Below are 72,089 nucleotides of genomic sequence, written 5' to 3'. Positions count from 1 at the left end.
TTCAAATGACTAAGCAGATTTTCCCAATTAAACCATCATTTACAACCCTGCTCATCCCAAACGTGTAAATAAGTTTCCTTTGGGTTTGTATGACAGGCATTTGCTTTACTTCATCACTGGTGTTTTGACAATATTACCAGAGATGGAAACAATTCTGCCACACGCCCAACTTCTTCAAAATGCCTTTTTCCTTCCTTTATCTTTGATTCTTTGGTGTAAATAAATTAAACCTGCCCTACCGTATCCTGTTTCTCCTCTTTTCCTTTCCAGTTCAATAATTTAATTCGAAAATGGTTATTTTTAGCCTGGTTCTCAACTTGCTGAGGACAAGCCTATCCTCCATCCCTACCATGGTGCTGATTGCAGATAATGCAGGTAGCTGCAGGGTGGCGGGCACGATTCGAAAATGTTACAGATAAGATTGGTGGAGAAGTGGATTGCAGTTGATAGAGACCCCTCTGAGGCCTACGAAGCCTCAAAGCTTGCTTCCTAGGGTCAAGTTTGCATCTCCATGTGTAGGGGGAAAAAACAGATACTATAAACTGTTACTACTAGCGTACTCTTGAGACTTGGGTGAGCTGAGCAGCCATGACTTAAGAAAATTCTTGATTCTAGGGTCAGAGAAAGGGCTATTTTGGAAACTATGTATGAGAAAAGGAGTCAGGAGGTGGACCAGATCCAGAGGTGGTTCTAAATGAAGCTTTCAGTTAAAGTATAAGCTGGCCAAGGTGGTAGGATTAGCCTAGGCAACATAGCAAGACCCTGTGTCTAGAATACAATGTTAAAAAATTAAAGTATAAACAGCAGTTCAAATCTGATAACCTGTAGGCCACAGGTGGCCCGTAGACATGTTTTGTTTGGTTGCACAGTGTTTTTCTTTAAACAGGTATTTTTTATGTTATTAAATTATAAATTCAATATTCAATTATGTATTTAACATGAAATTGAATATTATATATTCATTAGATGATACATATTCAAATATGTATGTACACACTTACCATATGCCAAGAAGTACTTTAAACTCTTCATAACTATCAAATGATTTATATCTCATAGCAGACTTGTGAGTTAGGTTCCAATATTGTTCCCCCATTACAGATGAGGAAATACAGGCAAAGAAGGGTTAAATAGTTGTGCAATGTCATATATCTTGTACATGATACTAAAATGGTGACAGATTTTTACATATGAAACTAAAAATCAGTGTTTCTGACTTCCCTTGAATATTTGAAGTTCTTGTGAATATTGGGCTCTCTCAATCCTTAGGGCAACAAATACCCCTAATTAGAAAGGACATGCATGCTCTAGTTTGTCAGATTTTTCACATATTCCTATTTTCTGTGATCAGTTGACTTTCAACATTTCTATTTTTCCACACTCCTATAGGTATTGTAGAAAATAACATGTGGGATAGAGCCTAGTTTTCAAGTCAAGGAGATAAGGCTTAGCAAATAAAGAGATTGGAAAATGGCCATGGGCGATGGAAGTCCTGAGAAACCGGTTAGAGTACAGTGGTCTCCAGCATCCTGCCACCCACCTGGGAAGTAACCATAGTCACTTTTCTATTTAGCAATATGTAGTACATGACTGAAACTGAGCTGAATGCAGAGGACACACCTCTGGGTGAAAGTCGAATGGAACTTCCAAGTCTCATGGAAGAAAGTGCTGGGTGATCTATGCCCACTGTGTACATTAAAAAGAGGAGGGAATGCTGCTCAGGCACGGTGGCTCACACCTGAAATCCCAGCATCTTAGGAAGCTCAGGCAGATAGGTCACTTGAGCCCAACAGCTCATGATCAGCCTGGGCAGCTCTCATCTCCAAAAAAAAAAAAAAAAACAGTACAAAACTTAGCCAGGCATGGTGGCATGAGCCTGTGCTCCCAGCTACTTTGGAGGCTGAGGTGGGAGGATCGCTGGAGCCTGGGAAGTCTACATTGCTGTGAGCTGTGATCATGCCATTGCACTCCAACCTAGTTGACAGAGTGCATGAAACCTTGTGTTTTTAAAAAAGGAAGGGACATTGATAAGTGGCCACTCTGAGATGGTGACTTTTATTCTAAGGGCAAGAGTAGAAGTTAGCCAGGTGGTGGAAGTTAGCCAGGTGGGGGTAGGTCACCACTTACGGCCGTGGAGAAGATGCACTGGAAACATAGCTTTCCTGACAGAGCATCAAGAATACAGAGCAGCAGTTGCAAATGCTGTAGAGAGCACAACAGGCAGAGGAAGCAAACGACAGATGTATGTTTGGTGAGAGGGACCTGGAATATGTTGGGAAGGACACACTAGCTGCCTCTACTGGTTGAGGCATTGGTTTCTGAGTGTAAATTTTCGTTTTTCAATGTGATGATTAAAAAAGTGCTTGCCTCATACTTTTGCTGTAACGTACTTTGGGCAATATAGATAAAGTGCTTAGCGGGGAACATGATGCGTCATAGACACTCATCAATATGGCTATTAAACTTAGCATGAAAACTTACACTGAATTTTTGTTTTATAGTTTTTGGTATTGATAATGATGATGAGATTGATAGTATTTAAAACATTATTATTAGAAATTCCACTTTGTGCCATGAGAACAGAAAATTTATGAGTTTCCATAAACGCACCATACGAAGATCCCAGTAGCAGAGCCACGGATGAAATAATGTGCAATAAAGTGACCCTTAGGTGATGGGACATTGGGAAGCAGCAGATACAGTGAAAAAGTAAACCAAACAACAGAAATCCACTCAAAAATGCTTTGACAAGATTTCTTTCTGCTGTGGAAATATATTTTACATATTTTCATATGAACTATACCATCCGGGTTCCAATTTCTCCATATCCATGATCTTTGTAATTGATTGGAGAAGTAAAGAGAATTCAGGTTTGAAAAGGTGATGGATAGTTTCTTTCTCATATCCAAAGTAAAGCTAGACTCTGAAGTTCAAATCTTCATTATAATCCTCTTTATAGCACTTACAATTCAGAAACAACTTCTTTCTTTGTGCAAATAGTCCAGCTCTGCATCAGTGTGCTTATCCTAAAGGAAAATCAAGTGAGAGCTTCCCGCTAGAAAAGCCCCACAATCCTGCCAGCAGTTGTCATCTGGATCTGTCATATTTTGCCTCTATTAACATCTGATGTCAGTGATCTCACAAAAGACGGAGAACAGATGTCCTTCTGGCTGTTGTGTATTCTCTCACCCTCAGTTTCTTTCAGTTTTTCCTTCTAGAAGACATAACAGGATGAGCTATAGGAAACAGTCTTACACACCTAAAATTGGGTTCAGGTGCTTTTGTTTGTTGCTTGCCATCTCAAATAGTTGAAAGCTACAGGCTCAGCTAGGATGGCATGTTCCAATGTGGGAACTTGGGAAATTCCTGGCTTTTTCCTTTCTCTTCTCAGCATTGGTTAGTCCCACTAATAACCACTTCTGGAGACTCATTTAGGAAGCACAGCATCTTCTCTCCTGGACCAAGAGGTGACACCTTCAGCTCAGGGGTGTGTGAGAGACCAGCCTGGCCATCAGTTGATCCAATCCCTGATGCCACAGCATTTTCTTTAGGAATGGGCACATGCCCCTGTTAATCCAATCAGAGCTAATACTTTGACTTTTACTGGGGAGATTGGAAGGAACTTGTTGGCAGTCCTTTGTCCTGCTCTTACAGTTTAAACATGAAAGGCTGGAGCTTCCAGAGACCACATGGAGAGCTCCTGTTTGAGTATGAAACGTACACAGATGAAAGTGGAGCCAGGGCATGGGGAAAGAAAACAGAGGGAGATACAGATTGATAGACAGATGGACAGATAGAGAGGGATATGCTTAAAACCAACTCTCCTATTAGTCTTTTTCCATTATATGTTTGAACTATTCGCCTGTTCTACTTTCGTCACTTTGAGTTGAATCTTCATTAATTTGTAATTTGAAGAGTTACGACTAATAAATGTGTGCTCACAGCCATCCAGGTCCCAAGCCAAGCCTTGCTTTGCCTCTGAAGTCAGTTTGCTAATTCAGAAGGAGGGAATACAAAGTGAGGAAGAGAGCCAGGAAGCCAGGTGACCCAGAAATAGAGTTGCAAATATTCAAGTAGAGGGGCTGTACTAACTTGGAGTTGGATCTGAGCCATCGGGTGTGACAATTGGTATGAAGTGTGAATTTAAAGAGATGAAGTAAAAGGTTGCCACTCTTGACAAGGACACTTTGTGGCTGGAAAGCCCCCATATGACAGCTGAAGTCACACTTCCTGAGGGCATGTGAAAGATGATCAACTTCCAGTTCTGCTATCAAGCTGTGTATCCTAGTCTTCATTTCCCGTGTTCTTTGTATGTTAACAGTAAAAGCATTGTATTTTAAATACCAATATTTATTGGCATTTTATAAATATTGGCATACCAATATTTATTTATGGCTGGGAAATACAAGCACGTGAATCTCTTTGGCTTGGGATAGAAGAAGCAGGATCACTGGCAGCAGATAAACTTAGGCACTTATACATTACTGTTTCTCAGGAGTGCTGTGATTTTAGGTGCTTCCAGGTACAGCCCTATGAAACTCCCATTCACAATGATGTTGCAAGATACGGTAGCATTTTGTAGATAATTTTAAGGGGCTTGGAGGAAGCTTACTTCTACACCCCGTCATGTATTTTGAGACAAGTCTCATGCCACCTCTTGCTTTCCCTTCTCAGGCTAAATAATGTTACTGTCAATAATCATCATGATTTTTATTTCACCAAATTTTTTTTGCTAAACACTGCTTTAATAACTTTGTTGGTTTCTCAAAAGCAATATTCCATATTAAACAGACAATTCAAGTGTGACAATTACTCTGTAGCAAAGAAGCTGAATTTCTGTAATAAGTGGGAAACATTTCATTCCAGTCTTCTCAGGTACCAGAATCACGGACTTTAGTAGAAGAGGAGGGAATAGAGAGGGAGGCGGGAGGTCCCGGCTAATCTGTTCGTGGCCTAGCATGGTGCTGTAATTCGTGACCTTTCTGGTTTCCACAGATCGTTGCAGAGTAATGCTTGAAGCATGTGACTTTGGACTTCTGCTGCTTTAAAACACCCGGTGGCTTTCCAACCAAATCCTTAGACTCAATCTATTGGCTATTTCACCACGTTTCTTGAATGCAGTAACTAAAGGTGCACCCCCAGATTTTCGCACAGTTCCTGGCACGTATTAATAATAGGTGCTTAATACATTTTTGGGATTGGGATTAATTTCCTCATTATATCATCTTTGTTTATATGTAGTTTTGGTCACTCCGATCCTCCTTCTGCAGGGTGCTGCTTTTTATTCCAAACTCCACTGAATTCTTCCTCGTCTCTCTGCACTTCTCCTACAAATAGAGACTGAGTTCTGGTTTCCTATGAACAGAGGAACTCAGTCATGGTGGCCAGAGCCAATTGATTCCTAATTAAACGAAGCATAGAATTGAGCTGGGATGCATTTGTTCAGATTCAAAAGCCACCTTTCCTTCCCGCCTGATGATTGTGTCTCTTTCAGTGTCAGCACAATGTGGGCAGGGAGGAACTCTCTCTGCTCTGCTCCACTCCACACAGAGATAAAGAGATACAAGCACAGAATGCTTTGTGATGAAGCGGAAGCCACTTGTTAAAGCAAGGGGAGACTCGACAATAATAGGAGACTGGCCAAATGGAAAGGATGGGATCACAGGCAGTCATTCTTTCAGTAGCAGAAACTTTTCACTCACCAAGACGCAGGAAAGAAGCCAGCAGAGGTGATTAAGCCAGCGATTGGGATGAAGAGCAGTCAGAGATAGTCAGTGTGCAGAAACAACTCAGCAGGCTCGCGGAGCCGGAGCTCAACCTGTGGCTCTGTGAACCAACCCAGACACTTCATCACCGGGAATCTGCCAAGAACCAGGGCTTTAATTTATTTGTGGCAGTGGACACTGATCACCGGATATCCCACTTAGACCCACTCATTCATGCCCTCCACAAGTATGTATGGAGCTCCCTCTACATGCCAGACTGCTTGTTAGATAGTAAGGATTCATAGGTAATTAAGTCTCTTTCACTAAAGGAGCTCCTATTTTAATGGGGGAAATGATAACACCATAGTAAGCCTTCCACAACCATTAGCTATTATTTTCATGTACTGGGGACCCAGGCAAGAATTCATTAGTGATTATTTCATGTGACACTAGGAAGTATATTCTATTTTTTTCTCTGCTTTACTGATGCGAAGAAACATGATCAGCATTACCTAAAAATCAGTTGCAAAGCTAGGGTTTGGACCCATGTACTTAAGAAGCAAGCACAAAGTACTGTAAGAACACAGGAGTGAACGTCTCACCTTTTTGGGGTGGGGGCCATTCAGAGAAGTGTTACCAAATAGGTACGCTTTTATTTAGGTCTTAAGGAATCATTAAGAGTTCACCTGGCAGACAAAGGTTAACAGGGGGACATTGCAGTATTTGCTATGTGGGACTTTAACTGACCATAAGAGGCATTTCTGGTTTCATTTGTGAAGCCCAGTGAAGTGAAAACCTTCATTGAAAGGTCTGTTTTGATAACCTGCTTTACATTTAGTTTTATGGCTTTAAGCAATGTATTTCTGGCTTCCTTGTGATGTCATTTTACTGACTTTCATAGCAAGAAGTGAAGGGTTCAGAGAAGGTTAGAAGGGTCAGTGGGTTAGTAAAGGGATATGGGATCAACTCCCAGAATCAGTCATGGAATTTAGAGCAAGGATAGCAAAGCCTTCGTGGAAGTTGAGCCCACAGTGATGATCTCAAGCAGGATAAGAGTGTGAACACCTGGCTTTATCATCCACCTGATGCGTAGGGTACATGAGTTTGTCCATATGACCTAAAGGAGTTGGGTTTTAGAAGACAGAAATGATGTAAGATCGTTTAGTTTGCCTTGGTGTTGATCATTTAAATGGTCTCCTGAGCTCCATTTCTGCCCTTCTCAAATCAATACTTCCACCAGGAGCAAAATTAAAATTATAAAAAACAATTTTTTCCAGTTACCCCTTTGCTTAAAAATCCTGTAGTATTCAGAATAACATTCTCAACCAAGAGAGTATATAAGGCTTCTGTTTGACTCTTCAGTTTTAGCTATTTTGTAACCTAGAGTCTCCCCTCTTCTCCATCCCCAATGCCAGGCCCCAGAGTCTCTTCACATTTTGGGATATTATTGCTCCCCCATGCTCACACATACCTCTTGCATCTAGCTGACTCCTCTTTCCCTAGGGATCTCATATTAAACATGTGCTTTTTAGGAAGGCCTCTCTGATCCCTTAAAAGACTGGGCAAAGGTTGCCTTGTCTCTATTTTTTTTTTTTGAGACGGACTCTCACTCTCACCCCCGCTGGAGTGCAGTGGTGCAATCTTGGCTCACGGCAACCTCTGTCTCCCAGGTTCCAGCAATTCCCGTTTCAGCCTCCTGAGTAGCTAGGATTACAGATGTGTACCACTGCCCCTGGCTATTTCTGTATTTTTAGTAGAGACGGGATATCACTATGTTGGCCGGGCTGGTCTCAAAGTCCTGACCTCAAGCCGCCTGCCTTAGCCTCCCAAAGTGCTGGGATTACAGGCGTTCCTTCCCTCTGTTTTCCATAGACCTGTTTTAACACTTACGCAGTCTTGGAAGTGACTATGTTTGTCTCCTCTGCAGGCTGTGAGCACCAGAGCATTTTTGATCATTTTGAACAGGAGGTACTCAATAAACATTCTATGATTAAATGAATGGACAAATGATAAGATGAGAACAACTTCATTTGAAATTCTACGGAAAAATTTCTCCAGAGTTGTAGAATACAGTTTTGGTTGTGTGCGTTAAGTATGTTTGGTTTGGGTTGTGTCAGGGTATAGCTCTTTGCTTTTCAATCATCCTCCCCAGTAGAATCACAGAGTAAAGAGGATGTTTACTGTGATAACAAATAAAAATGATAATTTTTAAAAATATAAAAGAGCCCCTTTAAATTTTTTTTATTTTGAAGTAACTTCAAAATGACAGAAAAGTTGGAAGAATAGTACAATTCCAGATACTGCTCACCCAGGCATTCCAAATGTTAACATTTTGTCACATTTGCTTTCTTTTTATGTATATACATGATTTTTCTTAGAAAATATTTAAAAATAATTCAAGCTACTTAAACAATATACAAGAAAACCAAGCAACCCCAGTACAAAGTGGGCAAAGGGCATGAACAAACACTTCTCAAAGGAAGACATACTTGCAGCAGACAATCATATGGAAAAAAGCCCAACATCGCTAATTATTAGAGACATGCAAATCAAAACCACAAATGAGATACCATCTCACACCAGTCAGAATGACTATTACCAAAAGTCAAAAAATAAAAGATGCTGGTGAGGTTGTGGAGAGAAAGGAATGCCTTTACACTGTTGATGGGAGTGTAAATTAGTTCAACCATTGAGGAATCACCACACGATCTTCCACAAAGACCTAGACAAAAATAGCATTTGACCCAGCAATCTCATTACTGAGTATACACCTAAAAGAATATAAATCATTCTATTATAAAGACACGTGTGTATGTTCATTGCTGTACTATTCACAATAGCAAAGACATGGAATCAACTTAAATGCTCAACATTGATAGACTGGATAAAGAAAACACGGTACATGTACACCATGCAATACTATGCAGCCACAAAAATGAACAGAGCATGTTCTTTGTAGGGACATGGATGGCGATGGAGGTCATTCTTAGCAAACTAATGCAGGAACAGAAAACTAAATATTCTCACAAGTGGGAGTTAAATGATAACACATGGACACATAAAGGGGAACAGCACATACGGGGGCCTACTGGAGGACAGAGAATAGGAAGAAGGGGAGGATCAGGAAAAATGACTAATGGTTACTAGGCTCAATACCTGGGTGATGAAATAATTTGTACAACAAATCCCCATGACACATGTTTATGTAACAAATTGCACATCCTGCACATGTACTCCTGAACTTAAATGTTAAAAAATCTCCAACTATGATTTCTCCTTAACCTCAGATACTTTGGTATGTATCTTGGAAAGTACAGACATTCTCTTCTGCAAATACAGCCCAATGATCAAAATCAGGAGATTCATATTGACACAATGCTGTTACCGATCTGCAGACCTTATTTCAAGTCAAAGTTACTTTATAAGAAGCATTCAGTATTTAAAGAAGCATTTGGTCTGTCCTGTCTTCACGCTTAGCTAATTGATACATCTTTGAATTGGAAGCTTGCCAGGATGGGAGCAAGAGGCAAGAAAGGAGGGACTGAGATTTTCCTGTTAGGACACAAAGGACTGAGACAGGATGCAGCCAGGACCCTTTGTGAAAATAGTTCGAAAAAGACAGAGATAAAGATGGAGATGGAGAGAAAGGAGGAGGAGAAAGGGAGGGGGGAATGAGAATGAAATCTGAATGAGACTTTGGATGTCCATGTGAGGACAGACACTTAGAGCTACTCTGCTCTGTTGAGCTTCCAAAGTCCCTGGTCCCTTTTCTCTGGATTGTGAGAAAGCTATGCTACATGCCTGATTGGGCTCTTTTTGATGAATAAACCAGTGTATTCTTCACAGACACTCACACCCCCTTAGATGACCTTTAAAAGACATTCTTTTAAAGAAACTGCAAAGTTTTGCCCTCTCTTGCTTATATTAGTTTGCCTTTTCGAATAATTCTCCTTTCCATGCTTTAATTTTACTTCTCTCCCAATAGATGACAGCTAAATGCAAATAAATACATTGGTTTTTCCAAACACAAACTCATTCTTATCACAGTATACATATATAAAAAGAAAAAACAGGTTGAAAACACCTAATGAATTGAACCTGTTCCTTCCTGTTTGATGTTTAGGAATGGCTGAAATTTAGCTATCCAGGGCCACTGTCGGGTTGCTGGGACCTGGTGGTTCTTCACTTCTTATTTTTCATCACAGTAATCATGCTATCTGCTTTTTGTCAGTTGTTATCAGACACACCACTGCAGACCACACTGGAAATGGGAAGCAGGCAGCCCTGTCTGGTCTGACTGACCCTTACTCTAGCTGTATCAGTAAAAACTGCTTTTTCTGGGCATGACTAGTCTCAGACCTGGAATATGAGAACAAGATATTAGAAATTTGTGTTTTTATCCAGAGAGCAATCATTTGTTTATGCATTCTACAATTATTCCCAATTCTCAGCAATGTGCTCTTAATCTGTTTTGGAACAGAAAACACTTAGCTGTAACGTAGATCTAACAGAGGTAAGTCTAACCTCTCAAAAAATAGAAGGATTTGGCAGCCAGAATTAGTAATCAAGTCACAGTCAGCATTTTGGTTTTTGATGATATTCCCTGGTTCAGTGATTACACTTCTGTTCCAGCAGATAATACCGGCGTACTAATTAAATGAGGTAACTGTGTAGCTTAAAAAAATCTTAAAAGATGGCCTCCTCCAGTATCTTCTTGATGTTTTCCCAAATGTGCCTCAGTTTACTGACCTGTGGCTCTCAGACCTGAACTTGAGGAGTTTGGTGTTCAGTGGAAGGTGTCCACCTTAGCATGCATATAGGAATGATGATTTTCCATAACCTTCCAAGCACAGAAGAGATCCTAAATACAAGATGTCCTGTGAGTTAGAAGTAGAGATTATTGGCAGAGACAAAGAATGGCAATGGACTGGGAAATGGATCCAGAATCCTGATCTCCAGTAGTTCTCCACGTAGTTTCACTGTGAGGGTCATTGCTCAGATGACCTAGAGATGCTGAAATTCTCTTTTACTCTGGGATCAAGACCACAAGGAGAGTTTTTATTATAACTCTTCTCTTCTGGTAATAATGAAAATGAAATATTAAGAGCTTTTCATTACAAGCCTTAGGGAAATACGCAAATATGTTACAACTTTCTAAAATATGTCCTGATTAAATATCTCATTTCTCCACTTTCATAATCGGGAGATAATAGACCAACTGATTGTGCTAAATGGATTTTAGCAAGCCTCACTGTCTTGTTCCATCAGGAGGGAATACTTATTTCTCCATTGTGTCATTTCTGTCTACAAAGGATAATTCATTCCTACTACTCAAAGTAAATCTCTCTCAAAAAATCTTAACAATCAAAGCTCCATTTCTGGATTATATAAGTATTTACATATGTATGTATAGATATAAACATGCTTGTAGCTATGCATTGGCACATACTATTGAAAGCAATTTTTGTGGTTAAGGAGATCAAGGAATTTTTTGGTTGTTTTTTTTTTTTTTGTCTGTTTTGGTAAGATCAGTGCAGTTTTATGCACAAACAAAAACAAAAAATTTAGTACTAATTCATGAATTGCTAACATAATGTTGTGGTTTGTTTTAAACTCCCAAATACGTTCTGTACCTTGTACCTGGGAAGAATAATTCAGTTAAATTCAACAAATAAGTATACACTTTATGCCAAACATCGTGCTGAGATCTGGATGTATAAAGATAAGACTCCACAGGCAAGACTTTTGTGTGCTTCTTTGTTTGTATCATGCAGTAATAGGAAAGATATAGACGAGGTTTTGGAGATACAGAAATCATCTTTATTTGGAACAAGGAGGGGAGGATCTCTCAGAATAGCCTGAACAGGTTTTTGAAGGATGAGTAAAAGTTTACTATCCAGAGGTAGTGAAGGAAGTCATTCCAGAAGGTGGGAACAGTATGGGCAAAGCAAAAAAAGTTTAGTACTGCATCATGTGTAAGGGCAAAGAACAGTATTTGTGGATTGCTGGAGTATAAAGGAGTGAGACAGCATGAGGGTTAAAGATCAATATGACTCAGAATGTAAAGATCCATGAAGATCAATCAAGCAACTTGCCCTTTATCTTCTAGGAAATTGGCAACTGATGAAGGGGAGTGTATTAGTCCGTTTTCATGCTGCTGATAAAGACATACCCGAGACTGGGAGGAAAAAGAGGTTTAATGGACTTACACTTCGACATGGCTGGGGAGGCCTCACAATCATGGTAAAAGGCAAGGAGGAGCAAGTCACATCTCACATGGACGGTGGTGGGCAGAGAGAGAGAGCTTGTGCAGGGGAACTCCTCTTTTTAAAACTATCAGATCTCGTGAGACCTATTTACTATTGTGAGAACACAACAAGAAAGACCTGTCCCTCATGATTTAATTACTTCCCACAGAGTCCCTCCCTCAACATTTGGGAATTAGGAGTTATACTTCAAGATGATTTGGGCAGGGACACACAGCCAAACCATATCAGGGAGCAGGAAAAAGAAACAAAACCAGCAACTAGTAACTCCCAAGACTACAGCTTCACTCCTGTCTAGAGCTTTGCTACTTAGCCACAGGAACACGAGTGATCATACCTCAACAGAAGTCTGCCAGCATTCATTATGACCAATGCTTAATCTCATCTGACAACATCAATGTCAAAATCAGAGCTTGGAGCTGGCAGTGTTTCAGTGGAGGAGTCTTTGGAGCTTCCACGAACTGGTTCAATAAACAATCTTGCTGTGAAACACAGAGCTTGGTATTTAGGAGGGTTTTAGCTGGCACATCCACAAAGCTGCAGCATCCTGTCCACTGCTAATTCCACTGTGAAATGTTGAAATACAGCTCTTAGCTCCAAGAAAACATGTAGGCTTCTATTTGCATGCAAATCTTTGCCATTCATGTGTGAACTACAGCAGGTAACAGCTCTGCCAGATGGAATAATTTGGGGTAAGGCCATCCTCTTTGTTAAAGGCCACAGGTATCCATGCGTGCTGCAGTGTAGCTCATTCCTACTTTCCACGTCACCCCCTGGGGAATAATCATTGTAATGATGGGCCTCAAGGAAAGGAAACTCTATTCTACCCTGTCATCATTTAGTAAACAAAATGGTGCCAATTAGTGTAATGCTGAGCTAATGTAATATTTGATGCAATTAGTAAATTGAGTCTTAGATATTGAGAGGGATAAAAAGGAACATGGTAAATTGATAGATCAAGAAAACTCCCTTGGATTTGGAAAGAGTGCAGATTGCATGCATGTTTCAAGGAAAACCCCACTGTGGGGTTTTCTCACCCTAGGTGGCAGTGCCTTGTAGTGGTTAGGAGTGTGTGTCTCTAGAATCAGAATGCTTGTGTCTCAATCACAGCTCTACCTCTTACTAGCCAGAAGATTTTGAATAAAACTCAAACTTCCTAGGTGTCAAGTTCATCATCTGTAAAGTGAAGATAGTAGTAGACAATTGAACTTAATCCTCTCCTGGTCATATGAGGTAGGTCTGATTTAAGTAGTTTAGCAGCTTGCCTGATAAATGTAAAGCTTAACAATAACTATAATAATCATAATTACAATGACTAAAATAACCATAGAAGCTAGTTGAATTACAATTTTTTGTAATAAGTGTAGTAGCTAATGCTGTGCTCGATCAATTCACAGAGCTGATTGCTCCAATACACAGGAAGCTCCTAAGTATACAGACCATGTCTTTTCTTCTTGTCCTCAGTGGTTTGCTCAGCATCTAACACTTAGGATGTATTCAACAAATAGTTATTAAATGCACAGGGTTTCAAAATTAGTAGCATTTTTTGTGTTACTTATTCCTTCATCTTCTCCACATCTCTTTCTTCTCCTCCTCCTCCTCATCATTTTTCATCCTATTTCCAAAGACATGGAGATATGTCCCAGCAGGATTCATGCTGGTTACATGGAAAGCAACACTTGATATTCAAATGTCCCCTAGGGCTACCTACCTCCTTGTGATCTTTGATAGCTTTCATTTGAATCTCCAGACTTACTCTTTATCCTTTCCCAGGAACTGCTCTATGTATTTATTTAATGGACTCCATTAATTAGTTTGCTTATCTTCTAGTTTCCCATTGGATTAAGTCAATGAGAACCCAGGAGGGTAATTTTACGGAGAGAGTTAGGGCAGGTTTCTGTCTTCTGAGTCTAACTGTTGCCTTTGGTTTTCTCTCTGTGGCTACAGCTTCCACTAGGCAACTTTCTCTTACAGCTTTAATGTTTTTCTTTGGATTCTGGTATCTACTTCTTTTCCTTGCCATTCCTTTACTGGTTTTCCATCACCCTGCTCACTCTTTAGTAAATTTCCCTTTCATTAGTTTCTCCCCCAGGTTGCTCACCTTGAGTATGCCATCTGTTGCCCATTAGGACCTTGACTGATACAGGCTTTTAGAGCATATAAACTTTAATGGTCTGCCACCAAGTCTGCGTGATCTCTGGTTCCCACTTGCCACGTGGCAGGACCTGAGAAGCGGAAACGGACATTGTCTTGCCTTTACAGTGATCACTAAGTGAAGAGAAGAGCAGATGTCTCATACATAATTGCTGCAGAACCGTCGTTTCTCAGGTCCAGCTGTTTTGTCTCTTTTATGCCATCTGTCTCCAAATCTCTGATATGTTGCTAATATACTGCTTAGGCCATTCATGAGGTATCCATGAGGTCCGTTATGGTGGATAATTAGATTTTAGGGTCAGAAATCCTGGAATCAAAGCCTTTCCCAAACTGCCTATCAGTGAGAACTCAAAAGGATCCTAGGACTCATTTACAAATTCACCTTTTTTTTTTTTTGCCATGGAGACAGGGAGGAGTTGCTCAACTAACATATTGCCAACTGCAGACGGCTCTTTTGTCATCTATTGGATAAGAGAGACACTTAATCAAACACCTAAAACAAAACATGCTTGTTATTTACAAAGAGATACATAAAAGCAAATATCAAATGTTTGCACAAACTTTTTTAAAAGGAACCACAACTTGAGAACCCCAGAATAATGTCCAGAGATGCCTATGACTTACATTTGAAACCACACTCACTTAAGAAAACTAGAACTTTATCCTATGAAAATTTATTTGAATGGAGACTCATCCACATAAGAGAAAGCTTCTGTTTTAAAACTGGTAAATTTTATTTGTAGATTATCAGGCAAATAAACACATAAATAGTCTCAGAGACAGTATGGGTTCCTGAATATTCTTATGTCACAGTTTAGGAAATACGTAAATAAACTGTAGAGATACAAGAGAAATTCATCAGAAGGTGATATTTAATTTGAGTCCCTTAAGGATGAAGGGAGATGGTGAAGGGATAAATATGGTGAGAAGAGGCAACAGCAGTTGAGCGTAACAGCAGCCATTTTTTGAGAATATATGAAATGTCATGACAATAACTTATCTGCCTGCCCATATTTGAGGGCATGGCATATTTTAGAAAGTGTGGGAAGTCCAGTATGGCTGGGCTATAGTGTGCATTATTGGAAAACCACTGGAGAGGAGGATGAAATAAGAGATTAGGCGCTTGAATATATGGTAAGGAGTTAGGACCAGTCCAAGTTACTGTTTTCCAAGCTCATTCTTCTGTCTCCCTCTTGCAGTGAAACCTTTTATTGAAAAAGTCTCATTCAGAAGACAAATGTGTAACAAAGAAAATGGTGTTCACCTCCAGTGGAGGATGCGGAGATGGGCAGGAGCTTCCTAGAGTTTAATAAATGCAGTCTGAAAGCCTGCTCTGAGTAATGGGAAATCACCAGATTGGTGTTTTTAAGAAAGATTACTGCAGCTCCATGGAGAAAGAAAGAAGACCAAATTGTCTTGTGCAGTAATAGAAGGGAGAAGTGATGAGGGCTGGCATGAAAGCTACAATGGCTGGCTGCAGTGGCTCACACCTGTACTTCTAGCACTTTGCGAGGCCAAGGTGGGAGGATCGCTTGAGCTCAGGAGTTCAAGACCAGCTTGGGCAACATAAGACCTCGTCTCTACAAAAAATAAAAAAAAATTAGTCTGTCATGGTGGTGCACTACTTTTGCTGGTGAGGAAGGCTCTGACAGATTTACATGCTGATGAGGAAGGCACCAGCTACTCAGGTTTCAGCTACTCGAGAGGCTGAGGTGGGAGGATCACTTGAGCCTGGGAGGTGGAGGCTGCAGTGAGCTGTGATCATGCCTCTGCACTCCAACCTGGGCAAGAGAATGAGATCCTGCCTCAGGAAAAAAAAAAAAAAAAAAAAAAAAGCTATGATGATGAAAATAAAGAGGGACAGATGCATAGTCAGGCCTGAGGTAGAATCAGTATGATAGTATGACATTGTGACATCTTAACCTACCAGGTGCAGGGGAGATAGGAGCACCAAGTGTGTCTGGAGTTTTCTAATTGGTTTAGATTGATTAGGAAGTTCTAGGTATCACTAGGAAACAAGCCAAAGAAGACTGTCTCCCTTGTTCCAGAGCGTGGGGCTATCATGCCGAACATACAGAGGACAGTCCTCAAAAAGGCACTTGGGAAGAGAAGCAGAATGACCTGTTACGGGAATAACATTTGGAATAGAATGGGATCCCATTTCCCCATTAACCAAGAATCTCCAACAGAACTCAGGATTGGAGCGCTCTGAAATCCCCATAGTTTGGAAAAGGTGCGGAGGATATGCTCAAGTTGACCGTATTTAGTTTAGGTGGTGAAAGAAAATCCTTACTAGATGACATCTGGGGGAAAATATGAAATAAGTAAGGGAGGAAGCAAACCTGATTCAGAAAATATCACATTCCTGGTAGAGAAAAAAGCAAGCATAAAGGCTCTACTCCTGCATATTTCGGAAGCAGCAGGAAAGCAAGTGTAGCTAGAATGGAGTTTCGAGGAACCTGCAGATAGTCTAGGTGGAGGCAGCAAAGGTGATAGGTGTGATAACTAGGTACAGGTCAAATCACACCAAGCCCTGAAGTCCAGGGGCAAGGAATAGGTAATATAAACTTGGTGTTTGCTAAACTTGGGTTTTGTTTGTAAGGTGACTTTGGAAAAGGAGAGGCATAGTTTGGAACATGAAGGATCCATTTTAGAGTGAATGACAAAAAAGATGACTTTCCCAAAATGATGTACAGATTCAGGAATTTACCAAAACCCACATACATCAACCGAAAAAGATTCAGGAGGTTAATGGACACCAGATAGTGAAGGGGATTTACTAAAGGAACAAAAAATACATCACCATCATTCATTCTGCCAGAGACAACAAACATATACACGTTGCTTATTTTCGATAGCATAGGCAGCCCACTTATAAACCACCTCTTCAGAGTGTCTTAGTAGCATGTTCGCTCAACTAATTGGCGTTCCTCTCATCTAACACATTAAAAACAAATCTGTTGGCTTTATCTTCAAAATGTCTTCTGAGGCTATAGGCTAGCTTCTTTTTTTCCTTTTGAGATGGAGTCTCACTCTGTCACCCAGCTAGAGTGCAGTGACGCAATCTCAGCTCACTGCAGCCTCTGCGTCTCTGGATTCAAGCCATTCTTGGGCTTCAGCCTCCCAAGTGGCTGGGATTACAGGTACCTGCCACCTCACCTAATTTTATTTTATTTTTTTGTATTTTTACTAGAGACAGGGGTCTCACAGTGTTGGTCAGGCCGCTCTTGAACTCCTGACCTGAAGTGATCTGCCTGCCTCGGCCTCCCAGAGTGCTGGGATTACAAGTGTTTTCCCGGAGAACCGCGCCCACTCTGTAGGCTACTTTCTATCCCTCCTGTCCTCATTTCCATATTTTCCTGGCCCAGTAAAATGACTTCCATATTTCCACTCTGTTCATTTTACCTTTACCTTGCACCCGATAAAATCTATTTTCCAAAAAGAAGATAGAGTGATCTTTAAAAATGTTAATCTGATCCTGTTACTCACTTTTGCAAAACCTTCAGTGCCAGCCGGGCGTGGTGGCTTAAGCCTGTAATTCCAGCACTTTGGGAGACTGAGGGGCGGATCACGAGGTCAGGAGATCGAGACCATCCTGGCTAACACAGCAAAACCCTATCTCTACTAAAAATACAAAAACATTAGCAGGGCGTGGTGGCGGGTGCCTGTGGTCCCAGCTACTCGGGAGGCTGAGACTGGAGAATGGCATGAACCCGGGAGGTGGAGCTTGCAGTGAGCCGAGATTGTGCCATTGCACTCCAGCCTGGGCTATGGAGTGAGACTCGGTCTTAAAAAACAAAAACAAAAACCTTTAGTGCCGTCCTATTCCTTGCCCGTGGCCTTCAAGGCTTGGTGTGATTTGACCTCTGCTTGGTTATCACTTCTGTCACCTTTGCTGCCTCCACCTAGACTATCTGCTGGTTCCTGGTAACTCCATTCTAGCTATACCTTGCTGCTTCTGAAATAAGCAGGAGTACGGCCTTTATGCTTGCTTTTTTCTCTGCCTGGAATGTGATTTGCTTCCTCCCTCCCTTCAGATTTTCCCCCTAGATGTCATCTACTAAGAGATCTTCTTTCACCGCCTAAACTAAAATAGCTGTATCCCCTATTCCCATCTCCAAGTCATCCTTAACCCTTTCATGCTTTTCTATAATACTTTTGTCTCCTGGAAAACATATTACATTTGCAGTCATTTGTCTCCTTGTGAGTGTCTTCCTCATGAGCCTGTAAGTCTCTGAGGGTAGTACTTTAGTTTTTATTGGTCATTGTTAAATTGCTAAGACCTCATACAGTGGCACATAATGGGCAATATGTATATTTTTTGATGATATCTTGATGCATAAATCAGATGCCAGCCTTCCTTTCCCCTTGGATATTTCTTCTCCTGGCTCTTACGTGTAATCTGCTGGCTATCCAACCTGTGCCACATCAGAAAACTCTTGCTTGCCTTGGGTAATATGATTTTTCCAGTACTGAGGGGATGTCACATTTGCCAAGTGGTTGGAGCATCTGAAAGGACTAATTTATTTTGCAGAATCTCATGAAATCTGGGTGAATTAAATGTGAAATAATGGCGTATATAATTATGTGAAAAAATCAGATACCATTATATAGAGTACTAGCAGATACCAAAATGTTTAAGAATAATTTATAAACAGAAAGGAAACTTAAGTCTGTGAAAATTCTGTCCAATGACTTATTAGGGGTTTCAGTAAGCATTTGAAGAAAAGGGTCAATTATTCTATTACAGTTTTAGAACTTCTTAGATAATTTTTTTTGGGGGTAACAATTTACTGTCAGTCATAATGGTCAGCTTTCAATGAGCAGCGACTATTGCTCCCAAGTTTTGTGGGTTGAGGGGGAGGGGGGTTCTCCAAAGGTGGTTAATGCTGTCTTTAAGAGTGCACATTCTGCTGGGTGCAGTGGCTCACCTGTAATCCCAGCACTTTGGGAGGCCAAGGCAGGCAGATCATGAGGTCAGGGATCGAGACCATCCTGGCCAACATGTTGAAAACCTCATCTCTACTAAAAATACAAAAATTAGCTGAACGTGGTGGCACATGCCTGTAGTCCCAGCTACTTAGGAGGCTGAGGCAGGAGAATCTCTTGAACCCAGGAGGTGGAAGTTGCAGTGAGCCGAGATCGCGCCACTGCACTCCAACCTGGTGACAGAGCGAGACCCTGTCCCGAAGGAAAAAAAAAAAAAGTGCACACTCTTTCTTGTCCTTCCGGTTTACTGCTGCTTGGATAGTTTTGAGCATGGTAATATGAGAATTATTGTCAAAGGCATTAGAGCCCAAAAGGAGTCAGGAAGATTTTTTTTTCCCTGATGATAAACTTTTTGAACCATTATCCAGTTAATTTGAAATACTTTAAGAAATGATTCACTTACGATTCCCCTGTATGAATATTCTGTAATATCTAATAGAAGTGTCAAGTACAATTTTTTTATATGATCTAAAGCTTAAGCTTTTTTTTTTTTTCTCTTAATTTCGCCCCATTAGTCTTACTTTCATCTTGTTCATGTCAAAAATTTACTCTCCATTTTCAGCCTTGTGCACTTCGGGTGTGTTTCTGGAATTAGTGACCTGAATTATGTTCTTCTGTCTTTCTCTTGGCTTGGCTGCTTCCTTTCCTGTTTCTCTTCTTGGGGCTTTCTCGGGTTTAACTTCGTATTTTGGGAGTTAAAGTGCTCATTCCTGAGTCCAGCAACCCATCCTGAGGGAGGGATGGATCAAAGCCTGCTTCATTTCAGATGTAGCCAAGATTTGCTGGGCTTCCCGTCATGGTAGGCATCGTGCCTGTTGCTTTTTGCACACACTGTCTCATTTCATTGCCATAAAGGCAGACCTCTGAGGTGGGTATTTTTTTTCTCATTTTAGAGGTGAAAAAACTGGATCATATGGGATACCTGAGTTTGAATCTCAGATCTGTCTTATTGACTCCAAATTCTGCTCTATCACAGGGCAGTAAGCCAAAGAGATTTCTTTTTGGCTGCCATTTCACATTACAAGCTAAGATTTAATTGACTTTTCACTAACTCCTGGGTCACTTTTAGAAATGGTGCTTTGGAAGAAGAAACCTCTTAGCAGATGACATCATAAAAGTTACTTTTTCCCAAATGATTCATGGAAGCAGAAATGGTAATATAAATCACAAAATATTTATAAGTAAACAATAAAAACATTTGATATTATAAAAAAAAAATTCCCCCTCAACTTCTTCCCAAATACCACTCCCCATACATGCTCTTTTCAACTCTGGCTTTCCATGTTGCATTATAGGTTATTCATTTGTGTCTAGATATCTTTCCTCTTTGAGTTTTCTTTGATAATTTAGCAATCTTTATCAGTGTTTGCAATGTCGCATGTATTACCATTTGTGAATTTCATTAACAAGCTATTTGCTGCCTCTTTCAGACCATTAATGAAGATGCTAAATGAAACTCAATCCATCAATCCCTATGCCACCCTGCTGGAAAACTAGGTACTCAGAGGTTTATGATTATTTCTTGTTCGTGACTCTTGAGCCAGTTCCCAAATCAACTGAGAGTACTTATAGCCAAGCCAATTTCAATTAATCTGCCAGGAGAATTTCATGAGCAAAAGCAGCACCTGCTTCTCTAAAACTAAGATGGATCACTTGCATTCACTTAACCTACTAAAATTAAAGTTGTGTCCAAGTAGCAATTATGAGACATTACTCTAGTGATAGTCAATCTTTTTTTGAATTTCTGTTTACCTCATATTTTCTGTGACCAAGAGTTGTTTCTTAAATATGTCTAATTTTCAGTTCTACATTTGAAAATCAGTATGATTATTTGTGTTCTTTATCTCATAATTTAAAAGAGGCTTGTTTTAGTGTTTGTTTCTCTGCCACAGCTAATAATTTTTCTGCCACAGTTTATACTAGAAAAAATTCTTATGATCAGTATTGTGTAATAAAAAAAATGCAGGCTTTGGAGTTAGTAGATTTAGGTTTAAAATCTCTGCTCCCCTGCTTTCTAGCTATCTGACTTTGGACATATAATAACTTCTCTGTGCCTGTAAAAAGCCTCAAAATAATGTCTATAGCATAAGAAAATCTATAAAAATAATAAAAACTACAGGAACAGTAATTTCTACCTTTCCAGTTTTTAGAATGAAGATGAAGATTAGCATTAATGGGATGTAATAAGTAGTCAACAAAAAGAAGCCATTATTGAATTGAATTTTTCTTCTTCATTTGCAGTGACTTCTGGCCTACTTATATATTCATGTTGAATGTTCCACGACTTAATTTAAAAAATAGTCAAAAGCCCAATAAAAACCAAGAAAGTCTAATATGAAAAAAATCAACCTTGCTAAGAAATTAATGAGTATTTTATTTTATTTTTTGAGACAGAGTCTCACTCTGTTGTCCAGCCTGGACTGTAGTGGCATGATCTCGGATCACTACAACCTCCGCCTTGTGGGTTCAAGCGATTTTTATGCCTCATCCTCCTGAGTAGCTGGGGCTACAGGCATGTACCACCATGCCCAGCTAATTTTTGTATTTTTGTTAGTAGAGATGCCATGTTGGCCAGGTTGGTTCTGAACTCCCAGCCTCAGGTGATCTGACTACCACGGTCTCCCAAAGTGCTGGGATTATAGGTGTAAGCGACTGTGCCCGGCCTGAATTTTATTTTATTTTTAATTTCTATTTTTATCTTAGATTCAGGGGATACACATGCAAGTTTGTTATATTGGTATGTTGTGTGATGCTGAGGTTTGGGGTTTGATTGATCCCATCACCCAGGTAGTGAGCATAGTTTTTTTTACCCAGTATCTAGTCAAGTAGATACATAGTTTCCAGGCTCTGTCCCTTTCCCTCTCTGCCCTCTTTTAAGTCTCCACTGTCTATTGCTCTTGTCTTTGTGTCCACGGGTATCCAATGTTTATCTGTTATTTATAAGTGAGAATATGTGGTATTCGATTTTCTCTTTCTGCATTAATTTGCTTAGGATAATGGCCTCCAGCTGTATCCATGTTGCTGTAAAGGACAATGTTCTTTCTTATGGCTGCATAGTATTTCATGATATATGTGTACCACATTTTCTTTATTTAATTCACCATTGATGGGTTGATTCTGTCTTTGCTATTGTGAATAACCTGCAACAAACATATAAGTGCATGTGTCTTTTTGGTAGAACAATGTATTTTCCTTTGGTTATATGCCCAATTAATAGGATTGCTGGGTTGAATGGTAGTTCCGTTCTAAGTTCTTTGAGGAATTGCCACACTGCTTTGCTTTCCACAGTGGCTGAATTAATTTACATTCTCACCAACAGTGTGTAAGTGTTCTCTTTTCTCCACAGCCTCATCAACATCTACTATTTTTTGACTTTTTAGTAGTAGCCATTCTGACTGGTGTAGGATGGCATCTCATTGTGGTTTTGATTTGCATCTCTCTGATGCTTAGTGACGTGGAGTAGCTTTTGATGTTTGTTGGCCACTTACACATCCTCTTTTGAGAAGTGTATGTTCATGTCCTTTGCTCACCTTTTTTTTTTTTTTTTTTTGAAACGCAGTCTCGCGCTGTCGCCTGGGCTGGAGTGCAGTGGCTGGATCCTGACTCACTGCAAGCTCTGCCTCCTGGGTTTACGCCATTCTCCTGCCTCAGCCGCCCCCCCTCCCCTGCCCCCACAGTAGCTGGGACTACAGGCGCCTGCCACCTCGCCCTGCTAGTTTTTTATTTTTTTGGTATTTTTTAGTAGAGACGGGGTTTCACCGTGTTAGCCAGGATGGTCTCGATCTCCTGACCTCGTGATCCACCCATCTTGGCCTCCCAAAGTGCCTTTGCTCACTTTTTAATGGGGTTGTTTTTTGCTTGTTGATTTAAGTTCCTTATAGATTCTAGATAGTAGACTTTTGTTGGACGTATAGTTTGTGAATATTTTCTTCTGTTCTGAAGGGTATTTGTTTACTCTGTTGATAGGTTTTTTTTTTTTTTTCCCTGCTGTGTGGTGGCTCTTTAGTTTAATTAAGTCCCAATTTGTCAATTTCTGTTTTTGTTGTGATTGCTGTTGAGGTCTTAGCCATCAATTCCTGGCCAAGGCTAATTTCCACAATGGTATTTCCTAGGTTTTCTTCTAGAAGTTAATAGTTTGAAGTCTTAGATTTAAGTCTTTGATCCATTCTGAGTTAATTTTTGTAAATGGTGAAAGGTAGGGGGCCAGTTTCATTCTTCTGCATATGACTAGCCAGTTATCCCAGCAGCATTTATTGAACAGGGACTCTTTCCCCCATTGGTAGGACATTAATGAATTTTAAAACCAATGAGATTCTATTTTATATCCACTAAACTTACAAAAATTTCATTGGTCAGGACTTAACATTATCAAAGTTGGCAAAGAATATGAAAACAGGAACTTACATACTGTGGGAATGTCAAGAGCCTCCACTTTTCTAGGTGTTTTAAACTTTTCCAGAGTTGAATAGCAATATAACCTTACAATCTTCCTATACCCTCAGAGACTCTCAGATGTGTCCAGAGAAGTTCATTGTGCAACAATGTTGATTGCAATCTGCTTGTGGCTGGAAAGAAGAAAATAACTAATTGAAAGGCATAAGTGGACATATAAACAATGGCATGCTCATTAAATGGGTTATATTACTAGTTAGGAATTAATTAGATTGCAAGTAAAAAAGAAAACCAACGACTGTACCTGTCAAGAAAATGTGAATTCTGCTTTTCTGATTTGATATGAAGTCCAGAGGCAAGGCTACTTGTTAGGAGAGCTTTACAAAGTCATCAAGAACCCAAACTTCTTTACATCTCACTCTCTCCTATCTAGCTGGCAGGTCTTTCTCTTAATGGTTACAAAATGGCTGCACTGCCACCATGAATTAATCCGCATTCTAGGCAGGAAATAGTAAAGAGGAAAGAAATGAGGAGGAGGCAACTGAACCATTGGGAACTCTCCTGAGCAAACCCCGGCCGAATTTGCTTATATCTCATTAGCTAGGACTGTGCCAGAGAGCTAAATCTAGCTGCAAGAAGCTTGGAAAGTATTGTCTAATTTTTCAGGGCACATGATTGCATTGAAAACCATGTTTCTCTTAGTAAAACAAAAAAGGGGGGGCATACTATTGGGTAGGCAGCTGGCACTGTCTGTCCCCTCTATTTAGAAGTTGAAAAGGATAAACTCTACCCACATTCACAACGTGGATACATCTCACCAACATAATTTGGGTAAAAAGAAATCTAAGTAACAGAACAATATCCTGGTATGATACAATTTATATGGTTTTTAAAAAACCACACACAAAGTAAAAATATCTGTTATTTACAAATACCTGTGTATGTATTTATAAGGTAAAAACATGTTTGGGAAAGCTATACACTTTGGGGAAGAGTAAGAGAGGGGAAAAAATTAGAGCCAACTACAGAGGGAGTTTCAATCGTTTCTTTAATGTGTGATTGCTAAGTAAAAGTTCTAAGAGTAAATAAAAGAGAATTAATTATGAACTATTTTATGAAATTATAGATAGGCACACTTCCAGGTTCCTAGTTGCAATGGTTTTCTGTTTTCAGGATCTTTTCTGTTCCAAACTTCCTAAGTATAAAAGAATGGACCCTGAGGTGACAATCTAATTAAATCGATATAATCATTTTCCAATAATGAAATCTGTCCTTTAAAATCCATAATAAATATTTTAAAGAGAAAAATAATAAGAAAACATAAATAGGGATTTGCTTTTGGCAATCTATTAAATATTTAATTTTGAGTAAAAATGAAATAGTCAGTTCCTTATGTTATCCAATGCCCCCTGAACTCTGAAATTCTTGTGGAGGAAATTACAAAGATGAAAAGTAAATGCCATTTGATACAACAAGACAGTTGGAATTTTTTTAGTAATATGTGTTGCGTTATAAAACCGTTATGAAAATGCATTGTTATGACAAATGATGAAGTTTGTAACATTTTTTTCCAATTCTTGGATCAAGCTAAAGCTAAAAGTATTTACTGTGGCAGTAATGGGATGAGACGGGCCACTGTAACTGATAAAAACATTTATGCTGAGAATTACCCTTATAATTTCTAGCATTTGTTTATACATTTATTCAATAAACTTTTATTAAGCACTTTTTATATATGAAGTCTTTGCTATGTATGGGGAGTTCAGATATTATACAATTACTACTCTGATACTTAAGGAGCGAGTGAAGAACACAGACAAGTAAAGAAAGATACAATAGAAGAGGTCCTATGACTGCCTTTTTCTTTTTAAATTGAACAGAGTTTAACTGAGCAAAGAACTATTCATGAATTGGGCAGCCTTCACCCAGGATAGGTTCTGAAAGACTCCAGTGTAGCCACATGGTGGAAGATTTATGGACAGAAAAAGGAAAGGGACGTATAGAAAATGGACGCGAGGCACAGAAACAGCCAGATTGGCAACAGCTTGGCGTTTGCCTTATTTGAACATGGTTTGAACAGTTAGTTGGCTGCCTTTGATTATGACTTGGAGATGGGAAGATGGAAAGGCTCAATTCACTTAATGGCTGTATCAGTCCAGATACCAACAGGAAATAGATGGTACACTCAAAGTAAGATAATGTGAGGTCAGTGGAATAAAGGACCATTTACAAAGGGTAGCCAGGGAATAAAAAACCGTAAGGCATAATGCATAACCCCAGGGCTGGGGTTAGTACCAGGTGCAGGTTCAGTGTGAAGAGAGGGAAGAAATGGTCAATGTTCTCCCTCGTCAGACCTGCTACCAAAGCTCTTTGTTGGCTGGACACAACTGGAAGTCAGGGCTTGACCCCTCACAGGTGTTGCTCATGCAGGTGACCTTCTTGGGAAGGAGAAGAGGGTGGAGAAGGTTGGGGAATAGATGTGGACACAAACACAATATCCTGCAGTATGGTTTTAGCTGGACCTTGAAAAATAGAAGCAACTCACTGAGAAAGCTTTGTGAGGGGTGTGAGGTGGAATGAGAAGAGGTAGGAGGTCTGGCAGTCTACACAGGAAACTACACAACGTGAAAGAGGAACTGTTTTATGGGTTTATTGTGTTTGGAATCTATTTTCACTTTATGCCATGGCACTGTAGAATATTGCATATATATTGCAGCACTCTCTGGCCCTCTCTCTATGTCTTCTTTCTTTCTTTTCTTTTTTCTTTTATGAGATGGAGTCTCGCTGTGTTGCCCAGGTTGCAGTGCAGTGGCGCAGTCTCGGCTCACTGCAAGTCCTGCTTCCCAGGTTCACGCCATTCTCCTGCCTCAGCCTCCCAAGTGACTGGTACTACAGGCGCCTGCCACCACACCCAGCTAATGTTTTTGTATTTTTTTAGTAGACACGGGGTTTCACCATGTTAGCCAGAATGGTCTTGATATCCTGACCTTGTGATCTGCCTGCCTCAGGCTCCCAAAGTGCTGGGATTACAGGCGTGAGCCACCGTGCCCGGCCTCTCTCTTTCTGATGTTGGGGGAAAATGTGCCTTGAACTCAACCTTGGCATGAAAATGTAACATTTTCTGTGTGCACCTGTCCACATGCCACGGACCTCTTTGGCAGCCACGGATTCTTTCTGAAAATACTCTTTAAAAATATCAAAAATAGGCCAGGCGCAGTGACTCACGCCTGTAGTTACTCCCTGCACTTGTGAGGTCAGGAGATCGAGACCATCCTGGCTGACATGGTGAAACCCCGTGTCTATTAAAAATACAAAAAATTAGCCAGGCGTGGTGGTGGGCACCTGTAGTACCAGCTACTCCAGAGGCTGAGGCAGAAGAATGGCATGAACCTGGGAGGCGGAGCTTGCAGTGAGCCGAGATCTTGCCACTGCACTCCAGACTGGGCGACAGAGCGAGACTCAGTCTCGAAAAAAAACCAAAAATAAAAAAAAACTGTATTTAAGATTACAGAGGACACACTTATGTTGAAATACTGTTATGATAAATCTAAAAATTGTGATGCAGCAAAATGAGCTTCTTTGTTAATGCACTAAATAGCATGTTCTTGTGTGGGTCTATTAACTATCATAATTTCAGTGTAATGATGTAGTGATAAAGTATCTTGAGATAACAATTATATTGTTAAATAGCAATATCTGTGATTTTCATTAATGACATAGTGCCAACTGAAGGAAATGTTAGAATTCACTTAGCAGTTAATGAAAATTGAGATATCATTTTTCCCACCCAAGTCTTGGAACCATTGGAAGTCTGTGGACCCCACGTTGAAAACAGCTGTTTTGAAGTACATTTACCATGTCTTTAGACAAGTCACATGAATTATACAATTATTAAATTCAGCGAATAAGATGAAAGCATATCTTATGTCAAATGTCATGCTAAGGAGATACATGATGAAGGACTTTTTTTTTTTGGACAGAGTGTCACTCTGTCGCCCAGGCTGGAGTGCGGTGGTGTGATCATGGCTAACTGCAGCCTTAACTTTCTCAGCTCAAGTAGTCCTCCCACCTCAGTCTCCTGAGTAACAGGGACAACAGACAGGTGGCACCATGCCTGGCTAATTTTAAAAATTGTTTTGTAGAGATGGAGTCTTGGTATGTTGCCTAGGCTGGTCTTGAATTCCTGGGTTCAAACTATCTTCCCGCCTTGGCATCCCGAAGAGTTGGGATTGTAGGTTTGAGCCACCACACCTACCTGGGAAATTTTTAAAACACTTTAAAATTCTGTGGAAAAATAAAATTATCCCCAAATGGCTCGTCATAAAATACTAGAATGCAAGAACTAAAAATTTCATCTGCTCTTTGCCAGAGACAGTTAATAACACACAGTGATACTCATGGAATAATCTATGTTTAATGCAATAAAAAACCCTATGATTGCTAAATTTCTTTTTTTTAATTTTTGTTTTAAGTTCAGGAGTACATGTGCAGAATGTGCAGGTTTGTTACGTAGGTAAACTTGTGTCATGGGTTTATTTTTCTAAAATACAAGTTATTTCATTACCCAGGTATTAAGCTTAGTACCCAAAAACCTCATCCTCTCCCTCTCACCATCCACCCTCCATTAGAGCCCAGTGGGTTGTTCTCCTCTATGTGTCCATGTGTTCTGATCATTTAGCTCCTACTTATAAGTGAGAACATACAGTATATGGTTTTCTGTTCCTGCATTACTTTGCTAAGGATGATGGCCTCCAGCTCCATCTCTGTCCCTGCAAAGGACATGTTGTCATTGTTTTTTATGGCTGCATAGTATTCTGTGGTATACATGAGGTAACCACAAAATAAATTCAACCCAACTGGGGTCTACCAAGTGGGAGAAGGGATGAGGGAGAGAATAATACTCTTTTAGTTTTTTAAATTTGAATAGTACTTTTGTTGTTGTTCTGCATTAAGACTTTTTTTTTTTTTTTTTTTTTTTTTGCTTTGACTTGAAATAAGTTCTTTGAGAGAGCATATTGCTTGGTTAGTAAGTAACCGGAAGTATGCATCAGAACTGTGAAATATATCATGCAAGAGACAAGCTAAATTTCTACAATAAAAATGTAACCTCTTTTTATGACACAGCTTTAGCCAATTATACTTATTGCTAATTCTTATAATTGGATGCAAATCATGCCTTCAGGAAATAGGCTGCAATGGATACTATCTTCTATTAAATGTTATTACAGGTATGTTACTTTTGAAAACTTTTTGTTGAAGTAAAATAAATAAAGATAAGTATTTACATGTTGTTTAGTCAGGGTTCTCCAGAGACACAGAATCAACAGAATATGTATATCCTTTTATCCATATATATATATCTCTATACTTGTATTATGTGTGTGTTTGAGCGTGTGTGTATATATATATATGTATATAGAGAGATCTCATATGTCTTCTCTCATTCTGTGGGTTACATTCTCACTCTGTTAGCAATATCTTTTTATAGTCAGATATTCTTAATTTTAGTATAGTCCAATTTATCATTCTTTAAATTTACAGTTAGTGCATTATATGTCTTAAGAAAATCTTTATCTACATCAAGACCATTAAGATGTCCTGTATTTTCCTCTATGATTTTAACTTTTTATATTTAGTTCTGCAATCCATCTGGATTTTATTTTTGTACCTATTTTGAAGTAGATGACAAGATACATTTTTTCCGTATGGATATCTAATTGACCCAGAACAACAACCAAAAATCCCCAGTCTATCCCATGTGACCATAGAGGTCTATTTTTGAAAACTCTTTGCTGTTCCATTGGTTATTTTGTCAACCCCTGTGCTAATGGGTCCGGAATTGGTGGGTTCTTGGTCTCACTGACTTTAAGAATGAAGCTGCGGACCCTCGCGGTGTTACAGTTCTTAAACATGATGTGTCCAGAGTTTGTTCCTTCAGACGTTCAGATGTGTCTGAAGCTGCTTCCTTCTAGTGGGTTCGTGGTCTCGCTGTCAGGAGTGAAGCTGCAGACCTTCGTGGTGAGTGTTACAGCTTTTAAAGGCAGCGCGTCTGGAGTTGTTCATTTTTTCCGGTGGGTTCGTGGTCTCACTGGCTTCAGGAGTGAAGCCACAGACCTTTGCGGTGAGTGTTACAGCTTGTAATGGCAGCGTGGACCCAAAGAGCAAAAGAACAAAGCTTCCACAGTGTGGAAGGGGGCCTGAGCAAGTTGCCACTGCTGGCTCGGGCAGCCTGCTTTTTTTCACTTATCTGGCCCCACCCGCATGCTGCTGATTGGTCCGTTTTGACAGAGTGCTGATTGGTACATTTACAATCCTTGAGCTAGACAGAGTCATAGAGTGCTAGTTAGCTAGATACAGAGTTAGCTAGATACAGAGTACCAATTGGTGCCTTTACAAACCTTGAGCTAGACAGAGTGCTCATTGGTGCATTTACAATCCTTGAGCTAGACACAGAGTCACAGAGTGCTAGTCTTCCAAGTCTCCACTAGGTTAGCTAGATACAGAGTACCAATTGGTATATTTACAAACCCTGAGCTAGACAGAGTGCTGATTGGTGCGCATACCATCCTCCCCCTAGGTATAGAAGTTCTCCAAGTCCCCATCCAGTTCGGGAGCGCAGCTGGCTTCACCCAGTGGATCCTGCACCAGGGCTGCAGGCGGAGCTGCCTGCCAATCCCGAGCTGCGCCTGCACCCTTCAGCCCTTGGGCTGTTGATGGGACCCGGCGCCACGGAGCAGGGGGCAGTGCCCGTAGGGGAGGATCAGGCTGCGTTGGAGCCCACCTCAGGGGGAGGAGCTCAGACACGGCTGGCTGCAGGTTCTGAGCCCTGTCTCGCGGGGAGGCAGCTAGGGCCGGGCGAGAATTTTGAGTGCGGCACTGGCGGGTGGGCACTGCTGGGGGACCTGGTGCAACCTCCGCAGCTGCTGGCCCGGGTGCTGAGTCCCTCACTGCCTTGGGCTGGCGGTGCCAGCTGGCCGCTCCGTGTGCGGAGCCCACCGAGCCACGCCCGTGCTGGCGGGAACTCTCACTGGCCCGCGAGCGTAGCGCACAGCCCCACTTCTTGCCCGCGCAGTCCCGGTTCCCGCCCTCGCCTCTCCCTCCACACCTGGTAAGCAGAGGGAGGGGGCTCCGGCCTCAGCCAGCCCAGAGAGGAGCTCCCACAGTGCCTTGGCGGGGTGAAGAGCTCAAGCGCCGCCAGAGTGGACCCCGAGGCTGAGGAGGGGCTGAAAGAGTGAGGGCTGCTAGCACATTGTCACCTCTCACTAATACCACTGTGTCTTAATTAAGGTTTACACTTCGCTTTCATAGACGGTAGTATAAATCCTCCAACTTTGTTCTTTTCTTTTAAGATTTCTCAGATGTACCTTTCTTTAAATTGGATAAAATTAAGAATTCTGATTTAGAAGACAGTGCAAACTAGACCAGACATAACTATTTAGATAATCACATCAGCTGACAGATAATCATAGATAATCCTTTATACCACATGTACGACAGAATTCATTCCTGTTGACATCTCTAGCTTGAATTGAGATAAAGTCTAGTATAACGAGAAGCTCATAGGCTTTGAATTCAAGTCGAGTGAATCTTGTAGTACTAACTAGATTTCCCTGATTCAGGTTCAGTAAATATTTACTTGGCATCTACTATTTGCCAGGTGTTATTCTGTGCATTTCTGCTGTAGCATGTTATTAACTTCATTAACCTCTGTGATCCTCAATCTCCCTTTTTGTAGGATAAATTATTATAGAGATATTTTTCAATATTCCACCAAACTATACTCTTGTCTGAAAAACCAGTTACGGTTCCTTGGCTTTAAGTAACAGAAACTGACTCTGAACAGAAACTGACTCTGACCAAAATGGAATTTATTAGAGAGACACTGGATGACTCATAGAATCAATGAAAGGTTGCACAAAAGGGCACCAAGAAGGATGAGGATCAAGATAGCTCAGGAGAAGAACCTCAGGGAGAGTCTGAGTTCCCTATAACGAGAATCCAAAGCCAGATTTAAGTAATAATGATTTATTGGAAGTTCAAATCCCAGAGCAAGAGTGAGAGCAAAAGGAAACGAGGCAGGAAAGGATGGGGAACGAATGTAGGTGATGCATTACCACGTGGCCGTGGTTTCATGATGAGTCCTGGAGAGGCTCTGCTGGTTTCTCAGTATATATACCAGCTAAGGTATGCAGAGGGGATAGCTGAACACTGCAGAAGGCAACGGAACTTCAGTCCAGTGCAGTAAGAAACTGAGAGGAAACTTACTTGCTAGCCCCATTCCATCCCGTTTCCTATTTCCTGTTGATCAAAGGTTATCCCAGAGGGAGATAGCTACTCTACCCTTCTAGATTGGATCACTCAGTCCCTTCAGCAGTCACATCCCATGCCCTGGGACTTGTGCCTTTTCTGTGAATCTAGAAAGGTAAGGAAGAGCCAGAGCATGAGGCAGTGGGATTTGGTGGTCATGCATGGAGTTAAGGTCCCAGCAGTAACTGAAGTGGAACAAAATAGCCAAGGGCCTAGAAGACAGGTGAGGTGAAGAGCATGTAATGATGTACATGTGATATGTCTCAAACTCATGAATTTGAGAAGTAGTGGTTCTTCAAAGTAATTTTTGCAAGGCAGATAAAAATGAAAATAAGGGGCCTGGGGATTTGTGGTTCATGCATGTAATACCAGCACTTTGGGAAGTCAAGGTGGGAGGATTGCTTGAGGCCAGGAGTTTGAGACCAGCCTAGGCAACATAGTGAGTAGCTGGGCAGATGGCACGTGCCTGTGGTTCTATTTACTCAGGAGGCTGAAATGAGAGGAGGCTTGAGCCCAGGAAGTTACAGTGAGCTATGATTACACCATTGCATGCTAGCTTGGGTGACAGAGTGAGACCCTGTAAACAGCAGCAACAACAACAAGAAGAAACAAAAACCAAAAAACAAACCAAGCAAAACAAACGTGTATGTGTGTGTGTATTTTAGTGCATCAAAATGCTCTTAATGGCTGAAATGAAAATGACAATAGTAGCAATGGCAAAGGTGTGGGGCAGCTGAAACTCAAATATTGCTGGTGTGAATGTGAAATGGCACAGTCAGTTTGGACAAGAGCTTGGCAGTTTCTTATTTAGTTAAATACATACCTACCGTAAGACCCACCAATTCTCCTCCTTTGTATTTGCCCAAGAGAAATGAAAATATGCTCAGAAGATGTTGCACATACATGTTCATAGCAGTTTTATTAACCATGGCCAAAATCTGTAAAGAACATAAATATCCATCAGCAAGCCAACAGATGAATAATATCCTCATTCAGTGGAATACTCAACCATCTAGAGGAATAAACTACTGATTCTTTTAACAACATGGTGAATGATAAAAACATGGCAAGTGAAAGAAGCTAGGGAAAAAAAATTACACATTTTAGGATTCAACAAAGGCAAAACTAATCTGTGGCAGTAGAAGTTAGAATTAGCGTTTCTTTGCGATGGGGAGAGAATTGACTACACTGGGGCATGTGGGAACCTTTTGGGGTGATGGACATGCTTTATATATAACTTGATTGGAGTGGTAGGTACATGGGAGTTTATGTCAAAACACGTAGAACTGTGGATATATTTTACTTAGTGCAGATTAGACCTCAATAAAGTTGATTTGAAAATGTTACTCTTAAAGAGGAGTCAGGACACTCCTACATTGTGGAACAATGTACTCAGCTTATCAACCACTAACACCAACTGAAAAAGCATCCGCCTGGTTTACCCATTTGTCTTCATCACAGATTGAGGGCAGGAGGGAAGGCAAATGTGCATGGCTCTTGGCTGATTTCCATTGCCCTATAGCCATTCATCTACTGTAGCTTTGTTGAATTCAGACAAACTTTTACTCACATGGTCCTATATCTTAATGTTGGAATGCATGAACAATTCTGAAAGACTATAGCCTCCTCTATACAGTGTCTTTAGGATTCTGATTTAGCCTTTATTTATTAACATTTCTATTCATGTCTTCCACATCAACCTAAATTTTTGTATCACCACCAGTCCTTCCTCCTTTTAGCCCTGTTGCTTTTCTTAGCTTTTTGATCCTCCATTATATTTTCAATGGGAGACATTAGGAAGGGGCTGAGGCAGAAACAGAAGAGAGTCTCCTAGGATTGGGGTGCTTGCCTCATTTTATAACTAAGCATGGTTGCTGAGTCATTTAATCTGAAGTAGATAATAAATGGAGATCCGAACTTCCTCCCAAGTATCTTCTGGGTGGTGTGTGTGCTATGAGATCATTTGCAAGTTGTCTCATTTCAGCTCTTGGCTTGTTAATTGTTGGAATTTCCTAACAGATTCTGGCAATGGCTTGGCTATCTGTTTCAGTTGCCAGGCTTCGAGTTCCATCTCTTTCTGAGTCTTTGTAGGTATTTCAAGGGCATGTTTGGAGATGTTGATATAGGGATGGCTAACCAGATGCCAGTTTATACCAGCAAATCCACTTCCATTAACATTGTAGGATTCTCTTGAAAGAGGGCTATATTCTTCAGCAAGATTTATTCTAACCTAAATGTGTGCTGTTTAGTCCTGATTTTGTCAGTTCAAAAATCTCTACTTGTGCTTGCCAACTCTCTCGCTGTCATTTCTAATCAACCTGGCACTTCCTCCCTTGCCTATATCTGTGTAATTACATTAATAGGATAGTGTCCCAGGGGATTTCATCTATATTTTACCTTGAAAGTGAAAAAATCAAGGATCTTGTAAATCCCTATTTCTCATGAAACTGCCTTCAAAGGACTGAGTACATGCCTATTTCCTTAGATTTTATCAGCGTATAAAATGCTGTTACAATGAAACTGATACTACCTTTACTTTGCAGAGCAATAATTGGCTTTCTTTCAAAAACCTAACCCAGTTATTTCCAACTTGTTTTAGATAAAAGGAAAGTATATTTAGAAAGTGTCTTTACAGGTAAATTTAGAAAGATTAGGTAAGGTTGAGTTTGAACACATGGCATGCAGCTTATTAAGAGTGAGCTTTCCACCAAATCCTTTGACCCCTAGAGAAATGTTCTCCAATTTTAGGATACCAGGTTCAACCCCAGACCTAAAGGACTAGAATGTGTAATGTCTGGGAAGTGGGAATCTGAATCGTTAACAGCAACCCAACCTGTGAGTTTCTGATGCTCATGTGTCCAGTCCACAATTTCAACATTACCCCATCGTTTGAAGACTCAATTCAAGTGAGTTTTCACATATACAAAATAGAAATGGAGTCCTGTATTTTTATACTCGATCCAGTCAACATTGCTGAAACTCAGCCTTTTTTTTTATGTAATCAAGTAATATATTTTGTCAGTAAGAACTTACTGAAGAGTTTCAAGAATTAGAAAGAGTAAAAAACATGCCATTCCGTTAGGGGAAATATATCTGTCACAAAGTCCATGCATTTTAAACTGGAAGAGAAATGCAGCCATTAGAATTTTTGTTTTTACTCAAACTTTCATAGTTAGCCAGAGTATTTATCTGTTTTATCTTAGAAATATTTTCTAGCTGAAAGTGGAGTGTAATATAGAACCGTGTGTACTGGTGAAAGGTAAGGGAGGAAGGGAGACTGGGTCTAGTAACCAGAGAACTGAGAAGCGACACATTTTGAAGCATCATAAGCAATAGAAATACTATATTCAAGACATTTCGAGCTAAATGGTTTAGGGAAAATAGCACTAAGTTCCTAAGAAAAGAACTACATATTATCAAAGCAAAAACTGGTTTGCATAAAATGGTCCAGCATCATAACATAAAGTTAAAATTATGTTCAGGGCCATCTGGTAAAGACATTTTCATTTGCTTTATTACATTTTGGAAAAAGAAATTATTCTTAAGTAGCTTCTGTTAAAGCTTAGATCTACGAAAGGGAAGAAAAAAATGCTAAATAGAAGGGAAGAAAAGAAGCATATTTATGCAAAAGCAATGGGACTTTTGCTACTTTTCTTTACCGCAGAGTAAAAGGTGTCATATGCCAGTGACCTACTTTGGGGAATCAAGTGAAGCAGAATCAGGCTAAGATGTGTTTTGGGAGCCCTGCGGTGAGAATTTCAGTTGGATTTCTGCCAGTATTTGATATCAAATTTTAGAAACAAAGTTTCTGCAGGAACCTAAGAAAGTATGCCCCGGTGACTGAGAATGATGCTTTTGGACAATTAAAAACCATGAATGAGATTTTGATGATGGAATTCTTAATTTCCATCTAATATACGCATGATTAATAGAGATATCATAATGATAATGACTGTTAGATACAAACTTGGTTCCAGCCACTGGAATAAGTGTTTAGTGCAAATTCTAGCATTTACTCATTGCATTAGTCCTATTCAGTATGTATTATTATAATTCCAGCTTTACAGGTGAGGATGCAGAGATTTAAAGTGATCAGAAAACTTACCTAAGGTAATATGACTGGTTAAGGGATGGATTTGAACTTCAAATCCCAACTTTAAACTGCTCCACTAAACTACTACCACACATGTATATGTATTTATAATTATACCAACATTCATATTTATATCTATGTTTGTTTGCAGTCATAGTTATTCATAAACATTAATTATGTCTCTTTCTATAATCTTGATAGCATAGCTTTTTCCCCCCCAGAAAAGTAGATATTCACAGTTAAGTTGAAGAGACTACAAAAATCTAAAGGGAAACTTTTGAAACATTTGGCTTTGAGTTTTCCTTCTGTTCTGCTGAAGTTACTTCAATATCAGCATCAACATAGAATATACACTTTGTGAGAGCAGGGACTGAATTCCTTCCTTTTTCTTTCTCTAGTTTCTTACTGCTGCCGCGTAATTAATAGTGCCAACACAAATCAGACACTGCTTTCTACATTTTTTTGCATTAATGAGCAAATTAAACAATCAAATGACTCTCAATTTTTCTGTCTCAGAGACAGTCTCTTCAAGAGTAGTAAATGGAAGTCATTCTGATTTTGATGCTTCAGAAACCGTGGGATTTTCTAGATTCAAAGAATGAATGATTTGTGGCTGAATGTTCATTCCTTTTCTCTTACTTCTCTAAGACTTGGGTGGTGGTCAGGATTGATTAGTTTTCCAAGTAAAGCATTCAAATGCAGTCTGATCTCCTGGTATTGACAACAGGTGCTGAAAGGGTAGAATGGATTAAGGAACTCTCATGAAATAAACATTTGGGTTAGGATTTTTGGAGATACTATCTTTATTTCTAATTGCTTTAACTCATTATGAGTTGAAATTAATTTGGAAACAATTATTTTTTAATAAACGAAGTCAGTATCACAGTGCTGTCTGTTCCATTTGAAAACAAATGTCTCTGGATCTCCATAGGAAAAATAAAAACAGTTAAATTGGAGGCTACCTAAAACTAGTCCTTGTCATTCAGAATAGCTTGAGGCTGCTCACATCATACATACCTTGGGCATATGCTGAAGAGAAAACAAAAAAATCGTGGAGAGATTAATTTAGGTACATTATTCTGATAATTCCTAGTGAAGGATAGTCACTTTTGTCTTTCATGTCCTCTGAGCCTTTTTATGAACTGATAGTTTGGAGCTAATGAAAACCAAGCTTTCAGATTTCCCGAGTCTCATTTAGACAGTCAGTAGACTGCCTGTCCAGAGAGGGACATCCGGTGCTTTCCAAAAAAATTCTCTAGGCCGGGCGCGGTGGCTCAAGCCTGTAATCCCAGCACTTTGGGAGGCCGAGACGGGCGGATCACGAGGTCAGGAGATCGAGACCATCCTGGCTAACACAGTGAAACCCTGTCTCTACTAAAAATACAAAAAACTAGCCGGGCGAGGTGGCGGCGCCTGTAGTCCCAGCTACTCGGGAGGCTGAGGCAGGAGAATGGCGTGAGCCCGGGAGGCGGAGCTTGCAGTGAGCTGAGATCTGGCCACTGTACTCCAACCTGGGTGACAGAGCGAGACTCCGTCTCAAAAAAAAAAAAAAAAAAAAAAAAAAAAATTCTCTAGTGTGAGGCTGTGGATTTGACTATGTTAGAGAGATTGTGAAAATTCAGTACAGGGATTTCCTTATTTATTTTATTAAATTTTTTTTTGAGACAAGATCTCACTCTATTGCTCAGGCTGGCTCAAACTCCTGACCTTAAGTGATCCTCCTGCCTCAGCCTCTTGAGTAGCTGAGACTAGAGTCATGCGCCATGGCACCCAACTCTGGAATTAATTTTAAATCCAACTTTACCACCTAATTGTATGACCTTTGGCAAAATGCTTGCTTAGTTTAAGCCTTTCTACCTGTAAAATGGGAATAATGGGTACCTTTATGAACATTAAATTAAATCTGTATGTGTACACACACACACATAGCATCTGTTACATGGCAGACACTGCGTTAATAATACAGTAGTTAATATTACTGTGAATCGGAGTAGTGTTACAGTTTCTTGTGTCTTGCTGGTGTATTTTCCTCAGTGACAGAAAAGATAACAGAAAAGGAAACCTAGATAATTTTGGCTACAGTGGAAGTTTTATAATAAGCTATTTAAACTACGTCTTGTCATATTTAAGCAACATAGTCAGTCATACAATATGATCCCTAAAATTTCCCATTAACAACAATTGCCTCTGCTCGTATTTTTCCCACACCTCAGCCAAATATATACAACTACGATCCCCAATTACTACTACCACTTATCACTACCATCACCGTCTCCCACACAACCTTCAACTACAACCACACCCCACACAACTACCACCACGACTAACATTCCCACTCATAACTACCCTCATCTCCTGCACAATGTTCAATGACAGCCACACCCCACACAGCTACCACCATCATCACCACCACTACTACCACTCACCACTGCTATCACCATTTCCCACACAACCCTCAATTACAACCACACCCCACAGAACTACCACTACCACCACCACCACCCACAACTACCACCCCCATCTCCCACACAACCTTCAACTACAGCCACACCCCACACAGCTACCACCACCACCACCACCACCACCACTAACCACTGCCATCACCACTTCCCACACAACCCTCAATTACAACCACACCCCACACAGCTACCACCACCACCACCACCACCACCACCACCACCACCACCACCACCACAACTCCCACCTACAACTGTCTCCCACATCATCACCATTACTACCTACAGTTGCCACCACTCATAACTGTCACCACTATCTTCCTGAATTGCTATCTCCATCATCATCACCTCTCATAACTATCACATCCTCCATCACCACCGTATCCACGATTACCTCAAACTATCACCACCATTACCCATAGCTACCGCCACCCACAAATGTCACCATTATCTCTCCCATAGCTACCACCTCTACTACCATAACCTCTACCTGCAGATACATCTTCCTCACCACTATTACCCATAATTATCACCACTGCCACCTCCCTCAACTACCACCATACAACCTACAACTACAGCCACACCATGCACAACTACCATCACCTACGAGAATCACTCACACCTGTCACTCCTGCCACCCACAACTGCCACCATGCCCTCACCACCTCTGCTAATACCACCACCATGGTCGCTTCCTTTTCTTAAGGAAAAGTGCAAGTTATTGGTAGAAAATCTTGTAAAAACCAACTGGAAAAAATATTCCAGAAAAGTAATTATTTCTTTGCTTTTCTTTCTTCTTTTTTGAGACAGGGTCTCACTCTGTTGCCCAGGCTGGAGTGCAGTAGCATGATCTCAGCTCACTGCAGCCTCAGCCTCCCAGACTCAGATGATTTCCTGCCTTAGCCTCCCAAGTAGCTGGGACTACACATATGCACCACCATGCCCAACTAATTTTTTGTATTTTTGTTTATGGAGACAAGGTCTCATTATGTTGCTCAGGTTTGTCACGAACTCCCGGGTTCAAGCAGTCTGCCCGCTTCAGCCTCCCACAGTGCTGTGATTATAGGCATGAGCTGCCTCATCTGACCAGTAATTATTTAAAGTAATTCTGAACATCTTTTTTTTCTACTTATAATCTTTTACAGTTAACATTTTCTATTGCTGAAAAAGTGATTCCTTTTAAAACACTTCTCATAAAATTGCCAGGAGGATACTGTACCTCTGTTACATAAATTTTGGCTTTCTCAATAAGTTCAAAACGATAACTCTGCTGCTTTAAAGAATGATTTCAACTTTTATTTTAGATTCAGGGGTACAGGTGCAGTTTTGTTATGTGTGAATATTGTGTGATGCTGGGACTTGGGGTACTAAGTCTTATCACCTAGGTACTGAGCATAGTAACCAATAGTTTTTCAACCCTTGTCCCCCCTCCTTTCCCCCTTTAGTAGACAACAGTGTCTACTGTCATCTTTGTGTCCATGTGCACCCAATGTTTAGCTCCCACTTATAAGTGAGAACATGCAGTATTTGGTTTTCTGTTCCTGTGTTAATTCACTTAAGATAATGGCTTCCAATTCCGTCCATGTTGCTGCAAAGGACATGATTTCATTCTTTTTTTTTATAGCGTGTAGTATTCCATCGCATGTATGTACCACATTTTCTGTATCCAGTCCACTGTTGATTGCATGTCTTTGCTATTGTGAATAGTGCTGCAGTGAACCTGTGAATTCATGTGTCTTCTTGGTAGAAAAATTTGTTTTCTTCTGGATAGACACCCAATAGTGGGATTGCTGGGTCAAATGGTAACTCTGTTTTAAAGTTCTTTGAGAAATTTTCAAACTGCCTTCTGCAGGGGCTGAACTAATTTACATTCCCGCTAACAGTGTATAGGCGTTCCCTTTTCCCCACTGCCTAACCAGTATCTGTTTTCTGCCTTTTTAATAATAGCCATTCCACCTGGTATGAGATGGTATCTCATTGTGGTTTGGATTCGCATTTCTCTGATGATTAGTGATGTAGAGCATTTTTTTCATGTTTGTTGGGGACTGGCATGTTTTCTTTTGAGAAGTGTCTGTTCATCTCCTTTGTATTCTGCTGCTTCTCTTCGAAGTTTGACTCTTCTACATATAGTTATATCATACACTATAAATATGTTCCTCATTTGTGCTGACCTCATTCATATATAAACACAGGGGAAGGTAAAGAGTTAAATTCTAATATACTTTAATAATATAATAGAAAATGCATTCTCTTGGAAAAAGTATAATGTTTATTTAAGACTGTTGGCCCATCCTCATGTTCATCAGGTATGTGTAGCAGGATGAAAAACATTTCATTTAGTTTAAAGCACCTTTTTGGAGAAAGGGAGGTGCTGGTTACTGTAATAGTTTAGTATATTTTTTTTAAAAAAGTCTATTTCACTTTAAAGTTTAAAAATGCCCACTCCCTTCTGCATAGGAGTGGGCATTTTTCCTCCGAGTTGAAGACTCATTTTAAGAGCAGTTTTTCTAAAAAGATGAGTTTCCCAGACAATGTTAAGAAATGTGGGGTAGAGAGAGAGAGGGCTTTATTTCTACTCCATGCTCCTCATGACTCTGTTTTTTCGACCTGAAGTGTAAGCTTTCATTAAATTTATCAAGTGCGTTTTTCCTTTTTTTTTTTTTTTAAGTAGGCATGGACTACAACGAACTTTTAATTAATCATGAGGTTTAAAGTTTCATCATTTATGGTTAACAAAAGCCTTCCATGGAGTAGTTTTATTGAGAAGTATTCTGAATTATTAGCTTGCATACAAGCTAATAGAACTCTTGAGCTGGAGAGAAGAAAAAGAGAAGTGGCCTTTATAGTGACGACAGATTAGCATGGTGACACTCTGATAAGGAACAGAAACTGGGAAAAATAAGGCCTTGCCAAATGTAGATCTGGTTTCCTGGGTACCTTTTGTGCATGTGGGGAATTCAACTACCCATTACCTATTTATATATCCCTGCTGTGTTGTTAGTACCAAAGGAAATAACTTGCCCAGTTTTCTGCCCACTAAATAATTATTTATTGAAAAATTAAATTAGTGAAAGGGAAATTTTTATATCTGTTTTTCTTGCTTTCAAACATAGTTTATGCACATAAATTACTTTGGAAATCAAATGCCCCTCTTGTGAAAGAGAATGTTTATTTTGGAATGTACACAAAGCATGAGAAAAGGACATAATGGTGTGTGGTTCTCTAGAAGTTTTTACAAACATCAGAGAATATGACAGCTATTGCCCAATGTCTCTCATCTGTGAATATGCTGGGCTGCCTCCCAAAGAATATCCATTTCTTTCTTTTTTCTTTTCTTTTTTTTTTTGAGATGGAGTTTTGCTCTCGTTGCCGAGGCTGGAGTACAATGGCACAATATTGGCTCACTTCAACCTTTGTCTCCTGGGTTCAAGCGATTTTCCTGCCTCAGCCTCCGGGGTAGCTGGGATTACAGGGATGCGCCACCATGCTGGGCTAATTTTTGTATTTTTAGTAGATAAGGGGTTTCACCATGTTGGTCAAGCTGGTCTTGAACTCTTGACCTCAGGTGATCCATCCACCTTGGCCTCCCAAAGTGATGGGGATATGGGTGTGAGCCACCGTGCCTGGCCCTAAATGTCCATTTCTATGTGCAAAACTCAAATGATTTGCTCACGCTAATCTGTCTGCTGTTTCCTCCAAAGATCGATGAACTTCTTGAAAAATACACAATGAACTTCTTCAAAAATACACAATGAATGAGAGTGACCTATAATTTCAGAGAATTACTACTTGAGCATAGTTTCATTAAAAATGACTGCTAGACACTATTCACAATAGCAAAGACTTGGAACCAATCCAAATGCCCATCAATGATAGACTTGAATTAAGAAAATGTGGCACATATACACCATGGAATACTATGCAGTCATAAAAAAGGATGCGTTCATGTCCTTTTCAGGGACATGGATGAAGCTGGAAACCATCATTTTAAGCAAATTATTACAAGGACAGAAAACAAACACTGCATGTTCTCACTCATAGGTGGGAATTGAAAAATGAGATCACTTGGTCACAGGGTGGGGAACATCACACACCAGGGCCTGTCAGGCCCTGGTGGGCTGGAGGAGGGATAGCATTAGGAGAATACCTAAAGTAAATGATGAGTTGATGGGTTCAGCAAACCAACATGGCACATGTATACCTATGTATCAAACCTGCATGTTGTGCACATGTACCCTAGAACTTAAAGTACGAAAAAAAAAAAAAAAATGCCTGCCAGAATACAGTTAAACAACCAGCCTGGAACAAACAAACCACGGTCAATTAGATATAGAAGGTAGACTCCTCTTCTAATTGAGAACCTATTGCTGCTATGAACCTCATTGTACAATGTCTCTTTGAGACCCTGCTTTCAACTCTTTTGAGTATATACCCAGAAGTGAAATTGTTGAATCATATGGTAACTCAATTTTTATTTTTTTTGAAATATTGTCCTGCTGTTTTCCGCAGTAGCTAAATCAGTTTACATTCCCACCAACAGTGTACAAGGGTTCCAATTTCTCTACCTCCTTAACATCCTGGTGGATGTGAGATGGTTGGTATTTCATCGTGGTTTTGATTTACATCTTCCTAATGATTAGTGATGTTGAGCATCTTTTTATATGCTTTTTGGTCATTCATATATCTTCTTTGGAAAAATGTGTTAAGTCTTTTGCTTAATTTTTATTTGGGTGGTTGTTTTTGTTGTTGAGTTGTAGGAGTTCTTGATACATTCTGGATATTAATCCCTTATCAGACTATGTGATTTGCCAGTATTTTCTATTCCATAGTTTCCTTTTCACTCTAATTGTGTGTTTTGATGCACAAAAGTTTTAAATTTTCAGTAGTCCAATTTATCTATTGTTATTTTGTTGCCTGCTTTTAGGGTCTTATACAAGAAATCATTGCCAAATCCAATATCAAGAAGTTTCCCCCCATATTTTGTAAGAGTTTCAGAGTTTAGCTCTTATGTTTGTCTTTGATTCATTTTGAGTTTTTTTTTTTTTTTTTGTATATGTGTACAGTAAGAAGAGTTCAACTTCATTCCTTTGCATGTGGACATCTGGTTTTCCCAACACCATTTGTTGAACAAACTGTCATTTCCTCATTGAATGGTTTTAGCAACCTTGTTGAAAATCATATGAACATATATGTAAGGGTTGTACTTCTGGGCTTGCCAAATCTTTTGATGTTTCAAAACAAAGCAGATTCAGAATTTCATGTGTAATAGTATTTTAAAGTATAACAATGTAAATGTAAAAACATAAAAATTAAAGGACTACAGAGCCAAAACAAACAAAACACAAATATACAACATATATGGGCCAGTTTTGAGTCCATTGGGCATTAGCTTGTTGCTTTTATTCTGAAGAGAACAGAGATGGATGGATATATATATATATGCATACAAGAAGTTCTTCTCTAGTGCATTTACGGTTAAGCAATTTTTTTTTTTTTGGAGGCAGAGTTTTACTCTTGCCCAGGCTGAGTGCAGTGGTGTGATCTCGGCTCACTGCAACTTCCACCTCGCAGGTTCAAGCAATTCTTTTGCCTCAGCCTCCCATATAGCTGGGATTATAGGCACCTGCCATCATGCCCAGCTAATTTTTGAATTTTTAGTGGAGACGGGGATTCGCCATGTTGGCCAGGCTGGTCTCAAACTCCTGACCTCAGGTGATCTACCCCCTTCTTGGCCTCCCAAAGTGTTAGGATTACAGGCATGAGTCACCGCGCCTGGCCCAATTAAGCAAATTTTTGTAGAGAAGTATTAGTATGGAAAAATAGGTCATTTTAGTTTTGCTAGAGGGGTGAAGTAAGAAGTAAAGTGGGATTCTGAAGCCATTTTCCCTTTGCAAGGGTAGGCAACGTTGCCCGTGGAATGTTACCCATGTATCTCTCCAAAAGCTCAGTTTCTCTAACGATGTAAAGATGAAAAAAGAGAGAAGAAGGAAGCTAGCATTTGTCAAATGACAAATCTATGTCAAGTGCTTTACAAATTTTAGCTTACTGTCTTCCAAAAATTTCCCTCTAGATTGTCTTTTATTATTCCCTTTAAAAAACCCCCAAATGCTTAAAGTTAACAAGAGGTGGGGAGTTTATTTTAGGTTACAGTGAATGGCAGAACCAGAATTCAGACAGTTCAGCCATCCTCCAATATTTGCATGATCCATCAAGATACTACATTGTCTTTACATAAAAGTTTCCCAGTGACTGAGATGGGAAGCCAGGTGGCTGAGTACAGGAAAAGAGATCATGCTTCTTCATTAGTTCTTTTAAAATAATCAACTAGATTTAAAGGAAATAAAGATGAAATCAGGGCCATGCATGGTGGCTCATGCTTGTAATCCTAACACTTTGGGAGGCCAAGGCGGGAGGATTTCTTAAGCCCAGAGTTCAAGACCAGCCTGGGCAACATAGCAAGACCCTATCTCTAAAACATATACAAAAATTAGCCAGGCGTGGTGGAGCATGCCTGTAGTTCTAGTTACCCAGCAGGCTGTGGTAGGAGGATTGCCTGAACCCAGAAGGCCGAGGCTGCAGTGAGCTGGGATCACGCCACTGCACTCCAGCCTGGGCAACAAAGCAAGACTCTTCTTCTTAAAAAATAAAAATAAAAAATAAATAGAAATCAAATCTTCCTGGCTTTACACTGTGTTATTACCTTAGTATAAGCCCCAAATCCATCAATTTATGCAAGTGTTTGCACCCTATAATTAGATTTTGTCGTTTTAACTAAGTTCCTAAAGTGTGGGCACTTAGTAATTGGTGACAATTATTATTCTGCATCATAATCCTGAAAAATTTGAAAAACCGTAATTACTGAAAGCAATGGTTTTTCAACTACCACCACCTTTTGGGAATATGAGTGAGTTTCTGAATATATAGGAAGCTTTTAAACTTGCAAGTCCCTTCTTATGTCAACAAGCCACATATGCTTCTTTGAGGATACCAAAAGGAGGGCATAGCCCGCGGAATTACAGATTCTGGGCCAGAAAGGACCCTGGATAGCTCAGTTCTCAGATTTTCCTCATGGTGAAACTAAGGTTAAGTGTGTTCTTCATGTCCAGAGCCAAGACTAGAAGTGAGCTCTCTTCAATCTTAGTGCAAGACTTTCTCTGGTACATCTTTCTTTATTAGCTAGATGCTGCTCTGCAGCTAATGCAAGAGACCCCGACATTCATAATGGCATCGAATAGTATCTGTACACTAAATATTCTACACATCTGTGTTTCTTCTTTCTAAAATATATGTAGAGGTTACTGTGATTTTTAGTGTTCACTGAACAATTCAGCTACTTGCCTGAGCACTTTTTATGAACAAGGACTGTGCAAATTGCTCCATATACAGTAGTGGGCTTAATGACACAGCCTTACACCTTCATAAAGTTTATATTCTGATGAAATGAGACTGACAATAGATGGTTAAACAAGCAAAGCTAAAGCGTTACAGTTGGCAAAACAGAATCTATGAAGAGACATAAAACAGGGTGAGGATAAAAAGTGCAGGCAACTGATGTTTGCTCTTTTTTATTGACAGGTTCAGCAAAGGGCTCACTTAGCTGAAAGGGTAATGTCTGAGCACAGACTTGCAGGAAAAGAGGGACCCAGCCATGGGGGTGTCTGAGGAAGGAGAATTAAAGGAAAAGGAAAGACCTTAGATGTCAGTGTGCCTGGAGTGAAGTGAAAAAGAGAACTATATATATCATAGACTATATATGAAAAGTCCATATTATACGTTGAGGAGGTTATAATTTATATGAAAATATTAACTCTTAGGAAAAATATTTCCTAATCAATGTTAACATTTTGGTCTATCTTCAGCTCTGATCTCCAGTCCTGTCGTCAACTGACGCATTTTATCTTCCATTATATAAGCTTCAGAATAGCAGGGATCTTGCCTATTCTGTTCATTGTTTTATCCCCTCTGCCTAGAAGCATGGTCAGTTCCTAATAAGATGTTGAAAACATCTGTTGATATAATATAAAATGCAGATGGCCCCATGTATTTATTGTAATAAGTTTTTTTTTCCCCGAATAATATGTCCATACACTTTAAAATATTGAAAAGTGCTGTTGGAAAGAAAGAGCTGGGCTATAGAATCTTATGATATAGAGAAATAGTATTAATAACAGACTGTTTCCTAGGGTTTTTGTGAGACATAGATACGGTAATAATATAAGTTGAACACCTTGTGTAGGGTTGGCAGATACAAGGTGCTCAGTAATGATTCCTAATGGCTATGTTCCTCTTGCCCACCACCTCTTTCTCTTTTCAGATTCTGCTTTTGGAATGCGTCTCTGATATGAGCAAGTAAACACTGAGCAGAGAAATTCGAACAATTGTTCAGTCTTCTAAAATTTCATGATCTATTGAAAACAGAACTGGATAAAATTGTGCACAGCCACCTTATTCTAGGGTCCTGGCATGAACTTGAGCCCTGTTCCTCCTTCTGTCACAATATGTCAGAAATCCTGTGGAGACTTTCCCTCTATAGACCTTTCAATAACTGACAGTTCAAAGATGAGTCAAATAATTAAGACAGCTCTATTTGACATAATCAAGAAACATTGCTCTGGGAGCTGGGGAAAAGATAGTATAACTGCCCTCTTATATAGCAAGCCTGTTGAATTACAAATGAATGAACCAATGGCAAAGGGAGAATTCAGAACTTGATGCTAAGTGCCCGGTCCACACTAGGCATTTTGCTAGATGCTGTGAGAAATGTGGTAGTGAAATACAATGTTAGAATCACGTGGACAGAAGAGACAGTTACTAACAATGAAAGAAGTGTGTGCGGGGACAGCATGAATGATGAGGAGGCTGAGAATGGATTGGAATGGCTGAGGGAATTAGGGGAGGTTCAGTGAGGAGCTGGCATATTAAGTGTGTCTAGAGGAATGAGGAGAATTTTGTAAGGGGGATTCTAGCAAATGCAGTGCTGTGGTCTGCAGGTTAACAGTGAAATCTGGGGCACCAGCAAACTTTAGCTGTAAAGGGAGTCTACCACATTCTTAGCCGTCTGACCTCTAAGCTTCAGCTTTCTTGTCTGTGCAATGGAGTGGGGTTGGAAAATAGGCTTGGCATAAAGATTAAATGAGATGATCCACATCAGGGACTTGCACAGGCTTCAAACCTGGAAAGGACTCAATAAATATTAGCTACTATTGTTATTACTATTATTTTCCATTTTAACCAGATGCCAGTTTTTGTGCAATGGCGTAAGTCCAGAGAAGCCAGACAGAACTCAGATGACAAAGAGCCCATTGTGGATTTCAGTGTGTAAATTCTGCCCAGTAGGGTCCAGAGGAAGGAACGGCCTCATTTTGAGTGCTCACAGGGCTCCAGGTGCTGCAGGTTTTGGAAGGAACAGATGCAGCCCTACCTTCTAAGTACTTCGTGAGAGTCAGGCAAGAACCCACGTCATTCTGAATGCAAGAAAGACTGTGATCAGCTTCTGTAAAAGGGGTGCAAAAATAGCATGAAAGCCTAAGTACGAATTATCAGTTTCACTTAAAATATTAAGAAGAGGTGACATTAAAATGCATCTTTGAAAAAGAGCTATTAAAAAAATGAGTCCAAACCTGTTTCTGATTCTAGAAGTGCTACCACTTTTCTGGCTGTGACATCTGGGTGAATTGCTAACGTCCCTAAGCCTCAGCTTTCTTATCTATTAAATAGGGATAATATAATACCTATTGCTTAGAGCTACTGTGGGGTTTATGGAAGATAATCCATGTAAAGGGGCTTACCCAGGACTATGCCAGGAACTGGTTCAATAAATCACTACTATATATTAGTATTATTTCAAGACTGTTGTATAGAATACAAAGCACTTTCTTACACATTATCTCGTTTGATCCTTAAAACATCCTTGTAACATTGGCAAGATGGACAACTATCATTCTGCTTTAACTGGCGAGGAAACTGAAGTTTGAAGAGATAAGTTTATCAAATCACAAACAACTGGTATGGGTCCTAGTAAGGGTTCAATGCCAAATCTAATATCCTGAACACATCTCCCCTCATTTCTCTCTGGGGAACACCCTCAGAAGATGTAATTGTTTTATTAGTTTAAAGCTAAACAGTTTCTTTTTTTTTTAAAATCAGAATTAAATTGTTTTATTGTTACTGGGATGTGGTCACTTCTGCAGTCAAATCTTCTGCTTATGGAAGTAGGTAGGATCAGATTAAAATCTAAATAAAATGAATTTGCAATAATTATTTGGAAAATCATAGCTAAAGCAGAATTTAAAAGATTGACTTGGTTCACTACAGTAGTATTCACATTAGCTAAAAGATGGAGGCAATGCAGGTACCTATCGACAGATGAAGGGACAAGCAAAATGTGGTGTATACCTACAAGGGAATATTACTCAGCCTTAAAACGGAAGACAATTCTGACACATGCTACAACATGAATAAAGATATGGTTTCTTTATAATTTCAGTGCTTCTTTCATTCAAATGAAACCTCATGGAAACCCTTAACTTAGGCAACAATAAATAGAACTGCTCTGTTGAAAGACTGAAGACTGTAAGATTCTCTCCTTTCCTTTTCCCCTAATGGCTGCATACAACCCAACTTGAGAAAATAAAAAAAGACTTAAAGCAAGATTCTGGATTTGGAGTGTGGAGAACAGCACAGGTAAGGGCCTTGTGGCCTGGAAGTTCATGGTCTTTTCACAAGCGCTCAAAGAGTTTAATGCTTCATTCTTGGCCGGATGCGCTTGCACAAGGCAGTGTGGTTGTCTGTAAGTCTAGTGGCCTGAGCCTTACAGAGTCAGAGCCTATGATGTTTCCTAACTGTGGGACCCTGGGCATGCGTCTTCTTCTTCTTTTTTTTTTTGAGATGGAGTTTCACTCTGTCTCCCGGTTTGGAGTGCAGTGGCGAGCTCTCGGCTCATTGCAGCCTGACCTCCTGGGTTCAAGCTATTCTGTTGCCTCGGCCTCCCTAGTAACTGGGACTACAGGCACTCACCACTGCCCCCCGGCTAATTTTTTTGTATTTTTAGTAGAGAAGGGGTCTCATCATGTTGGCCAGGCTGGTCTTGAAGTCCTGACCTCAGGTGATCCACCCTCCTCAGCCTCCCAAAGTGCTGAGATTATAGGCATGAGCCACTGTGTTTGGACTTTCTTCTTAAATTCTCTCTGGCTCATCCTCTCATTCACAGTGTGCAAGTAAAAGTAACATTGACCTCATGGGTTATTGTGAGAGGTAAGTTTGATAATAAACAGCATTTTGAAATATGCTTGCCAATATAGTAAGGGCTCAATAATCATTTATTGCAAATACTTTCACCTTTTGGGGCCTCTCATTTCTGCAGAATAAGAATAATAATTTGCCAAGAGAGTTTTTGTCAGACTTAAATGGGGTAATGTATACAAAATGCCTGACACAGTGCCTGGCACGTGACTAATGAAATAAAAGTCATCATAATAAGAAGACTAGTGACCATGATAATTATCTGGGTGACTTAACTCTTTTCTCTGAATCCTAACTTTCCCCAGTAACACATGTCCTGTGTTGTGTTCCCAGTTTTCTCTTCCCCCGCTCTGCCCCTGCTCACATACGAAGGATCTTTGCTGTTTCTGACGTCAGTCCCTGGACCCTTTCCACAGGAAAGGCTCATGTCCTCCAATTAGACCAATACCATTGACCCAGGCCCTTTGGCAATCCTGGCGCTTTCCATATTAATTTGACATCTGCACTTCACCTTGAAAAAATGCAAATTGCAGCAGGGATCTGAAGACTGTACGAAACACGGGTTTGCAGGAGTCTATGGTGTGCTAGCGATAATTGCAAATTTAATTCCCTTTGAGAAGATGTACAAAAACCTGACCACTCCCATCAGCCCAGAAGAAATTAGAATCTTGAAATCAAGTGAAATGAACCAAGTGAAAGGAGAAAGTATCATTTCTAAAGGAAAAAGCTCAGAACTTTATTATTTAAAATCTCCCTTTAAAAGTTTGGCTTAAAAACAGTGATTTTTAGCCCATTCGTTTACATTAGGCAATTAATTTTTCAGAATTAGTATTCTGAAAAGAAAAAATGGATCCAATCTTATTTTACAGAGACAAGTTTAATTTAAAATGTAAGTAAATAAAAAGGAGAATTGTAGGCAAAAGTTCATTGTGTTTTATTATCATCAAAGGAACAGTAATTTAAACTAAGCCAGCAGTGCCACTGAATAAGAAAAAATATAATCTTTAAGTTTGAAGAACAACTTGATTGAGGTGTTTTTTATGTATCATAAAATTCTCCTATTTCATGAATGCAACTCAATGAGTTTTAGTAAATTTACTGAGTAGTACAACCATCACCTTAAATCAGTTTTAGATCATTTTCACTCCCCTAACAAGATCATGTTTATTTACAATTAATGCTCATTTCTACCCCCAGTCCCTGGCAACCACTAATTTACTTTCTGTTTCTATAAATTTGCCCTTTTTGGACATTTCATGTAAATGGGATCCTGTAATATGTGGCCTCTTGTGTGTGACTTCTTTCACTTGGCATAATGTTTTTGAGCTTCCTTCATAATGTACCATGTGTCAGTAGTTTCTTTTTATTGCTGGATAGTGTTTCATTGTATCGATAGACCATGTTTTGCCTATCCATATGTCAACTGATGGCATTTAGATTGTTCCCAGTTTTTGTGTATTGTGATGTAATCTTATTTTTACAAGACCAAATGTTTTACAATCTGGTCCTCTGTTGGCTCTTCTCTCCTGAGCCTAAACAACTTGGGAAGTTATGGAACAGAGTGGAAGGCAGCACCTATTACAACCCGTGGCTTCCAAAGTGTCTGTCTTCCTCAGCTTTCTTTGTTCCACTCTGTTTAATATATTACATTAGAAGAAGAGCAGCATTTTCTGCTTTTTTGAAGCCTAGTTCAGGTCCATAACTATACGGAACCACAGATGATTTTAATGGACAGTGGGGAAGGCAGACTGCTGAATGTTCTATGGTGCAGGTCAAATCCCCCACCCACATTTTGCAAAATTTCTTCTGTTAAAATTTTCTTCGCATCCTAATTGAGGCCATATGTCAAAAGTAAGTGAGTGAGCAACCCCCCAGCTGAAATTATTCATTTAGTCTATTCTTACTCACATTTTAAATATAAATATGAACTTATCATGAAAGTGTCAAAAGCTCAGTTGGTTGCACTTTCATGGTTTATGCTTTGCTGTAACAACATTATTCATCTTGCTCAGGATGGCATAAGAGAGAGTATTTAGAACCCCAAATATCTCCAAAGGATCTCAGGCAACAAAATGAGAAATAGAGGTAGAGAGAGAGAGAAGCAAATGGAAAATAGGAATGAATTCAGCTCTAGATATTTTCAATTGCATGGTCTGCATTTGATAGAATGATTTTACTTCTGAGCAGCCAACATTAGCCACATGCCTATTACATGTAGAATGCAGAATCCTCAACCATTAGCTGGGGGTGCAACGATAAAAATGTTTATGAATTGGATTGCTAACAATATTTATTGAGTAACAATTTTGTTCAGTGCACTCTATGTGTACTAGGCATTTAAAAGTGCAAACCAATTTGGTGCTTGTCCTCGTGGACCTAGTAGCCAACTGGGGAGCAAGATAAAGAGTCAATAAAGAAATACACGAAAGAACTACATAGCGATAAATGCTATGAAGAGATAAGAAACCAGGCTATTGAGGAGGAGGGTAAGGAGAGGGTGACCTCTGAGAGGGTGACATTTAAGCTGAGTCCTAAAGGAAGGGAGGAAATAGAGTGAGAGAAAGAATATTCCAGGCGGAATCAACAACAAGGACAAGGGACCCCAGAGGAAAGGGACACAGCATGGTTCTTACCCTCAAGGATCTCACATGCTCCTACAGAAGACAAAGTAGTATGTGAAAAAAAAGCATACATGGGTACTGTGTGCACAAGAAGAAGCTCCGAATGATCTTTTGTGGGTCATAGGAAAATAAGACTTTAATGACTGAACTGATGAATGAGTAAGTTACCGAATGGACAGATGGACAGATGACTGACTGAGAGACTGACAACGCAAGGATGCATAAATGGAAAGAAGCCTTTTTGATAGATGGAGAATGATTTATTTATAATCCAAGGATAGGATTGTGTAAGAGAGAAGGCATACAGGATGGATGGGAAGGAAGGGACAGAGAGTTGAAAGTATTTTCCAGTCATATGCCTTTTTTCCCCCTTAGGGGCTAGCTCTGAGTGGCTTCTTGCATTCTAATTTGAAGAACCCTTCTCTACACAATTTAGGCATGAAATGAGAGCATCTTCCACTTCTGTGACAGCTGTCTGGCGAGCAAAGGAAAATTAATTAACTGGCACGAATGGCCTGCAGGTCAGATTTTCCACATAAATGACGCATAAAACAGTTGTATCTTTTAAGATTGGATTCATTTTGAGAGAGTAAGGGAGGCGGGATATATGAACCCAGATTCAGTGAAAATGATCTTTACGAAGCCATGTATACCTGAATTCACACATATGACACACAAATATGTTTGTTGACCTTTTTTTCTTTCTTAGTTTTCGAGCGAAACCTTTTCTTAGAAGATTAACAAGAGAGGCAGTAGACATTATCTCTAGTGCTGCTGGATTGCGCCGCTCTGGGTTGCAACATCCTTCTGTGTTATGCCACATGGCAGTCCTGACAACTGTATATGTTATGTGATAGCCTCCATGGGCCAAGGCCAAATAGACTATCAGTATCAAAAATCATTCGAACCACTCACAGCTGGCCAATTTCCAACCTGATGGATTCTCTACACATCTAGAGAATAAGCAAGGGTGATCCTTGGAAACCTGAACTATTTGATTTCCCTCCAGAATTATTTTCTGTCATTCCAAGAGGAAATGAATATATTCCATCAATACAGGAACCCCAGAGTGCAAATGCAATTTCCCACAGCACAAGTAGCAACTCCAGAAAAGGCCCTTAAGCTTCCCACTCATGGCCAGTAAAATTGTTTTGTCTGATAGCATTAATAAAAATGACACATGGAGCGTTTGCTCAACTTGCAAAATGGGACATTTCTGGCTCTTTGTTTAAATTATTCTCTTATTATGTTTTATTTCAGATCAAAATGAAATTAACATATGTGGCGGCCAGTGGGTAGTGGTTACCATAACAGGCCACAGTCCAAAATAACTTCAGTTTGCTCTCTGTAAGCAGAGAGCAATTGTTCTCCAACAGGCAGAGATTTCTGGGTGGACTGTGCCGATGCCCAGTCCTGAGATCAAAGAAGGGATAGAGGTGGGAAGTAGAGTCAGAGCATGGAGATTAAGCTTGACTCCTTTGCGTGGCTATTGCCTTCTAAACCTTATTTTCTCTTTCTCTTTTTCTTCAGTTTCACTCACCTCACAATGACTTCTGATTTGTTTTCAAAGCACAGCATCTCTTCTTGCACAAAACATTCTTGTAACCTTCCTTCCCTGCCCTAGGTACCTGCTGGGTCTTTCTTCCTCTTTAGCATTTTGCACGTACTATCATTGCATATGAAAAATTTATATAAATTGAAATTATTTTGTTAATCTCTCATTTGGGCTCTGTGATTCACAAAGATAGGGGCTGATTGTGAAACTGCCTTTGCAAAAACTATAACAGTGAGAAAATTATGGCAATGAAGGAGATCTGATCTGGCCAACTCTCATCTTGCCTTTGGCTTTCAAGCTGCCCTGAATGATTCCTGGGCGTAGGCCAAGCTAACTTTGGGAGACATTTAGTTTATAGTTTAAATGTTAATAGCCCTTCCCCCAAACTCAACTGCCTTTAGTAAAGCTAGTGAGAGACCACCAGGCTAGGATGATAGACAAGCCTGAATTATACTGAAATATGGACATAAATCATCACCAGCCATTATTCTGGAGGTCAAAAGATATGCAACTCCCTCAATTACTCCTGCAGGTAACATCACAATTGTAGAACCTAAGATCGGCCTATAGAGATATCTTTTTTGGTTTTTTGCATGTCTGATTACCAGTGGCTCCACCTGGAACACCAACCACTCCTGTGGCCACCCACCCAGAAGGAACTCAGTACCCAAGGGAACCATTTCCCACACCCCTATGATTGCACCCCCAGCAAATCAGCAGCAAGCACTTACTGCCTAGCCACTTCCACCGCTTATCCCCAAACTACCTTTGGAAAATCCCTAACCTCTGAGCCTTTGATGACATTGATGGGAGTAATAACTTCGTCTCCTGCGTGGCATAGCCACCTCTGGTCAAGTAAACTCTTTCTTTACTGCAATGTCATGGTCTCCATGAATTGATTTTGTTTGTGCAGTGGGCAGGAAGAACCCATTGGGCAGTTACAGTTGTGCTGATTGTTTTTTCCTGTTATTCTTATCCATATTGTAGCCACTTACAAAATGAATAAATGTGTAGGAACACCCAGAAATTTCTCCCCATTCTAGCAATTTTCACTGAATCTAACATTTTTTTCTCCATCTTTGTTTCTACTTAGTCTATACTAATTTTAACATATTTTTGGTATTTCTTCAACCGATTTCCTAGAAAAATTAATTTTAATTTTATTTTAGAGTCAGGGGTTTATGTGCATGTTTGTTATATGGGTAATTGTATATTGGTGGGATTGGGCTTCTAATGTGCTCATTATGCAAACAGCGAGGATTGTACCCAATAGGAAATTTTTCACTCTTTGTCCCCCTCACATCTGTTCCCCTTTTGACATCCCTAGTGTCTATTGTTTTCATCTTCATGTCCATGTTTACCCATTGTTTAGCTCCCGCTTGTAAGTGAGAACATGTTTCTGTTTTTTCTCCCAACCTGGAGTTAGTTCACTTAAGATAATGGCCTCCAGCACCATCCACGTTGCTGCAAAGGGCATGATTTCCTTCTCTTTTTTTCTTTCTCTCTTATGGCTGTGTAGTATTCCATGATGTATATATACTACATTTTCCTGGGAACATTTATATCAAGTATTTTTAGGTAGAAACTCTGTGACCTTTGCTTGGCTTCCTGTAGCAGCCTGGCTGCACGCTGGCTACATTGTATATGCAGCGCACAGTCTCAACGTATCCTCTAAATGCCTGCAGATTAATATTTTTATTTTTAGACGCAGTCTTGCTCTGTCGCCTAGGCTGGAGTGCAGTGGCGCGATCTCGGCTCACTGCAGGCTCTGCCTCCTGAGTTCACGCCATTCTCCTGCCTCAGCCTCCTGAGTAGCTGGGACTACAGGTGCCTGCCATCTCCCTCCGGCTAATTTTTTGTATTTTTAGTAGAGACGGGGTTTCACCGTGTTAGCCAGCATGGTCTCAATCTCCTGGCCTCATGATCCACCTGCGTTGGCCTCCCAAAGTGCTGGGATTACAGGCATGAGCCACTGCACCTGGCCCCCTGCAGATTAATATTTCTAAAGCCCTAATCCTTACCCTGCTTCAAACAAAATCAAAACCAACCAAACAAAACTTTTAATTTATTTCTGTTGCCTTAAAGAGAAAATTTGAGCTGGGCGTGGTAGCCCATGCTTATAATCCCAGCACTTTGGGAGGCCGAGGCAGGCGGATCGCTTAAGGCCAGGAGTTTCAGACTAGCCTGGGCAACATGGTGAATCCCTGTCTCTACTGAAAATACAAAAATTAGCTGGGCATGGTGGCAGGCGTCTGTAGTCCCAGCTACTTTTGGGGCTGAGGTAGGAGAATTGCTTGAGCCCAGGAAGTGAATGCTGCAGTGAGCTGAGATCACGGCACTGCACTCCAGCCTGAGTGACAGAGTGGGACCCTGTTTCAAAAAAAAAAAAAAAAAAAAAAAAAAAAAAAAAAAGAAAACTTAAGATCCATAGACAGATAGTATGGGTATTGGGTCAGAATCATAGTACCATCCTAACTATTTCTATAAATTATCAGCTGTATGAGCCTTGGACAAGCAATTTAGTTTATCCAAATCTCAGTTTATCCATCTGAGAAATGGGAGTAATAATAGTAGCTGTCTCTCAGATTAAGTGTGATAAAGCATGAAATGTATAGAACAAGGGGTGTGGCTTTTAACAATAATTAATGTCGTGGGTAGTGACTACCTGGGGCTGATGTTATGTGCATGGTAAAAAGAATTTACCAAGTCATAGGTAAAGAAAGGCAGATTTATTAGAGAAGGTAGGAAAATACATTGTTAAGAAAGCAACAGGCAAGTCACCAAGAGAGGAGCTGACTGCAAGGAGACAAAGGCTTGCTGGGGATTTTATAGGACGGTGCTTGTGCTGTGTGCTGAAGGGGGCTTTGTGCAGTACTGTTAATGCCAAGGTTACAGTGAGCTCACTTGCATTTTTCTATCAACCAAGGTGTCTGGTGATAGCTGGGTGCAGGAAGATTGTCAGTTATTTGCACAGGAAGGCTATGTGTCCTGGACCATGAAGAAAGGCAGACTCATAACTTACCTTCTTTTTGTTTGCTTTCCCTTGGTCCTACCAGCCTGACTCCTTCTCCCTAATTAGGATTTCACAATTAATATGTAATCCTTAATTTCATTGCTTATTGTTTCTTTTATTTCTATCCCCATTTCATTTTACTCTGTTCCTATTTTTCCTTCTGCTTTAAATTCATTCATTCAGTTATTCTTTCATTCAACAGCAGCAGTTACAGGATTAGCATATCAGAGACTTTTCCATGATGATTAACTTTGAAAACGAACATTTCTCTCTTGTAGAAATTCTACAGAGAACTGTTAGGCAGGATCTAAAATTTGTGCTCTTCCTAATGACTGTGGTACGTGTGCAGAAACACCTTATAAACACTGGTAGAATTACAGGATCAGAAAGGACAGCAGATCGCCCTCAGATATCAGAAAAGAGATCGCTGGAAACAAATCTATGGTCTCACCCCTTGGAGAGGATGCTCTGATTTCAAAGGACCAAAGCTTTGGCATGATGAGTTAGCATTATAGCCTTGCCATTTCTGCCTTCCTTTTGTGAGTTCATTTCTAAACTCAGAATGAGCAATTTCATGCAAATGATCTTGCTTCTAGGTTTTGGGGCTCCATCAGTTTCCACTGTTTTATGCAAAACAATAAATTTTATTCATTTCTTCTGTTATTTATTCAACAAAGTATCATGTGCCTATTGAGTGCCCAGGACTAGGGGTAAAGACAAACGAGATATATTTGTCTCGAGGGGGACAAATGATGGGGGAAGGTTGTAATGTGGATGGAAAGCAGATGCTTCATGCTTTTTCTTTTAGCATGATATTTATGCAGTAGTTCCCAATCAACTGACTCCCTTGGCAAAAATATCACATTTGTGTACCAATGCAGCAATCTACCTACAATAACTTCAAATTATAAGTATTAATTATATGTTTGGTCTCACATGAATCAAGAGGTATTAAGGTTTTCCTTTTCCTGATTTTCATGGCAATGTCCCCTGACCTCACCCAGATTCTCTGTGTGTGGACATTGATCTGGTTTGGATCTGTGTCCCTACCCAAATCTCATGTTGAACTGTAGTTCCTAATGTTGGAGGTGGGCCTGGTGGGAGGTGATTGGATCATGGGGACAGTTTCTCATGAATAGTTTAGCACCACCCCCCAGTGCTGTTCTTGTGCTAAATTCTCACAAGATCTGGTTGTTTAAAAGTGTGTAGCATCTACACCCTCCTTCTCTTGCTCTTTCTCTGGCCGTGTGAAGTGCCACTCCCCGTTTGCCTTCTGCCTTAATTTTAAGTTTCCCTGAGGCCTCCCCAGAAGCTGAGCAGATGCCTCTGTGCTATCTGTACAGCCTGAAGACCCATGAACCTACTTTCTTTATAACGTACCGCATCTCAGGTATTTCTTTATAGCAGTGTGAGAACGGACTAATACAGACATGATGCCAATTACAATAATAACAGGCCAGATAACAATGTAGGCAGAACTGAGGATCTGGAGCTAGAGAGACCTGGGTTCAAAACCAGTTCTAAACAGTGTGTTGCTGGACAAGTTACTCAACCTATGTAGAAGATGTAGAATGGGCCCATCTTAGGGCACTGTCAGTGCTGTGCAGAATAGGTAAGATAATGTATTTGAAGCATTCAGCCCGGAGTTATTGCATGGTAGTTACTTACTCAATGGAATCTCTCCCTTTCTTCCTCTCTTACAGTGTAGTACTGTGCCATTCATGGCAGGGGTTTCACTTTAAATTGTTGTGGCCTTTATCATGTGGTGCTGCTTCTGTCTCTGTTGGGGCAAGAATTGAATGCTCTCACATCTCATCAGGCTTTTCTTCACCTTAGGGGTTTGAGCCCTGTAGATTCACCCTGAGGCTGTGTATTCCTAGGGAAGGCATAAAGAGAGAGCCAAAGGAAGGGACAGAGTGAAGCCTTCCCACCGTTCCTCTCACTGCAGCTCCAGACTCAGAGGCCCTGCCTTATGAGGAGCTCTGAGGAGACAGCTTCCTCAGACCTTTCCTAGCTGCATGCCTGGTGCAGAGTGAATCAAACAGTGGCATACATCTTCCAGGGCACCTTTAGCCTGCTTATGCAAAAAATGTTGAATCTTAATAGCATGGATCTTCTTGATGATGTTTAAAATTAAAAGTATCTCCTCTTTTTGCTCGCATCTACTGTTGTACTTCATTAGAAATAAAGATGTGTGCATATCTAATGAAAGAAAAAAGTGCAGACCATTAAATTTAGAGTGTAATTTTAAGTGTGCGCTTTGTGTGTGCATGTGCATATCAAGATGCATATTTTGGATGACTACCTGGGGTGTGGGGCTGATATATACATGTTTTTTTTTTTTTGGAGACGGAGTCTCACTGTGTCACCAGGCTGGAGTGCAGTGGCGTGATCTTGGCTCACTGCACCCTCTGCCCCCCAGGCTCAAGCGATCTTCCCACCTCAGCCTCCCAAGTAGCTGATAGCACAGACACACACCACCATGCCTGCCTAAGTTTTTGTATTTTTGGTAGAGACAGGGTTTCACCATGTTGCCCAGGCTGGTCTCAAACTCCTGAGCTCAAGCTGTCTGCCCGCCTTGGCCTCCAAAAGTACTGGGATTACAGGCATGAGCCACTGTACCCAGCCTGATACATATACCTCTGGTGTGACATTTCTGGTCTGGCACATATGATGGTTGTGCCTTGGGTTTTGGGGGTGTGGGAGGCATGTGTATGCAGGTGGCATGTCATGCAGTGCTCACTGTGATTGGTATGAATGTGTGGAGGGCATGTACATGAGTGTAATACTCTGAGCGTTAGTAATCCTGTGGTAGGCACTGTGTACACGCCTGTGTGGCTGATACTGCCATGCATGTGTAGTTGTGATAGACGTGTGGTGCCGTGTGAATAGGTATGTGTGCCTCTGTATCCACCTTTTTATCTGTTCATTTTGCATCTTTTTTTTTTTTTTTTTTTTTTTTTTTGAGACGGAGTCTCGCTCTGTCGCCCAGGCTGGAGTACAGTGGCCAGATCTCAGCTCACTGCAAGCTCCGCCTCCCGGGTTTACGCCATTCTCCTGCCTCAGCCTCCCAAGTAGCTGGGACTACAGGCGCCCGCCACCTCGCCCGGCTAGTTTTTTGTATTTTTTAGTAGAGACGGGGTTTCACCGTGTTAGCCAGGATGGTCTCGATCTCCTGACCTCGTGATCCGCCCGTCTCGGCCTCCCAAAGTGCTGGGATTACAGGCTTGAGCCACCGCGCCCGGCCTCATTTTGCATCTTCCAGCTGCAGTGCACAAATACGTTATAGACTAAAATAATTCTTATAAACCAAAATATTTGGCCTGTGCAGTTCAGCTGTATGGAAATTGGCATCACACTCCCCGGCAGGCTGTTGACTGCCAAAGGTGAGGCTTTGGGGAGATTCCCAGCTATCTGGAGGCATGTCGAGATGACTCACCTGTGCAGATCGAAACACTCCTGAGATCTTAGTGTTTCATGTTAATCACAGCCCTCGCTCTGCCTTTTGACTTCTTTTTTTCACATCCTAATAATAGAACCATCAGGATCTCATTTAGTCTTTTATTGACTCGCAAGCCCCAACTTTCGTAATTTGCAAAAAGAGAGAGTTGGCAGCAATTAGAGATATGTTTATTAAAGCTCCAAACAGCTTAGATGTATTTTCTCAGGAATAACGTCATGTTAGTTTGAGTGTCTGCACTGCCCACAACTTCATACTTGGTCCACACCGAAGTGCTTTGTGCCTTAGCTGGGAGGGAATCAATGTGGATTTTTTTTTTTTTTAACATTTTAAGTTCTGGGATACATGTGCAGAATGTGCAGGTTTGTTACATAGGTATACACGTGCCATGGTGGTTTGCTGCAACTATCAGCCTGTCATCTACATTAGGTATTTCTCCTAATGCTGTCCCTCCCCCAGCCCCCCACCCCGTTGACAGGCCCCGGTGTATGATGTTCCCCTCCCTGTGTCCATGTGTTCTCATTGTTCAACTCCCACTTACGAGTGAGAACATGTGGTGTTTGGTTTTCTGTTCCTGTGTTAATTTGCTGAGAATGATGGTTTCCAGCTTTATCCATGTCCCTGCAAAGGACATGAACTCATCCTTTTTTATGGCTGCATAGTATTCCATGGTGTATATGTGCTACATTTTCTTAATCCAGTCTATCATTGATTGACATTTGGATTGGTTCCAAGTCTTTGCTATTGTGAATAGTGCTGCAATAAACATATGTGTGCATGTGTCTTTACAGGTAGTAGAATGATATATAATCCTTTGGATATATACCCAGTAATGGGATTGCTGGGTCAAATGGTATTTCTGGTTCTAGTCCCTGAGGAATCACCACACTGTCTTCCACAATGGTTAAACTAATTTACTCTCCCACCAACAGTGTAAGAGCGTTCCTATTTCTCCACATCCTCTCCAGCATCTGTTGTTTCCTGACTTTTTAATGACTGCCATTCTAACTGGCATGAGATGGTATCTCATTGTGGTTTTCATTTGCATTTCTCTAATGACCAGTGATAATGAGCTTTTTTTCATATGTTTGTTGGCCACATAAACGTCTTGTTTTGAGAAGTGTCTGTTCATATCCTTTACCTAATTTTTTTTTTGTTTCTTGTACGTTTGTTTAAGTTCCTTGTAGATTCTGGATATTAGCCGTTTGTCAGATGGATAGATTGTAAAAATTTTCTCTCATTCTGTAGCTTGCCTGTTTACTCTTATGATAGTTTCTTTTGCTGTGCAGAAGATCTTTAGTTTACTTAGATCCCATTTGTCTATTTTGGCTTTTGTTGCCATTGCTTTTGGTGTTTTAGTCATGAAGTCTTTGCCCATGCCTATGTCCTGAAGAGTATTGCCTAGGTTTTCTTCTAGGGTTTTTATGGTTTTAGGTTTTATGTTTAAGTCTTTAATCCATTTTGAGTTAATTTTTGTATAAGGTGTAAAGAAGGGGTCCAGTTTTTGTTTTCTACATATTGCTAGCCAGTTTTCCCAACACCATTTATTAAATAGGGAATCCTTTCCCTATTGCTTGTTTTTGTCAGGTTTGTCAAAGATCAGATGGTTGTAGATGTGTGACATTATTTCGGAGGCTTCTGTCCTGTTTCTGAGGCCTCTGTCCTGTCTATATACCTGTTTTGGTACCAGTACCATGCTGTTTTGATTACTGTAGACTTGTAGTATAGTTTGAAGTCAGGTAGTGTGATATCTTCAGCTTTGTTCTTTTTGCTTAGGATTGTCTTGGCTATACGGGGTCTGTTTTGGTTCCATATGAAATTTAAAGGAGTTTTTTCTAATTCCGTGAAGAAAGTCAATGGTAGCTTGATGGGGATAGCATTGAATCTATAAATTACTTTGGGCAATATAACCATTTTCATGATACTGATTCTTCCTATCCATGAGCATGGAATGTTTTTCCATTTGTTTGTGTCCTCTCTTATTTTGCTGAGCGGTGGTTTGCAGTTCTCCTTGAAGATGTCCTTTAAATCTCTTGTAAGTTGTATTCCTAGGTATTTTATTCTCTTTGTAGCAATTGTGAATGGGAGTTCGCTCATGATTTGGCTCTCTGTTTATTATTGGTGTATAAAAATGCTTATGATTTTTGCACATTGATTTTGTATCCTGAGACTTTGCTGAAGTTGTTTATCAGCTTAAGGAGATTTGGGGCTGAGACGATGGGGTTTTCTAAATATATAATCATGCCATCTGCAAACAGAGACAATTTGACTTCCTCTCTTCCTATTTGAATGCCCTTTATTTCTTTTTCTTGCCTGATTGCCCTGGCCAGAACTTCCAATACTATTTTGAATAGGAGTGGTGAGAGAGGGCATCCTTGTCTTGTGCTGGTTTTCAAAGGGAATGTTTCCAGCTTTTACCCATTGGCTGTGGGTTTGTTATAAATAGTTCTTGTTATTTTAAGATACGTTACATCACTACCTAGTTTGTTCAGAGTTTTTAGCGTGAAGGGATGTTGAATTTTATCGAAGGCCTTTTCTGCATCTATTGAGATACTTGTGATTTTTGTCATTGGTTCTGTTCATGTGATGGATTACATTTATTGATTTGCATTTGTTGAACCAGCCTTGCATCCCAGGGATGAAGCTGACTCGATCATGGTGGCTAAGCTTTCTGATGTGCTACTGGATTCAGTTTGCCAGTATTTTATTGAGGATTTTCACATCGATGTTCATCAGTTATATTGACCTGAAATTTTTTGCTGTTGTTGTGTCTCTGCCAGGTTTTGGTATCAGGATGATGCTGGCCTCATAAAATGAGTTAGGGAGGAGTCCTTCTTTTTCTATTGTTTGGAATAGTTTCAGAAGGAATGGTACCAGCTCCTCTTTGTACGTCAGGTAGAATTTGGCTGTGAATCCATCTGGACCTGGACTTTTTTTGGTTGGTAGGCTATTCATTACTGCCTCAATTTCAGAACTTGTTACTGGTCTATTCAGGGATTCGACTTCTTCCGGGTTTAGCCTTGGGATGGTGTGTGTCCAGGAATTTATCCATTTCTTCTAGATTTTCTAGTTTATTGGCATAGAGGTGTTTGTAGTATTCTCCAACAGTAGTTTGTATTTCTGTGGGATCAGTGGTGATATCCCTTTATTATTTTTCATTGTGTCTATTTTGTTCTCTCTTTTCTTCTTTATTAGTCTGGCTAGTGGTCTATCTATTTTGTTAATCTTTTCAAAAAATCAGCTCCTGGATTCATTGATTTTTTGAAGGGTTTTTGTGTCTCTTCTTCAGTTCTGCTCTGATATTAGTTATTTCTTGTGTTCTGGTAACTTTGGAATTTGTTTGCTCTTGCTTCTCTAGTTGTTTTAACTGTGATGTTAGGGTGTCGATTTTAGATCTTTCCCACTTTCTCCTCTGGGCATTTAGTACTATAAATTTCCCTCTAAACACTGCTTTAGCTGTGTCCCAGAGATTCTGGTACGTTGTGTCTTTGTTCTCATTGGTTTCAAATAACTTCTTTAATTCTGCCTTAATTTCATTATTTACCCAGTAGTCATTCAGGAGCAGGTTGTTCAGTTTCCATATAGTTGTGTGATTTTGAGTGAGTTTCTTAATCCTGAGCTCTAATTTGATTGCACTGTGGTCTGAGAGACTGTTTGTTCTGATTTTCATTCTTTTGCATTTGCTGAGGAGTGTTTTACTTCCAGTTATGTGGTCAATTTTAGAAAGTGCGATGTGGTGCTGAGAAGAACGTATATTCTGTTGATTTGGGGTGGGGAGTTCTGTAGATGTCTGTTGGTCCAGAGCTGAGTTCAAGTCCTGAATAGCCTTGTTAATTATCTGTCATGTTGATCTAATATTGACAGTGGGGTGTTAAAGTCTCCCACTGTTACTGTGTGGGAGGCTACATCTCTTTGTAGGTCTCTAAGAACTTACTTTACAAATCTGAGTGCTCCTGTATTGGGTGCTTATATATTTAGGATAGTTAGCTTGTCTTACTGTGTTGATCTTTTTACCATTATGTAATGCCCTTGGTCGTTTTTTATCTTTCTTGGTTTGAAGTCTGTTTTATCAGAGAGTAGGATAACAACCACTGCTTTTTTTTTGCTTTCCATTTGCTTGGTAAATCTTTCTCCATCCCTTTATTTTGAGCCTACGTGCGTCTTTGCACATGAGATGGGTCTCCTGAATACAGCACACTGATGGGTCTTGACTCTAATTTGCCAGTCTGTGTCTTTTAATTGGAGCATTTAGCCAATTTACTTTTAAGGTTAATATAGTTAGGTGTGAATTTGATCCTGTCATTATAATGCTAGCTAGTTATTTTGCCCATTAGTTGATGCAGTTTCTTCATAGTGTTGATGGTCTTTACAATTTGGTATTTTTTTGCAGTGGCTGGTACCGGTTTTTTCCTTTCCATATTTAGTGCTTCCTTCAGGAGCTCTTGTAAGGCAGGCCTGGTAGTGACAAAATCTCTCAGCATTTGCTTGTCTGTATTTCTCTTTCGCTTATGAAGCCAAGTTTGGCTGGGTATGAAATTCTGGGTTGAAAATTCTTTTAAGAATGTTGAATATTGGCCCCCACTCTCTTCTGACTGGTAAGGTTTCTGCTGAGAGATCTGCTGTTAGTCTGATGGGCTTCCCTTTGTGGGTAACCCAACCTTTCTCTTTGGCTGCACTTAACATTTTTTCCTTCATTTCAACCTTGTTGAATTTGACAATTATGTGTCTTGGGGTTGCTTTTCTCAAGGAGTGTTTTTGTGGTGTTCTCTGTATTTCCTGAATTTGAATGTTGGCCTGTCTTCCTAGGTTGGGGAAGTTCTTCTGGAAAATACACTGAAGAGGGTTTTCCAACTTGGTTCTCTTCTTCCCGTCATTTTCAGGTACACAAATCAAACGTAGGTTTGGTCTCTTCATATAGTCACATATTTCTTGGAGGATTTGTTCGTTCCTTTTCATTCTTTTTTCTCTAATCTTGTCTTCCTGCTTTATTTCATTAAGTTGATTTCAATTTCTGATATTCTTTCTTCCACTTGATGGATCTAGCTATTGATACTTGTGTATGCTTCATGAAGTTCTCATGCTGTGTTTTTCAGCTCCATCAGGTCATTTATGTTCTTCTCTAGTCTGGTTATTCTAGTTAGCAATTCCTCTAACCTTTTTTAAAGGTTCTTAGCTTCCTTGCATTGGGTTAGAACATGGTCCTTTACTTTAGCTCAGAGGAGTTTGTTATTACCCACCTTCTGAAGCCTACTTCTGTCAATTTGTCAAACTCATTCTCCATCCAGTTTTGTTCCCTTGTTGGCAAGGAGTTGTGATTTTTTTCGAGGAGAAGAGGTGTTCTGGTTTTTGGAATTTTCAGCCTTTTTGCACTGTTTTTTCCTCATTTTCATGGACTTATCTACCTTTAGTCTTTGATGTTGGTGACCTTCGGATGGGGTTTCTGTGTGTACGTCCTTTTTGTTGATGCTATTGTTGATGCTATTTCTGTTTGTTAGTTTTCCTTCTAACAGTCAGGCTTCTTTGCTGCAGGTCTGTTGGAATTTGCTGGAGGTCCACTCCAGACCCTGTTTACCTGGGTGTCTCCAGTGGAGGCTGCAGATCAGCAAAGATTGTCGCCTGTTCCTTCCTCTGGAAGCTTCTTCCTAGAGGGACACCCGCCAGATGCCAGCTGGAGCTCTCTTCTATGAGGTGTCTGTCGACTCCTGCTGGAAGGTATCTCCCAGTCAGGAGGCACAGGAGTCAGGGGCCCACTTGAGGAGGCAAACTGTCCCTTAGCAGAGCTCGAACACTGTGCTGGGAGATCTGCTGCTCTCTTCAGAGCTGGCAGGCAAGAATGTTAAAGTCTGCTGAAGCTGCGCCCACAGCCTCCCTTTTCCCCAGGTGCTCTGTCCCAGGGAGATGGGAATTTTATCTGTAAGCCCCTGACAGGGGCTGCTGCCTTTCAGAGATGCCCTACGCAGAGAGGAGGAATCTAGAGAGCAGTCTGGCTATAACAGCTTTGCCAAGCTGTGGCAGTTTGAACTTCCTGGAGGCTTTCTTTACACTGTGAGGGGAAAACCGCCTACTCAAGCCTCAGTAATGGTGGACGCCCCTCCCGCCACCAAGCTGGAGCATCCCATGTCGACTTCAGACTGCTCTCCTGGCAGTGAGAATTTCAAGCCTGTGGATTTTAGCTTGCTGGGCTCCGTGGGGGTGGGATCCACTGAGCTAGACCACTTGGCTCCCTGGCTTCAGCCCCCTTTCCAAGGGTGTGAACGGTTCTGTCTCACTGGCATTCCAGGTACCACTGGGGTATGAAAAAAAAAACTCCTGCAACTAGCTCAGTGTCTGCCCTAACAGCCACCCAGTTTTGTACTTGAAACCCAGAGTACTGGTGGCCTAGGCACCCCAGGGAATCTCCTAGTCCGTGGGTTCGGAAGACCATGAGAAAAGTATAGTATCTGGGCTGGAGTGCACAGTTTCTCACGGCAGTCTCTCTCATGGCTTTCCTTGTCTAGGGGAGGGAGTTCCCTGACCCCTTGCACTTCTCGGGTGAGGCAATGCCCCACCCTGCTTCTGCTTGCCTTCTGTGGGCTGCACTCACTGTGTAACTAGTCCCAATGAGAAGAGCCAGCTACCTCAGTTGGAAATGGAGAAATCACCCGCTTTCTGCATTGATCTCACTGGAAGCTGCAGACAGGAACTGTGCCTATTTGGCCATCTTGCCAGCAACCAATATGGGATGTTTCTACAAATCTCCTTAAGGAGGCATTTTCCCACAACATCACCACCATGCCCTACAGTGACTATAGTGTATGTCCTGAGTGATACCTTTCCATAAATCTTCCTTAACCAGACTGGGGCTGGGGGAGAAATCTGGTTCTTAGTTCCTGCTGCCTAATCATTGCGCATGTGGCATGTAATCCCAGATTCATAATGAGGTGTGAGGTCTTCTGCATCAGACTGCGATATCTGAGGGCCAGACTTAGGGGCGTCCATCTTCAGTTCCTAAGCACTGTGAATTCTCTGCTGTAGAAGAATAAATGTTGGACTTAGGAAAGAAGGAAGGTAAGAAGGGAGGGCTTAAAAATAATGATAGCCATCACAATTATGCTTACTCAGGGCCAGTCCCTCTAAACGCTTCCTGTTATTACCTCACTTAATTTATCAACTCTATTGAGTAGGTTCCATCACTCACCCCAAGTTACAGATGAAGAAACAGAGGCATGGTAGGGTCAAATGACTTGCCTGGCATCGCTCAACTTACTAGTGAGGCAGGCTTTGAACCCAGGAAGTCCACTCTAGATGCCAACCTTTAATCATCCTAAATATTGCCTAAATTTTACATCCTGCCCCAATAGGCCTGTTGCTGCTTCTGTGACAAAGGGACAGGGGCTTCAAACTCTATCCACGTCATTTGCCTGAGTACATTCTGCTCCACCACCCCATTTTTTGTTTTTACTTTATTTTAGTAAATATTTTTCTTGGTGGCAAATACTATATATCAGATTTGCTCTTGCTTAAGCTAAAAGGGAATGGATTGGCTTATAAATAGTGTAGTTCAAGTTTAGGTTAGATTTCATGCATGATGGAAGTAGGCAGGACTTCATAATGTTATTGGCAATCTGTTTTTTCCATCTTTATGTTCTGCTTTCTTCTGTGGGCAATTTATGGTTATGTGGACGTGGCATGGTGGAGCAAAAATAGCCACTAACAGCTCTAGGGATGTATGAATGGAATTTAGCAATTCTAATGTAAAGTGGAAGGACTTTCTTTTCCTTGATGATTCCTGAAGAAGTTCTAGACACTGGTTTTCATTCGTTCAGCTTGGTTCATGTCCATCCTGAAGCTATCACTGGGCAGGGTTGATGCTGTGTCCTTACTGGCAGGACCACCCCCTTCTGTGTCCCACAGGAATGGCAAAGGAGGGAGCTCCTCTTAAACCACAGTGGCTGAAGATGGGGAAAGGATGTGCCCCATGGACACACTGGGCATGAGTAGTAATACAGGTCCGTCACTGCGTCTCTCCTGATCTCTCTCCCTGACTTATCTCTTTCCATTAACCAACAGAAATGGTTGTGGATCTGCAGTTATCTAGAAATATTTAGACTTGCATTATTTCTAACCCTCTGGGGTCCAGGACATCACAGAGGAAAAAGCATTCTCATCAGATCCAGAGTTCTCATGTTATACCAGCCAATGTCTCCTCATAGAGTAGACCATGCTGGGCCAGAGATTGACAGATTCAATGACATCTTTGCCCTACAAACAAAGGCCTATTTGAATTTGAAATGAGGATTAGCATTATAACTCTGAATACAGTCAGAAGGACAAAGGAATCTTTAGGGTCAAAGTAGATGTGAGTGTATTCAAAAGAGGAGATGGTTCAGATTGTTTTTAAAAGAAATAAGTTATTTACAACAGAAAAGTGAAGGAGCATTTATGCACAATGCTGTATTTCCAGGCAATTATGGATCAAACAGAACTGCACAAAACTAACAGTATGCTGGAAACATCATTCTTCCTACTCTCACTTTCCATACCTGAGGGAAGGTCCTAAAATTCACATGTGACTATGTCATTCTCTGAATGATTTCTCATTCCCTACAAGTTAAAATTCAAAGTCTTAGATATAACAAAAGAGCTAGGCCAAAACCTTTAGAGACTGTAAGCACTGAAAATATTATAGTATATACTTCATATGTAATAAAAGATGAAAACAATGGTAAACTGAAAAAGTTATCATTTTTCCCATGGCGGCAACTTGTGGATTTTGTTTGTATTTGTAATATCAAATTTTCTTTTTCCATCTCCTCTCTTGAGTGCCAGAGCATTTGATGAGTCTCTATGTAGATTGTTTATTATTACTTCCTTGCTTTTCAGTCTTAATGTGCATACTAATCACATGGGAATCTTGCAAAAATGCAGATTCTGATTCAGTAAGTGTAGGGTAAGGCCTGGAAATTTTTTGTTTCTAAAAGTTTCCCGGGTGATGGTGATGTTGCTGTTTGTATTAGTTCATTCTCACACTGCTATAAAGATACTACCCGAGACTGGATAATTTATAAACAAAGGAGGTTTAATTGACTCACAGTTCTGCATGGCTGGAGAGGCCTCGGGAAACTTACAATCATGGCGGGAGGGGGAAGCAAGCACCTTCTTCACAAGGCGGCAGCAGAGGGTATGAGGGTGTGAAACAGGAACTGTCAAATGCTTATAAAACTGTAAGATCTCATGAGAACTCATTCACTATCATGAGAACAGCATGGAGGAAACCGCCCCCATGATCCAATCATCACCTCCTTCCCTCAACATAGGGAATAAAATTCGAGATGAGATTCGGGTGGGGACACAGAAGCAAACCATGTCACTGTTGCAGCAAGAAAACAGACCTTTTAATCTTTGCAACTTTTCTCACCATTTTCTGTCTACTATATATGTCATAACTCACTATCTTGTTAATCTTGAACATATCAAATCGTTTCCTAAACCTTGCTCAGATAATTTTCTCCTCTAGCATTTGCTTCCCTTTTTGCCTTTCAAACTTGCCCTTTTACTATAAGGCCAAGTCTAAATGTTTCCTGTAAATACTCTTTTGAGTTTCCTTTAGCAGACAGAGTGGCTCCCTCTCTTTGTTTCTCTATGATCTTGACCATATTAGGATTGTGGAACTGAATAATCAGAAGTGACAAATCATGATAACTGTCCTGTAGGATGAAAGACTGTCATATGGGTAGAAATTTGATTTGCTTTTTGTGGGCAAAAGGAGCAAACCTGATTCCTTGAAATAACAAATTTAGATTTTAGGTCATTATGAGGAAGAGCTCTCAGATATTGAGAGGTATTTAATAATGGGAAGGGATGCTTGCCTGGAGTAATAAAAAGCCCCCCATCTCTAGAAGTGTTTAAGCAGAGTTCGGTTAACTGTTTACTGGGGGTACCTCCAAAGGGAGGTGGAATAATGATATGGTTCTCAAAACCTAGCACCACAAGGCGTCTCTCTGAAGCATCAGTTTTACTTCACAGGTTTTGAAAGGAAAAGGGAGGAAGTCAAGAAACCTATTACAGCAAAAACACAGATTTACTATGAAACAAAATATTGAATTTGAATAAATATTGAAGATGAAAGAAATTTTGAACAAATTTCAAATTTGAAATTGGCTTATTCTAATTATGACCTATATGTCTTAGATAATTCCTTCCTTCTGCAAAGCTGTAGGACGCTTTAGTGAAAACAACTAGGGAGAGGTGGGACTAACTGCATCACTAGTTCCTGAGCCTGACTGATGATCAGGGAGTCTTTCCAACCCCAAAGTACTGGAGATTCTTAATCAGCAGGGATCCAGGAATCTATATTTCACCAAACATTCTCAGCTGGGTTTGAAGATTAATCAAACATGAAAACCAATAAATGAAAGAATTCATTTTTTGGGGTACCAGCTGCAGCAACAGATAGCCCCACAATCAAGTATCATAACACAGGGAGTGTGGTTTCTTACTCTCAACCCACTGTGGGTCAGGAGGATCAGAAGAAAGGGGGAACTGCTCCATGAAGTCAGCCAGGGACCAGGGTCTCCTAATGGTTCTGTGGACCCCTAAACTGCGGCGTGGCAGGGGTCTGATTAGGAAACAGGAAAAGAAAAGAGTGTGTGCAGTGTGACATGAAAGACCTTAGCAGTGACATGCTGGAGCTGGCTCTGCCGGCTTGTGAGAGCCAATTGCTAAATTTTTAGGAAATTTGTGAGCTGGTTTTAAAATATGACCATTATGAAAAATTAAATTATATAGATATGAATAATAAATCACATTAAAAACAAAGCAGCATTTCCTAATTCTATTACTATATTTTGCTGTTATCTATGGTCTTCAGGTTATTTACATCTATTGTATCTGCAGGGCAGAAATACAGTCATCCCTTGCTATCTGCGGGGAATTGGTTCCAGGACTCCCACAAATATCAAAATCCAGAGATGTTCGAATCTCATGTATAAAATGGCATAGTATTTGCATATAAGCTACACATATTCTCCTGTACGCTTTAAGTCATCTAATACAGTGTAATGTTATGTAAATTATTTTAGTGTATTTTTTCATTTGTATTTTTAAATTCTTGTATTTTTAGAGTTTTGTTTGTTTATTTTTTTTGAGACAGAGTCTTCCTCTGTTGCCCAGGTTGGAGTGAAGCGGCGTGATCTCGGCTGACTACAACCTGTGCCTCCCGGGTTCAAGCAATTGTCCTGCCTCAGCCTCCCAAGTAGCTGGGATTATAGGCGTTCGTTCACCATCATGCCTGGCTAATTTTTTGTATTTTTAGTAGAGATGGGGTTTCACCATGTTGCCAAGGCTGGTCTGGAACTCCTGAGATCAGGCAATCTGCCTGCCTTAGCCTCCCAAAGTGCTAGGATTACAGGCTTGAGCCACCATGCCTGGCCTTTTTTGGGGTTTAAGATATATATTTATTTTCAGTTGGTTGACATTATGGATGTGGAACCCACGGATACAGAAGGTCAACTGCACTGCTTTAATACATTTCTCCTGACTCCGCAGTCAGTGATGTTACACTGGTACCTTGAATTTAGCCATGGTGAAAGTATTTACATAATAGAAAATTAGCAAATGCTACACACATGACTCCTTCCACCCCATTTCTGCCTCCCCAGCAGCCAATATTGGTCTTAGGGGTCTAGGCCTGGAAGTGGCATATATAACTGTGACACATATTCCATTGGCCAAAACTCAGTCATATGTTTTCACTTTGATGTAGGGTCTGAGGAATCTAGTTTAGTAGTGTCACAAGGGCTACAGATACTGCTAGGCATTTCTAGCCTTGTCACAAAAGGTAACTTAACCATTGAAAT

Source organism: Rhinopithecus roxellana, chromosome 20, assembly GCF_007565055.1.
Source record: "Rhinopithecus roxellana isolate Shanxi Qingling chromosome 20, ASM756505v1, whole genome shotgun sequence".
NCBI classification, from domain to species: Eukaryota; Metazoa; Chordata; class Mammalia; order Primates; family Cercopithecidae; genus Rhinopithecus; species Rhinopithecus roxellana.
The sequence above is the reverse complement of the archived record's forward strand: the minus strand, read 5'-3'. Positions refer to the sequence as shown.